General features: G+C 33.9%; 2 protein-coding genes across 4 annotated transcripts; one reads left to right on the forward strand and one right to left on the reverse strand.

Moving 5' to 3' along the window:
- The first annotated feature begins 17,476 nt into the window (after positions 1–17,476).
- On the forward strand, positions 17,477–58,379 carry LOC108908830. 3 transcript variants are annotated; one of them, XM_018712977.2, is made up of 3 exons: positions 17,477–17,652; positions 49,244–49,420; positions 57,189–58,379. In XM_018712977.2, exon 3 carries the CDS (start codon positions 57,895–57,897, stop codon positions 58,192–58,194), a length of 300 nt encoding a protein of 99 aa, XP_018568493.1. In that variant the 5' UTR covers positions 17,477–17,652; positions 49,244–49,420; positions 57,189–57,894; the 3' UTR covers positions 58,195–58,379. The 3 variants fall into 3 exon arrangements, 2 of the variants coding, with proteins under 2 accessions (XP_018568493.1, XP_018568492.1); XM_018712976.2 differs by lacking the exon at positions 57,189–58,379 and adding an exon at positions 49,480–50,252; XR_001964383.2 differs by lacking the exons at positions 49,244–49,420; positions 57,189–58,379 and adding an exon at positions 17,792–17,979.
- LOC108911419 lies at positions 30,727–35,163 on the reverse strand. Its single transcript, XM_023455088.1, has 8 exons — positions 35,083–35,163; positions 34,683–34,907; positions 34,349–34,604; positions 34,018–34,258; positions 33,562–33,842; positions 32,624–32,809; positions 30,901–32,447; positions 30,727–30,793 (listed from the first exon to the last, which is right to left on the reverse strand). The coding sequence occupies exons 2-7, from the start codon at positions 34,874–34,876 to the stop codon at positions 31,317–31,319; spliced, it is 2,289 nt and encodes a 762-aa protein (XP_023310856.1). The 5' UTR covers positions 34,877–34,907; positions 35,083–35,163; the 3' UTR covers positions 30,727–30,793; positions 30,901–31,316.
- Positions 58,380–72,089: the final 13,710 nt, after the last annotated feature.

The following is a 72,089-nucleotide window of genomic DNA, read 5'->3' on the forward strand; positions in this document are numbered from 1 at the left end:
TCCCTTTTTTAACTTTGTTTGAGCTCATCAAATTTTTGGAGTTTATTAAAACTATGATTAAATGCTTGTATTCAATTTTGTTATGTCCTGTATATTTATCCTTTTTCTAAGGTTTAATGCAGTAGTAATGTATTATTTTTAGGTTATAGCTATCAGTTTTATTATAGTGCACTTTATTTTTCAATTTTAGATGTCCTGTATACCATTTATGGGGCCACTGGAAACCTCTCTGGAAACTGTTTTATACTGATTACGGAATTTTTTTTTTCGGTGTCAAATTTTCTTTCTCTGGATTTTGAGAACAAACAAATTTCTACCTTGCTTGTTTAATCTACTTCCTTGACTGTATTTCTTGAACTTATTTAAAATTTATTGGAGTTGCTTCTTTCCATTCTAGTTTTTACAAAACCCAAGCCGTAACTAATCCATAAACTTTTGTTTCTCCTTCTTTCTGGATTTTTTTGGTCTTAATTTTTCTTAAGATCCCTTCACAGAAATTCCAGTCCTTGGATGTTGTTTTTTTAACAACACTTCACTGCACTTTTTATAACTAATACATTTGTTACAAATGTCCTTTTATTTTAACATACAATTCTATTACTAATTATTAAAATATTCCTTATTTTATGTTGTTTTTCTAGGTCATCTCCAGGTACTTGTAAAGCCAACTTTAGTTTTGACATTTGATAAAAATTATAATTTAATTTGACATTTGATAAAAAATTTCATATATGACAAGTTCATCTAATATATCTTCTAGCTAAGCGTTTTTTTCCAAACTTTTCACTTGACGCGTGGCCAGAAGACGCACTTGAACTTCGAACTCGAAAACGAACTTGTCGATAATCTAAGTTGCCGTTTTTCCTTGTTACACCTATCAGCTCTAATTTTTTTGTGCACAGCAGAAGGGGCTTTACGGCAGCTCATTGGGCGGAGTGCAGTTGGGCCGTAGTCCGCTTTTGTTTTTCCTGATGTTGGATATCTCCACTCTTGTTAAATTGGTTTTTCGTTTCGGGAAGAAACGAGAAATATGTAAATGAAAAATGTTAATTAGGGCGCCAACCTACTAAATAAAGTCCTAATTATTTCTCGTTTCCCCTCCAATACCCCAGTAGGTATGGGATGGAAACAATATAAGGGTACGGAAACAAGTTACAAAAAAAAAAATAAAACCAGTACACTACTGTTTCAAATTTATTTATTCAACCCTCACCCGGAGTTCGTGGTGGCTGCGACGATGGTGGAGGTGTCTTACAGTTCTCTCGGGTTATGTAGTCTCATCTCACACTCGACTTGTTGCAATGGTCACTTAAGTTGCGTTCTAGTTGCCTGGGTTATCAAACTGGATATTAGAGGTCCTCAATTTGGCAGTTTGCCTCGGCTTATGGCATTTACTGTGGTTTAATTAGTATTATCTTTAATGAGTACTAGCTGTGACTGTAATAAGTATTAGCTTTGATTATCACTAGCTGGCTGGTTTTTAAAACGCAACGTGGGAGAAAAAGAAAAAACCTAATTAGTTCTAGATAGATATTTGGGGAAACGTGCTTACTTACTACTAAAATATATTTACAAACTATGTACAAATCTATGAACATCTGAATTTATGTACTTAATTATTGGTATAATTACCGTTTCACGGTGTAGGATGATGTGGATTCAACGTGATTTTGCACAAAATGGCAGCTTTAGCTCGAAATCACTAGAAACTGTTAAGACTTTTCACCAGCCACAGTCAGAATGGAAATGGCCAAGCAGGGCCTTGTACCTAGTTTTTAAGAACTGGGGTTCCAAAAAAATTCAATCGTTATGATTGGCTCTCACTCCGTACTAAACTGGTTATAACTTTATACAATTAAAAATCCCTACTTTTGTATAAACATAATTGTTCTTTAATATCCTATCTATTTGTTCAGTGTTCATAGGTTCTATTTCCCAAATATCTTATTTAGACTATGGTTCTATGACTTCTATGAAATTGTATTTCGTGTTTTATGCAACAAGCGGTGTGTGATGTCAAAAACATTTTAAGGTTAATCTTAAAATTAAGTACATTGTTGTTGATGGTTATAATGCTGGAAGTAAATGCTTTTATACCAATATGCCTTAACAAACTACGTATTTACAATATACAAATGGTGCATCTAAACTAAAATATTTACAGAGTATGCATCTCAAGGTTGTTGTTATTTAAACAATATACGTAAGTACGGTGAATTCAGAACTACACATAACATACAAAAGTACGTGTACTAGGTGTTCATATGGCTGCTACATTAAATTACACCTGTGGAAATGTGTGTGGAATATTGTGGCATCGCTGTCAAATAATAGATGTTACATCCTTACACAGTGCGTTTTCATCGAGGGGTCCATAACTCTGAGACACTAGGTAATTAAACAACACTCGGTGTATCCTACTTCTGAGATTTGTTAGAAATATTAAACAAACATTATTCTTAAACCACATGTAATTCAATTTCTCTATATAAAATATTACACAGATTATCGCTCTCGCCTATTCACAAGCGCTTGTCAACTCGACTGTTTATATCTTTTTGTCCACCTAACAGAATCATGTTTTTTGGGAGATACGTGACTTAAATCCAGTTAGTTGAATGGGTAATATAGCCGGCGCGCTAGTGCGCCATTTATAAATTTAACTTATGTATATCGTCAGCAGTACTGTCAACTAAACGAGCTAATTCTAAATATGAAGTTACAATTTTATTTTGCTTAGAACTAAAATAAATTATCACAATTCCGAGATATTTGTGTACTGATATGACAGTAGATTCATCTAAAAATAATCTAAATTTGTTATTGTTTACATCCTCCCTCAAATCTTCTACAAAATGAGAACTGAGAATGTTTTTTATAATGTTAGAACATTTGGTTCTGCTCCCTTTGGCAAGCTGTTAGTTCCTGTACACATCAACTAAATGATCGGATAGGTTAGTAGCTGCACGTCTTCCCTCTGCTTTCTTCGCATTTGTCAAAGCTGCTACGTTTGAAAATGTTAATGTTTGTTGCGGGCGCGGCCACAAAAATATATATTTGCATTTTTCTGATGTCTCTTTAAATTTCCATGATTTTTGAAATCTGCGTACCGGTTTGTCAAATTTACGCCACAGTATTTACTTGTTGTATGTATTGGCGATAGATTGCTACGTCTGGCAACACTACCTTAGATTATGGCTCCAAGCTTAGGACTAGGGACGGATAATACACAGGCACAGCCTACAAATTGTTTGGTAGGCTGTGACACAGGTGTATACAGCATTTGATGTCGGATATTGGCGTCACTGTAGGGATGGGCAAATAGAAGAGAAACATCGATGTTAACATCGAAAGCTAACATCGATGTTGTGGAATACGACACTCCCCCCCCTCCGGCGAGTGGGCTTCGAGATTTTTTAACAGCGATGGGGCTGGCATTTCGGAAGGTGTGGAAATGGCCAGTCGATGTCCGCGCAAAATATTGATAACCTCGTAGGAACTGGGTTGTCCAGTCGAACCCGTGGTTCGTCGAATTCTGAAGAGGATTGGGGCACCCTGCTGCTGTAGAGCAGACTGCTGGTTTGTGGGTACGTCGATGGACGTAGGAATACTTAAATCTAATGGGGCCATGTCGAGATTGGCGATCATGGCCCCATTAGACGCTGTTGAGCTCGTTGGAGCAGTGTCATCGACAGTCGTCGGAATTCATAAACCTAAAGACGCACCATGTCGAGATTGGCGATTATGGGAGCTGTTGAGCTCGTTTGATCTGGGATGTCGTAAGACATTGGATATTTTATTAAAGAAGGGGCGTTATGAAACGCTGATGGGCTAGGTTGAGCAGGAATGTCCTTGAACATGTGACTAGACGTTGAGGGTTTATGGACGTCAACGGACGTCGGAAGGATTGAGGTAGACTTGGGGGTTCGACGATTGGAAGATGGCTGCTTTACGAAAGACGTCGATTGTCGCAGCTCGGGATGGTGATCATCGGCACTTCGATGATCCGACGGTGGACCCCGGGGTCATCACTATCACTGCTAACATCCGAGCTACTGTCATCATCATCAGCTGGAGGCGGGTTGCCTATTGGGGCTGGCCTCAGCTGGTCAACATGATACTGGAATTGGTATCCGTTTTTATCAATTTTGTAAATCAGTGGAGATCTTCTGACGGCTATGGGAAATGGCCCTGCCCAAACCGGAGCAAACGGATCCGCGGAAGCATGCTAGCGCACCATAACTAGGTCAAGGGGTTGAAATTCAACGGCATGACGTTTATCCTGGTCAGGAAAAGTCTCTGCGTTAAAATCCAACTGCCGGACTCTAATTTGGCGTCGTCGCGCGCGAGCATCATCGCGGGGTCGTCGTCGTCGCTTTTGGAATTCGGGGATCTCCCACTCTCCTCGTTTAGCTACCTCGTAGCCCAGGAGGGCATTGGACGCGTTTCTCCCGTAGCACGATTTCGTCTATTACGAATGATGGCTAATGATTGAGGTACAAGTCGGTCCCAGTTCCTGAGGCGTGGTTGCCTGTATCTAAGCGCCTTCAGAACAGTTTTAAAGTCTTGTACCTTGCGTTCCACCGAGTTCTCACGCTGGAAAAATGTGTATAATACTTATACACATAATACAAATAAAATCCTATTTTTGGCTAACTTAATATTAAATTAACTTAAAACGAATGATAATACACTTCTTTTTTATTAAACCAACGATAATTTGACTAGGGCCATATAAAATATACATCAAAACCTAGGATCTAGTTGCAGTTCCCAAAATCTTGTATCTATACAGGGTGGGCCACCAGTAACGCCTCGGTCGCTAGTGACCAAACGGCAAATGTTACAGAAACCTGTTTAGGTGGGTATACGTAGGTTGATTACGGCTACATTATAAAAATATTTTGAGATATACAGGGTGTCCAGGAAAAGCGTACCATATCAAAGTTATGTTTTTTTAAATGGAACACCCTGTATTTTACTGCATTTTTGAAAGCACCGTAAAAAAATAGGTGAACTTTATTAAAGGTTCTGCATACCTAGGACTTACAGTTTGTGAGATATTTCAATTTTAGTGAAAATGCAGGCATAGCGTAGAAATTTAATATTAGCAATAAAAAAATAATTTTAAGGAAGCAGCTTTGGAGGGTCTATTTTAGATCCTTGAAGTTATAAATTGTTATATTTGTCGTCACTTAGTATTATACAGGGTGTTCAAAAAACTGCTGAATACTTCTCTCAACTTTAAACAGCAATAACTTGGTTATTTTAAATGGAACACCCAGTATATTTTTACTTTGAGAGTTAGGAAATTTAAAACTCTTTCAAACTGTATATAGGTTTCCTATACCTATCTCCAACGGTATTGGAGATATTTGTGCCGTTTCGTTTTTTATCGATTTTTTTTGTAAGATGTATCCACGTGTCTCTATCGAGGTCTTTACTGAATTGGTTTGGGTTCTTCTTGATGACGTCTCTGTAAATATAAGGAGAAAAATGTGAATGCAAATACATGGCACACCTGCACATTTTTCATATTCAGTGAGAAATTATATAAATCGATAATTAAGTAATAAATGAGTAGGTAAGAATGGTTCATGTCAGTGGCTACCACAGGTGTCCAAACCTCTCGTAATGGACTTCTTTGTTTCGGGCTGTATAAAAATATATCTTGTACACAGTGTTCCACCTACTACTTGCGATGATATGAAGGAAAGGATTAGATATGCATTTGCCACAATCACCCCAAATATTCTAAGGAATGTGAGAATATCATTTGAAGATAGAATAAGATGCTGTATTCAAGAGAATGGTTATCAATTCGAACATCTATTAAAATTTTTCTTTGTTTCTTCTAAAAGTAAAATTTTCTTTAATAAATATTTTTCATGTTCATAAATAATTCAGTTACTTACTACAAACATATTTATACAAAATTAATAACTTTTTATAATTATTCTGCTTATAAAATAATATTTTTTATTAGAAAACTTTTTTGAATATTTTCATGATAATGATAAAAGGAACTTTTACTTTTAGAAAAAACAAAGAAAAATTTTAATTGATGTTCGAATTGATAACCATTCTCCTGAATACAGCATCTTATTCTATCTTCAAATGATATTCTCACGCAAATGCATCTCTAATCCTTCCCTCCAATATCATCGCAAGTAATAGGTGGAACATTGTATACAAGATTTTTTATATAGCTCGCAACAAAGAAGTCCATTACGGTGAGGTCTGGACACCTACGTGGCCACTGACATGCACCATTCCTACTTATCCATTTATTACTAAATTTTCGATATAAATAATTTCTCACTGAATATGAAAAATTTGCAGGTGCGCCATCTAATTGCATCCTCATTTTTCTCAATATATTTAAAGAGACGTCATCAAGAAGAACCCAAACCAATTCAGTAAAGACCTCGATAAAGACACGTGGATACATCTTACAAAAAAAATCGATAAAAAACGAAACGGCACAAATATCTCCAATACCGTTAGAGATAGGTATAGGGAACCTATACACAGTTTGAAAGAGTTTTAAATTTCCCAACTCCCAAAGTAAAAATATACTGGGTGTTCCATTTAAAATAACCAAGTTATTGCTGTTTAAAGTTGAGAGAAGTATTCAGCAGTTTTTTGAACACCCTGTATAATACTAAGTGACGACAAATATAACAATTTATAACTTCAAGGATCTAAAATAGACCCTCCAAAGCTGCTTCCTTAAAATTATTTTTTTATTGCTAATATTAAATTTCTACGCTATGCCTGCATTTTCACTAAAATTGAAATATCTCACAAACTGTAAGTCCTAGGTATGCAGAACCTTTAATAAAGTTCACCTATTTTTTTACGGTGCTTCCAAAAATGCAGTAAAATACAGGGTGTTCCATTTAAAAAAACATAACTTTGATATGGTACGCTTTTCCTGGACACCCTGTCTATCTCAAAATATTTTTAAACTGTAGCCGTAATCAACCTACACATACCCACCTAAACAGGTTTCTGTAACATTTGCCGTTTGGTCACTAGCGACCGAGGCGTTACTGGTGGCCCACCCTGTAGATTAAAGAAATACATTTTTCGATAATCTTTTGCATTTCAGGCGATTTCTTTGTTGTGTTAATGTCAACCCTGCTTTTGAAAACAAACGCTCTGCGGAAACTGATGTTGCCACAGAGGATAACAATTTCACAGCGATGATGGGGAACATCTGCCTTGCTATTAATCCACGTTTTCAAAGGATGTTTATTCAAGTCCACAATGTGATTTTTTAAAAATAAGGATAATTCACTAATGTTGTACAACATATTTTATTCAACTAATGTCGAATGATGTTTCCACTTTTCATTTATTTCAATTTTGCTATTAAGCAAAAGGTATGTTTGGTGTATTTGTGAAATATTAATATAAAAGTAAAATTGATGCTAATGACTTATTATTTGGGCAGTTTCCAATTGTTCTTGAATAGAGGTGCCATTGCCGTTAAGTGGAATTTCCTGAAGTGCCTGGGACTTGTCCATCAGCGTCTGGGCGATTGTCAAAGTCCTGTAATGAAATTGTCTTTCTTATTCTTTTTGTTTTTCTGATAGGGTATGCAGTGGTTTTGTTATGATTTTCAATTTTGCCGTGAATCTTTTGATTTTGTTGTTCTGTTACTTCATATTGAACGTATTGTTGACCTGTCTTGTCCCGTGAGTTTTTAAAAGATTTTACAAAAACACTTTGACCCGTTAAGTTAGATACTGGTTCGGTTAATTTTTCATTTCTTTTGTTGATGACGTTTTGTCCTTTTTCCATCATTTTATTATAAAGAAGTTCGTAAAATGGTAGTAGTTCGTTTTTCCGTTTTTCGTTATAAATTTCGTAGATAGAGATGTCGAGGTCTAATTCATGTGCATTCAAGTTTTCGTATGGGCCGTATAGTAATGTGAACGGGGTGTAATTGGTAGTAGAATATACAGATTGGTTGTATACAGTTATGGCTGTTGTCATTAAATTAACAATGTCTTCTTTAGGGTCTTGTTTTCTTAAAATTTATCTAAGATAGTTAAGAATGTAACATTTTGAATGGTATAGAGATCTATGTATAGATGTTGCAAAGGTCTTTTTGAAATCAAGGGGCCTTGTAGGGAGGGGTGATTGATAAGGGAGTGAAGGTTGGGAGCGATCACAGTAAACTCACTGATGTACACTAGATCGTTTATTACTTGAATCTGTTTCTTATTTGCAAGAGCTAACAATTTATAGTGATTAATTTACAACGTAAGCTATTTATTTTATCTAGCTAAGCAAGATATCTAATATAGTAATATTGTTATGGAAAAATATAGAATTAGAGATAAAAATATGTACAGGGGTTAACGGGATATTAATATTACTAGGGTGTCTTTCGTATTTAAATTCTAGACATGTTTGACATTCATTAATATATTTGTTTATTAACTTTTTCATATGGGGTGTATAATATATAGTTTTGAAATGTTGATATGTTTCTTGTATTCCGTTGTGATTATTTTTAAGGCATTTTTCTAGATGTTTATTAAACATATAGTTTGTTATTGATAAAGGTTTATTATTAGATTTAATAAATGTAACCGTGTTGTTAAAAAGCTGTATCAATTTAATAAAGGTAGTTTCGATTTCGGTCGATTTAAAATAAACACAATATGTCGTTTTAGGTTGAATATATTCTTTCAGGAATATCATTGGTTGTTCTGATTCGCATTTTTTCTAATATAGACATTGTGGCAAATTTTGTTTGTGAACTCTAAATTTTATTTGTTTGGCACGATATAAATCACCGTATTCTAAAATAATTTGGTTATTGAAAGTTTGCAAAATTTTGTCTGCGATTTGTAATTCACATATAGGGTTTTCGCTAGATGAATCGTTTCGTTTTCGTCAATTTGTCTGTCAGGTGTTAAGTTAGATAAGTCGAGAGGTGGTCCATTTTCTAAAATTTCATCTGCAATTTCAGGTGGTAGTTCTTTTGATGGGTCTACGTTGCCAAATAAAGAAGCGAGGTCGATATCGTCTTCTGTTTCTATTTTCGTTTGTTCGTTGTTTCTACGCGGGATAATGCGTCCGCTACTATGTTTTCTTTTCCTTTTTTATATTTTACGTCATAGTCGAATTCTTCAAATCTCAATCTCCATTTGACTAGTCTGCTGTTTGGTTCCTTAAGAAAGTAGAGCCAAACTAAAGGTTTGTGGTCTGTTTCAATAATTGTAAATTTGTTTCCATAGATGTACGGTCTTCATTGTTCATGGCCAAAAGTTCTCTTTCTACGGTAGAGTAGGTTTTTTCAGCGGTGTTTAACGTCCTACTATAGACTGCAAAGGGTTTTTCATTTTGAGATAAGACTGAACCTATTGCTATATTTCTTGCGTCGGTTGTTATTTTGAAAGGTTTTGTAAAATCTGGGTAGCTTAAAATAGGGGCGTTAGTAATTAGTTCTTTAAATTTGTTAAATGCTTCGTTATATGCGGGGTCTTGGATATTGATTTTTGTTTGTTTTTTGAGACACTTTGCCAGAGTTTGCGCAATTTTTGCGAATTTTTTTATAAATTTGCGGTAATATCCGACCATTCTTAAAAATCCTCTAATTTCTTTGACATTTTTTGGAATCGGGTATTGTTGTACTGCCTTAATTTTATCCGGGTTAGGTTTTATACCTTGCGCCGTAATAACGTGACCAAGAAATGGAACTTCTTAGAAATTCACTTTTGTCTAATTGCACCTTTAAATTATACTTTCTGAATTCGTCAAATATACATTGTGAATGAGTGAGATGTTCTTGGAGTAATTTGGAGGAAATTCCTACATCATCCATATACAGGGTGTTAAAAAAAGAGAGTCAAATATTTCAGGAGGTAATAGTATGAACCAAAATAAGCAGAAAAGTCTTAATAAACGTGGGTCTGCAAAGTAACGGTTGCGGAGATATGGACCACTATTCGTTTTTCAAACATTTTATTTTATTAGGAATAAACCGACAAAGGAAGCTTTTAACAAACAAAAAACAAAGTTACAGAAGATGTTCAAAGTGCCCTCCGTCCATTTCCAAGCAGGCACGACATCTTCGTCTCAACGATATTCGAACTCTTTCGAAAACACCCTCCTTGGTTTGGATTTCTTGACACTTTTGATTAATCCGTAGCTGCAGCTCTTCCAGGCTATTTACAGGAGTACCATACACTAATGTCTTCAAATATCCCCAAACAAAGAAATCTAGAGGGTTCAGATCAGGCGATCTTGGAGGCCATAAAACAGGTCCGGCCCTTCCTACCCATCTATGTGGAAAAGTTTGGTGTAAATGCTCTCTAACGGCCATGGAAAAATGAGCTGGAGCACCATCATGCTGGAACCACATTTGTTGCCTCTGATTCAAAGGAATGTCTTCCAAAAACTCATACAGTGTGTTCTGCAGAAAGTTGAGGTAAGCAGCGCCTGTTAATCGGTTTGGTAAAACAACAGGACCTAGAAACCTGTCACCTACAATACCCATCCAAATGTTTAATGAAAAACGTGCCTGATGTCCAGATTCTATTAGAGCATGAGGATTTTCGTCGGCCCAAATATGCGTATTGTGAAAATTAAACACTCCATTTCTTGTGAACCCGGCCTCATCAGTAAAAAGAATGTTTGCAAGAAAACGAGGGTCTTCAGCATCATGACGTAGAAACCAGCGGCAAAAAACCAAACGTGCTTGATGATCATTTATTGGATTTAAGGCCTGTACTCGTTGCACATGGTATGGATAAAGCAGTTGCTCGTGAAGGATTCTCCAAACAAGAGGACCACTAATTCCTACCTCGGCTGATATTCTCCGCACACTCGTACCTGGATTCTGCTCTACCAGTGCTAGAATTTCTTCTTCTGCTCTAGGAGTGGATACCGACCTTGGTCTTCCGGATAAATGGCACTGTTTGCTCAAGGAACCGGTATCACGCAATCTTTGGTGAATTCTTCCAAACATGCGTTGTGAAGGAATCTGGCGATTTGGATAAGCGTCAACATAAAGACGTCGCGCTTCGGTGGCGTTCCCATTAGCACGACCATACATGAAATGCATGTCTGTTAATTCTGCGTTAGAGTAACCAGCCATAGCGAAAGAAAACTTGTGCACTGAGAACAACTGTCAAATACGTACTGTTTATTTCACTAAACATCAACCAACTATTATAAGAAAATACACAACGTTTTTGCAAAATAAAAAAAGGGGCTAAAAACATAAAACATTCCATATCTCCGCAACCGTTACTTTGCGGACCCATGTTTATTGAGACTTTTCTGCTTATTTTGGTTCATACTATTACCTCCTTAAATATTTTACACTCTTTTTTAACACCCTGTATACAAAACAAATTTTGTGAAGATATTTCATAAGTACGTGGTCCATAATTCTGGAAAGTAGAAGGAGCGTTCTTCAATCCAAAATCCGTTTTCCACTGTAAAGGATGTTTTTTCAATTGACTTCATCCATCTCAATTTGGTGAAAACCTCGGTAAAGGATATTTGTCTTCTATTGTCTTCTTCATTTTTGTAGAAAATGTATTTACGTCTTCCTGATAATATATTATTGAGTTAGGTGTTTCTAGGGTCCTTTTATCAAAACAAACAGTTGCTTTTAGATTGATTAAATATTTGTTACTCATTAGGGCGTCATAGTGTTTGTGCCAGTCAACTATCAAAAATTCGATTTTTAATGGTTCGTTAAAATCTATTACTAAAGGAATAGTCAGGGCTTGAGTACCTCTAGTAAATTAATTGAGTGCAGATATTTCAAAATATTTTTCATAAATGTAGTTAGGGAACAGACTATGAGCTACTTGAGAATTCATTAAGCTTACGGAAGCTCCTGAATCTATTATTTTAGGAAGTTAGTAGCAATTTTATCCTTTTTAGTTGGTACCTACCTAAATAAAGTGAGGTTTCTTAAAACATCTCTTAAAAGTCTCTAAAAAACAGAAAATGCGGCAAAAAAGCAAAAGATTGTGTCAGATATTCTGACTTCATGTTTTAAGGTTTTATCTATTGTGGAGGGTCAGCAAATAAACTAAAATATTATACAAACTGACAAAGCGAATAAATGACACGTATCGAATGCACAGTTGCCAACTTTTTTTGAGGAAAGTAATGCAACTTGTCTTTTAAAAGGGGAAAAATAATAGCATTTGTAAGAAAAAAAGTAATATTTGAATTTAAGTTTTTATTGTCTTAAATACATATTTATTTATGCTTCTAGTACAAGTTGAATATTCTGAGCTTTGGTTGAGACTGAAAGTAAGTCTGAATTCCGGTAGATGTTGTTTCTGTGATTTTATACAACTTGCTGGGGTACTGTCGCCTATAAGTAAATACAGGTATATCTTAATGTCTAAATGACACTAATTAAACATTTCTAATAAATAACTTAATCTAGGGACAAAGGATTTTTATTTTCATAATTATCCCTTAATGAGTTTATTTGAATAGCTTATCTTTAGGTACTTAATAAATACTTATAGATACTGATAATTATAGTTACTTAAACTTCTACAATTTAAATGGGTCTTTGAATGTTATTTAGATAAATTAGTTTAAATCGTACAGATCCAACTGTCCGTAATTGATATTCGTAGTAAAAAATTCAATTTTATTCATGGCATGTAGCAATTATATCTTTTTAGAGTGAGATTTTTTAAAAAATCTCATAACATTACCAACAAAAAAAATGCGGCAAAAAAAACAAAAGGCAGTTTCATATATTCTGTCTTCCAGGTATTAGCTGCCTTCGGCTATCCTGAAAAATTATAATAGTAGAAAAGCTTTTTATCCATTGTGGAGGATTAATAAATAAACCAAAATATTATACAAACTGACAAATCAAATATATGACATGTATATATTGTTAAAAATATTAAATTAAAATCAAGAAATTTTGTTTAATATTCCCTGTGACTAGGAGTAATAGATTTCGAGATAAATTTTTTAAGGAAAGTGGGTGTCCGCAACTTTTTCCAGGAAATAGATATCAAGCTGATTTTTGGTATTCGTAAAGAACTTAGACGACGCTAACTTATGGTATATCTTTTAATTAAAAAATATACCAAGCGTTTCATTTTCGCTGCTACATTTTGTCAAAGTCGAACAGCTATAACTTTCTTAACTTAAATGGAAATTGCCTTGGGCATGTCAAAAATAACAAAAGTAACTTGGATTGTGTCAAATATTGTTATATGTAGTCACTTAACTAAAATGTAAACTCGTTATAAACATCTATTATTCTAATTATGCAACGCGTTTAAATTACTCAAACGATGATTATTTTAAAGTGTTTATTATTTATGGACAATGTAACAAAGTTTTAACAAGAACTTGCAAACATTTGCCGCTCCATATCGACAGAAACGAATACTTTTGTGCATTAAATAGTGTTCCATAAAACAGTTACATTTTTTTTAATATCTCCAAAAAAAATGCAAAAAAATAAAGTAAGGCCGATAATTTGAAAAACTCGAGTATACCAAATTTCACTGAAACAAAAGCCCGATTTAAAAAATAAATAAAAAAAATTGTGGCTATATTCTTTTATGAAGTAAACTTGTTTGACATAACTTGACCCAAATTGGTTGGTGGATTTTGAATCAAGAAAGATACAGTTGAAGTATGACACATGCTCTTTCAGAAACCCTGTTTAAAATAAATACATATACAAATGATTGTAAAATAAGTCATTTTCCCCTCTGTCGAGTTCCCCGGCCATCTTGCCGGTCAATAGCATTCCTTAACCATAATTTTGTTATCGTTTCTACCTGCTGGTGAGTGGTTCCCTCCTAGCCAAGGGATTTTTGCTCACCGCAACGAAATAAGTTTGTCTGTATTAAAGATTAAATACTTTCCACATAGAAACAATCAGATAAAAAATAATATATTCACGTTTTAATTAAAAATAAAAAACTAAAAAGATTTGACACTGAGATTTAATATGCTAAACCTCAAAAAACAAAAAATGACAGATCCACAGTGTTTAGGAAAAAATATTGTTATTTTTTGATGTTCCATCAGCTCTTGAATTCCTTAATAACAAACAGTGTTTTAATTAAAAAAAACTAAAAAGATTTGACACTGAGATTTAATATGCTACATCTCAAAAAACAAAAAATGACAGATCCACAGTGTTTAGGAAAAAATATTGTTATTTTTTGATGTTCTATCAGCTCTTGAATTCCTTAATAACAAACAGAGTGAAAATTTACTGGTTCTGTTAAATTATGAATGAAAATTCGTACGAATTCTATTAAAAAAAAAAACTACTACATACTTTTACTTGAGCTTAAAAATCATGTTCTGACAAAATTTCTAAAGAAATAAAGTATCATTTGAAATTCAATATTATAATCATAAAAAATTCGGTAATTCCACAGCATATACTAATGTTAACATATACCTGGTTGTGGTAAACCTCCATTAGCATAAGTGAAACCTGAAGATCCCGGATTCAGTCCAGGTAGAGAATCTACCTTACTTAGGTGACTTTTTAGCTTCTTGAATTCTTCATTCATCTCCTGTAGTATAAAAAATAAATAAAGTTGACAAATTCGTCAGTTATAAGGATAATAAAAAAAATGATTTATGCTATTTGATGTTTTATATAAATCAACACAGTATAAGATTTTTATTTATCCCAGTAACCGAAGAACTATAAACATCTAAAACAACTAAAAAAATTAATTAGAAGGCTAGAGATAACATACCTCCATAATATTCTGCAACTCATACATTGACGACTTAAATTCCTCATTTATTTTTTGATCATCCTTAAATTTCTCTATTTTCGTATCGTTTAAGCTATGAAATTCATGCAAAAGGTTTCGAAAGGAGTCCACCGTGGTTAATGCTGGTGCTATCTCTAGTCATGTGCTTAAAATATGAAAAACAGTAAACTTGGAACCGCAATCATCACAACTGTTTACCTCTAGGTGGTTGGAGATTTTTTTGGACTTGTTATTCACTCCATCAATAATTTCTTGTATTATACTATTATTTAGCAGCTGATTACCCTCTTATTTAACATACTGTTACTGAAACTATTTAAATATAACGTAACGTCCAAAATTTAGATTTTCTGTGAATTTAATGAACACCCTGTATAAATTAAGGGGATGCCCACCTTTTTCTCTAAAATATCAGGCAAATTTTGTTATCCTAAATGATTTTCCGTGATTAATGAAAGCAGTCTTTGCTCTAGTTCAGTTAAATATTTGACTTATTTTGACCCTCCACCTGTTGTGACTGTGTTGGGATTATAGCTAGAATAAAACATTTCAATGATAAAAAATATTGTTTATTCAGATTTTCAGATTTCACTTCTACTCTGTGCCAAACCTAATTTAAAACTAAATTACAATCTTGAAACTTAGTGTACGAAGGTTTGTATTTACTGTCAAACTGTTATCAAATAATTAGTGTATCCCAGTAATCGGTAGGTTCTCCTACCTATAAATGTGTCGAATAATTTTCATAAATCTCTATGGCATTCTTTATTAATTGCGGGAAACTCGAATAATGTTTTTACATAATTGTATACAGGGTGTTTTCACTTTAAATTTGGAAAATGCAGGAATGTATTCCCTATCCAAAATTAAGTGTAGTTTACTCTATAAAAATTTTTTATGAAAGCCTTTGTTTTGGAGATACAGGGCGTTGAAGTTAAAAAAAAATAAATACTTTTTGACATATCTAGGCTATCCACGTGTAGATTTGATTTAAACTTGGTGCACATTATGCGTATTGGGGGTTCTCATAATTGGCAGAATATTTGTCTTATCCCATTAGCCAGTGGCGTGCAAAGGGGGATGCGTGGCCCCTTTTTTTTAAAAAAAAGTACGCCATTGAGTTTTTCGAAGAATGTAAAGTAAATTTAAATACTACCATACAAAAGCAATCTAAAAGGTCTCTTGGTATTTTTCGATAATACGCAGCGTTCATGAGATTCTTGGACTATCAAGATTCCAATGCATGATAACATGGCACGGTAGTGCTGAATGAGAAAAAGAGATATTTTTCTTTGAATTCAAATGCTGCATTAAAATTTATAGCAACTTTTTTGTTTCGCAGCAAGTCAAGAACCTGTAAATATTTTCATTACTTTCCTCTACTCAATGTCGTAATTATTTTTTTTTCATGCATTGAAATCTTAATAGTCCGAGAGTCTCATGAACGCTGCGTATTATCGAAAAATACCAAGAGGCCTTTTAGATTGCTTTTGTATGGTAGTATTTAAATTTACTTTACATTCTTCGAAAAACTCAATGGCGTACTTTTTTTTAAAAAAAAGGGGCCACGCATCCCCCTTTGCACGCCACTGGCTAATGGGATAAGACAAATATTCTGCCAATTATGAGAACCCCCAATACGCATAATGTGCACCAAGTTTAAATCAAATCTACACGTGGATAGCCGAGATATGTCAAAAAGTATTTATTTTCTTTTTAACTTCAACGCCCTGTATCTCCAAAACAAAGGCTTTCATAAAAAAAAATTATAGAGCAAACTACACTTAATTTTTGATAGGGAATATATTCCTGCGTTTTCCAAATTTAAAGTGAAAACACCCTGTATATATATTTCATTGAAAATTGTCCAGGTAACTGAGTAGTTATCTGCCGATCTCCGTCTAGAAGGCTTTTAAGATAATAGCATTTATTTTTTCTTCACTGTGTATAAGTACATAAAATGAATCTCTAAATGGCAACCATTATAGTATGAGCCACTAAATGTAGGAATTTTTACCTCCGGTTATTTAAATTGTGAATGCAACATAGCAACCTCCTGTAGAACAATTTTCATCTATGCAATTTTTTTATTTGACTAACTTCCGCATAACATGTTCAATTTTAACAGTAGTGATAACATATCGTCTGTTTTGTGGATACATCTTATAAGTTATACTAATTTACGTTTGTTATTTCTAACAACGTTTTAACATTATATTGATAAATCGGATACAAACTCGGCCCCAATGTCTTTCCCGAATCCATTGCCTGACATACCCTACATTTTATAAAATGTAGGGTATGTCAGAAAACGTAGTTTTTTTTAGTATGGATTCTGTAATTTCAAATAAATAAATTTAATTTGAATAAAACCCCTTAAAAATTTAATATCTGATAAATTCTAATTTATTTATTTTATTGGGCAAATTATTAGAAATGGTATAAAAATAATTTAATATTTTAATAATTATTTATTAGTTAAATCGTATTTCAATAGCAATAGTCATTTTCTTTAACAACAATATGACTGATTAAGTTAAAATTAAATAACAAATTCCATATTTTCCATTTCCGAATCACCCCTTAAAGTTGCACGCCCTTGGTCTGCGGCTCCAAGCTTAGGAGTGGGGATGTAATACACAGCTGTACACAACACAGCATTTGTTTGATGTTGGCGTTGGCAACAGTCTTAGTTCTGGCATCTAGGGGTAACCGACGTGATCTAGCATCTAGCAAGCCGACTGTGTCTACACATAGGGCAAACAAAATGTTTCATCGTTGATTTGTTAGATATTTTGTGTCGTCAGTTTTTAATTTGTTTTTAAATCGGATCGTGATATGCAACGAAAAGTGATCTGCAAGTATTTGTTCGAAATATTTGGTGAGTAAAATAATTTGTTTTAACAATTTTAATGCCTGACGGCGTTTTCGCACAATTTTTAATTTGTAAGTAATGATTTTGGCTGCAATGCTTATATCTGCTTATTTATTTCAATTAAAATTATGATTTACACTTTTAGTATACCGAGCGACGGGAGTGAATGGGCCATGGTTCAGCTTTTCAGAACAAAATTACATTTTTTTTTAAACATAAATGAAATTTGGCAAGAAATGTTTTTAGGTCAGCTTATTTATTTCCTAAAACATTAATATCACCAAAAATACCTGAAACGGTTTTTTTTTAACTTATGATTTAGGTTATAGAAAATTTAATATAGATACAAATTTAGCAAAAAGATCAAGTTTAAACAAATCAGAATTCCGCCAAGAACTCAGCTGTCCGTAGTCGATATCGGTAATACAAAATTAAAGCACATTTTCCACTTTAGTGGCAATTATAGTCATTTTAAGTCCCTAAATAAAGTGAGGTTTTGTAATGGGACGTTGGTGGCGTAATCAAGAAATGCGTTTCTTCTATTAACTATTTATTTCACATTAGGTTATACAGTAACAATTAATTTTGTTTTTAATACTTCGAAAGCTAACTGCTGTTGACTAGTCCAATTGAATACGGTGTCTTTTCTTAATAATTTTGTCAAAGGTAACGTAATTTTGCTGAAATCCGAAATGAAACGGCGATAGTAACCACCTAAGCCTAAAAATGATTTGATGTCTTTAGGATTCCTTGGAATGGGGAAGTCGCGAACATAATTTATTTTATTAGGGTCAGGTTTCACTCCCTGATCGGTAATCAAGTGTCCTAGATACATGACTTCACGTCGTAAGAATTCGCATTTTTCTGGTTGAATTTTAAGATTGTACTGAGAATCTATCAAAAACTTCGATTAGACGTTTATTATGATTTTCTAAGTTATCTGCGTGAATTACAATGTCATCTAAATATACAAAACAACGATAATTTTGAATTCCGGCTAAAACATTATTCATTAGTCTCTGGAATGTTGCTAGCGCATTTTTTAATCCAAACGGCATGCGATTAAATTGTAATGTCCTGAAGGGGTTGAAAAAGCTGTTTTTTCGGAATCTTTGGGAGACATTTTGATTTGGTGGAAGCCTGATGTCAAATCAATAGTAGAAACATATTTAGAATGTCCTAATGGATCGAGAATATATGTGATATTCGGAAGTGGAAAAGAATCGCCTATAGTAATTTCGTTAAGCTTCCTATAGTCTATTACAATTCTCCATTAGTAATACGTGTGGAAAAGTTACGAGGAAAACACTCACAAGTTAGTAGACAAACGTTTATTTCGGAAATGCAGAACCTAATGTTACAATGGCTAATGATTCGGAGGGTTTTATATTATCCGTTATCAGGGTTGATTTTGTTATTGTACATCGCTGAGTAAGGGTAAATATGATAAGTAATGTTTGTTCCTTTTGATGATTAATAAATGGGTGGTCATTGCGGCTTAGTAATGACAAACAATATTGTTATTGGAAAAATAAAAATATGATGCGTCATAGGTATACTATACTACACATCTAAATCTCCGAATAGTGTATCCAATTTGACCTTCGCATGGGAATCCGTTACATTCAATAATTTTGTTTCTCTTTAAAACGTGTATCTTTTGCCAAGTGTCCATATTGCTGTATGAGTACTTTACCTGTACTACTGTGGGATTTTCTTTACCAATACAAATCATGACCGTGTTTTGTGAGGTTTGAGTCAATTTTGAGAATTTCACGTTGTTGGTTTTAATAATTCCTTAATTGAAACACATACAAATTATTACCTTAGTTAATTTTGGTACAAAACGTATTATACTAATGGCGTGTGTGTCGCCCTTGTGTTCTCATCGCGCTGCGCCTGGCCGCCCCTGCCCCGCTACATCTCATCCATGCCTCTAGGAAGGGGAACCTAGACAGGGCCGTATTTGTGTATTTGCCGCAACAGACCGCCTTACTTATACAGGGTGATCGAGAATGATTGACCGTGCCGCCTCATACTGATTTTTGATGTGCGGCAAACCAGTTTTTGATACCAATACTAGAATCATGAGCGCAGGTTGAGGGATTTTAATGGTAAACAAATAATTACGTTCAAACGTCAAATAAATTAGGTTACTGTCAAAATGGAAATTCATAATAAAAATATCAATTATTTAACAAAAATCAAAGTTATTTCACAAATTAAGCAATACTGATGGACCAATAAATGTTATTATTGTTATTATTATTAAAGAGGATGACAGAATCAAATGTAGGTTTAGCCTAACTTTTCCAAAATTCTTATTTCATTTACAATTAGAAAAACTTTTAAATCAAAGTTTGATGTAGCTAATTTTGAATAACGACTGTAAGTGCTTCAGCGATTTTATTTTTAAAACGTTATGAGTTAATTTTAAAACAGAAGCACTATTGTGGCTACATTCTTGGCATCTAAGACGATTCAGCTATACAGCGATACGCTGCAAGCTGCTGTTTTTCATCAAAGCAAACTGCTGTATGCTTATAAGACGACTATTTTGCAGCTACTGCTTTCACACTTCTGAATATCCAGCGCAAGCGATCCAGCCCAAAAATTTATGCTGAACATTTTAGTTAGCTGTCGAAATTCAGGAAAAGTGTCTTAAAAAAATTTGCTTCAAGCAAATGCAAGCAGTTGGAAGTGCTTGATTATGTTAGATGGTAGGATTGTCTGTATGACCGAGAGCAATAAACAACAGTTACATGCAATATATAATAACAGAGTAATTGGAATTTTTTCACATTTTATTGAATATTTTACCTTAAAATTACATAAAATCCATAAAAATATCTATATTTTTACAATAAATGTTCAATATGATGTCCATTGTTGTTCAAGCAGGTATTAATTCTTCTTTTCATATTATTAAATACATTCTGTAAAACATTTTGTGTAATACTCCTAATTTCGTTTGTAATTGCCTCTTGAAGTTCTTCAATCGTGTGTAACCGTTGAGCAAATACTGAATTTTTTAAAAAACCAAATAAATAATAGTCTAGGGGTGTAAGGTCAGGAGAACGTGGTGGCCATCTATCTCGACTAATTATTCGATCATCATAATACTCTCTAATCAACTCTAAAGTTTCGTTAGAGGTGTGAGCTGTTGCGCCATCTTGCTGAAAGTATCCATGATGGATTTCATCGTCGTGAAGTTCCTCAAAAAATGGTAACAATATTTGCTGCCGATATACCTGCCCAGTTACATTTTCACGGAAAAAATATGGTCCGATTATTCTTCTACGTGACATAGCTACCCAAACACCAAGTTTAATAGGGTGCAGAGTTGTTTCACGCAAAATATTAGGGTTTTCTGTGTTCCAAGAGCGATAATTTTGGGAGTTTACGTACCCACTTAAATGAAACCACGCTTCATCAGAAAAAAATGTTAGATCTAGAATATCGTCGTCATTCAGATTTTCGTTAAACCAATTACAGTATTGCACACGTTTTCCAAAATCTAACGGAAGTAGTTCCTGCACAACACTAACTTTATAAGGATGAAAATGCAACTTCTTTACTGCTTTATGGCATGATCCATATGATATTCCTATAAACAATTTAGGAATAATGATACAAATTTTAGAATAAATATTTGTTATTAAGTACCTGTTTGAGCAGATAACCGACGTAGTGATTTGGTTGGACTAGCTCGTAAGCGGTTTTCAACATCTTCCAAGACTTCCTCTGTAAGAATAGACTTTCTGCCTGGAGATTTTCCTCTACAAACACTTCCAGTGTTATGGAAGCGTTCCACTAATCTCTTCACGTGTCTCGAAAAAATTTCATAATCAATTTCATCATTTGGAAATTGTTCTTGAAATTGTAAATGACACGAATTCATCGAATATTTCCAACCATTACCATTGTTTTGTCCACTACGAAAATAGGCCTCCAGAAGAAATTTATCATGTTCTAATGAAAATGCCATGTTAACCTAAATTAAAAAACCGATTAGGTTAGAGAACAACATACGCAATAAATTAATTACTCACGTATAATATCCACCTACTCTAACTGTAGTATTGAAAAATACTGTTTTATAATGTCGCAAAATATATCAGGTAACAACAAAATCTACAAAATAATATTCAAGCCAAAAAATCCGTGCGCCAATGAACAGAACGTCAAATTGTGAAATCGCCACAGAACACCATGAAATTGCACGGAAAAAAAAGTAATTTTAGCAAACGGAAATCAGTTTTGATAGCAATTGAGACAGGGTACGTTCAGAATCCGGTCAATCATTCTCGATCTCTCTGTATAAAACTTTTAGTATCTTTAAGGTTTTCTGCGGCCTCCTTAAGATTCCAGAATCCAAAAGATTCCATATTTATGATTTCAAAAGGCGGGTTATATTTTGCAGATCTAATAACATCATGCAAATCACGAGGAACTATAGCTTTCATTACTCATTTGCGCTTCTCAATAAGCGAAAATTCACGGTCACACGACATGAGCGAGTGTCCACTAACCAAAAATTTGTGTTGAATATTTTCAAATATTCCATGAGCTACCAAAAAAAAATAAACATGAAAATCATAACTTTATTTTTATTTCGGCCTGCGCAGTTGTCAGTCCATAGAACAAGCCGTTTTTGTTCAACTACTGAACTATTTAAAAATCTAAGTATACAGGAAGAAATCTCATTGCTTCCTCTGCCAGCCGTTCCCACGTTCCAGTTGCACATATATGCAGTATTTGAGTTGCTGTAATAGATGCCCAAGTTGTAACAGCTAAGTTGACTTAAATAAAACATATCGTTGTGTGTTCAGGTGGGTACAAAAAGAACCTGTTGAAATTCAACCGATAAACAACATGTCTGAGCTCCAGGCAACTGTGAAGCAGCCACACCCTGCTTCATTAGGTTTATGGCTTGTCGCGATTTTCGGTGATGAAGATCCAGTTTTTGACGTGCTCCTGGGCTTGTGCATAGCTCCCCTTTTATTTCACGTGTGATTTTGTCGCAAACTCGGCATGTGTCACTCCTTGGTGGGCGAAATTTTAAATTAGGAAATTCTTTTGGGAATATCTTGCGGTAGAAACGAACAGTTTAAATCCGGATATTGTTCCTTATATAATCGGTGTGTATTGTAATGGGTTTCCTTTTTAAAATAAATGCACTGTATCTTTATACACTTTTGTTTATTACTAAGGTTACACTTAATACAACTTAATACTAGAGATCGTTGAAAATGTATTTAGTTCGAAGAATATTTTAATAATTGAATGAAGGAATTAATAATAATGATTGATTGTCTAGTCTTACTGCTCTGAGTTTATATAGAACTTGAAAGAACTTGAAAGCAACCATAGTCGTACAAATGGATCTTAGACAAATGAAAATATAAATGTAATTAACGTTCGGACAATTAGTCTCCAAGATGCAAGCATCAATAGTAGATAACTAGTTGAATAAATAGTTTATCGATTCTTAATGGCAATAGACAATGAGAATCAGTAATAATTGTTATTGTTGCTTACTTCCGGAGCATCCCTTGTTTACTTATTTTAGTACACATACTTAACTTAAATCAATATCTAATTACTAAGGAATACATCTTATTTTAATATTAACGATATAATACATAGGCGTAACATGGAAGGTAGGGTTGGTACATTACACCTCCCTTCTTAAAGGAAAAAATTAAAAGAATAGATTACAAATCTTCTTTTAATTTTGCTATGCGTTCGCTTCTTCGAATGGAGATTGGTCTATCTGAGTCTACATCTGACATTTCTAAATCTGCGCCTTTAATTGGGCAATATATTTTTAACTTAGTGGTCTCCTTACGATCGGATTGACAGATATTTAAAGTGAGACAATTCGTAATTTTTCTACAGTTACTAGAGTGAGTATTATTCTTACAACATCTTTGTTTCAAATACTTTGCAATTCGATAAAATAGGTATGTAATTAAAATTTTTATTAAGGTACAAAATATATAAAGCATTCACGAAATAAGCATTCTTATGAATATTTGGAAATTGTGAAAGATTAAGATTCTCTGCGTTTTTTTCAATATCATCTAGTTTATGGCTAGCTAGTTTTAAGGCTTCTCTATTTAGGTTATTTAATTGAAGTGGTATTAGATGTAGTTTGGTAAGGTTAATCTTTGATTTGGAATCGTCGTAATTCTTCAGGAAGTTGAAACTCAGGAATAATCGATTGGAATGAGCTTTCTTTTGAATTTGTGTCGGAGGTTAAAATGGTTAATCCTGTGTAAACTTTGCAATTATCGTTCGTTGTTAAAATTCCGGTATTGTTTAATACAATAGTTACTGGCGTTCCAGGGGTACAACTAATTGTTATGTCGGTAGGATTCGGTAAAACATATATCAAGCTATTTGGTTTAGATAACTATAGTACGTATTATCCTAACATCACAATCTAAAGGTAAATGAAGGATAGAGTTTAGTAGTTCGGTATCACAAATTGGTCTGACGTGAGTGAAATATAGTGGTGACGGACTTTCGCACATTAAGGTTTCTACGTTATAGAATGACAAAATTCTAATTTATCAAATGTGGTATAAACATTTCGATTTTCTGAAAGCGCTAAGTAATTCATGGAGGGTAATATAGGTGTTAATTGATTTAATCTTGGGTGGTAAACAGGCAATGATATTAGTTTATATAAAGTATACTGAACTGTATTCACTAAGGGAATACTGATGACAAAGATAATTTTGTTATCTACGAATTTATATTTTATAGATAGAATTTCGAGGTATTTGTGTGCATTTGCTAAAGTTAGTGATGAAGGATAGTTTGCGGAATTTGGTAAATGAGTAAGGGTCATAAACAATTGTATTAATTGTTCTGGTGTAATTATTAAAGGATGAAGATTATTTGATTTCGCAAATAGAATGGAGTTTACTAGGTTTGAATATTCATTTTGTAATTCAGCGATGAATAATGTTAATAAAGAGAAATGTTCTTCAATTCTTTGCTTGAATTCTAAATTAAAATATTGTTTTTGCGTTTTGGATGTATAGTTCGTAATTAATTCGAAATTTTCATCAAATATATTTTTGTTATAATCGAGATTCGTTATTGTATTGTTAAAATTTGAAATAGTTGTTTTTACAACTTGGATTTGTTATTTCAATAATTGAAGTAGTTCTTTCTCGTTGCCTTCAGCTTTGTTTATGGCTTCATTATATCTTTCGGCATCGTCAGAATCTAAAGTTCCAAAAAGAGTTTTAAAGACTGAACCTATGGCATTAAAAAGTGCCCTCTTTTGTTTGTGAGTTTGATAACCAATAATGTCTTTTAACGTCTGATCACTTTTGAGTAGAGAAGGTAAGGTTTGTTGCAATAATTTCAGGGGTGTGTCGCATAATTTTAAATTTCCAATTAGGGTTTGATCTTTACAGAGTTCGATGATTTTTCGAAAGGTTGATTCCACAAAATTCAGTTTATCTGAAAAAGGTTTTAAATAGATATATGATATTAAGTTCCAGTGACCTTCGAAGAATTTCACTATTATTGTTATTATTATTAAAAAAACATATTGACCTTCTGAGAAATTCACATCTCTTACGTATTTATCATAATAACCTTTGTTTGTTTGTTTAGATTGTAATAGATTGTTCCTAGCTATTTCTCGTGATTTTTGTAATTTTTAGGTGAGGTTATCCAGATAGTTATCATAGGTATATTTAAATTCGGGTGGTTTTAAGATACTACTGGGGCGGTTTGGTTTTATTCCAAACATTAACTCACATGGAGTGAAATTCGTGGATGTGTGCGTTGTTGTGTTATATGATTACATGGCGAAATCGATCCAATTATCCCAGTCAGTTTGATCATCCTGTATATAATGTTTAAGATAATCAGCTACTTAACTTAAAATCAATAACTAATTACTAAGGAATACATCTTATTTTAATATTAACGATATAATACATAGGCGTAACATGGAAGGTAGAGTTGGTACATTACATTAGTCTAACGTGTACAACTAAACTTATTAGAATGAATATTGATTCATCATTGGCAAGAGATTTTATATGAAATCTCTTTGTCTGTGATTAATGAACTTTAAACAATAAACATGTAAATCTAATAATGAGTAACAGTTTGCAGACAAATTAGAGAAAGCAAAACAATGGGTAAACAATGGGCAGATAGCCACATCCTGATGCCTTGTTGACATATTGCTGCTTCCTGTCTTTGTTAATTATCGTCATCGATATACACATATGACTGCGGAATGTTCGTAGACCAGTTATCAAAAAAAAGTTTGAAATTTTGATTTCTGGGAATTGTTTCTGAAAATTTTACTACGACATTGCTACTTGGTCTGGCTGATCGTCTTTGAGAGTAGTAGCTCCAGAGTAAAATTCAAAATCATAAGAAAATCCGGGCAGTCCACTTAGAATAAATACTTTATATCCCCATTTATGTGGTTTCTTGGGATTATACTGTTTTAGAGAGGATCGAGCTTTTATTGGAACTATTTGTTCGTCTACGGCCATGTGTTCTTCCTTTGTAATTTTGTCTAGCAATGAACGGATCTTGAAAAGTTTATCATGGTCTGGTTGTCCCTGTGGAATTTGCAGTGTATTATCTTTGAAGTGAAGAAACCGTTTAATTTCTTCAAATCTATTTCATTGTAATGCCGATGAGGTCGATTGAGACTGGTTGTTTTTTTTTATACTTTTATTTCGACTGGTACACTAAATGTTATAACGTTTATCTTCTGTGGTATTTATCGTAATGGTAGTGATGATTTGAATATTGATGAATTAGTTGACTTACAATGAATAATGTAATAAATACATGAATGAATCGACTTTTACTGACTGACGTTGGTTGGTATTCTTTTTGATGCTCACAGTGTATGATTATTTATACATAACTATTGGGAAAACAATCATAGCCGTAACAAAAGGGATACTGTACAATGTAAATATATGTGTAATTAAGACTCCGACGTCCAGGTCCCGCGGAGTAAACAATAGTATGGATATCTTATTTGGGTAATTATATCTTAATGATTTCAACAATAGAGAACAAAGAGTGGTACGTTGCTTTCATCTTCGCTTTCAGTTTCATCAACAATGACTTCCTCAGTTGCTGAAACGTTGCTTTCGTTGTCGGATGATTCATACATAGTAAACTGTTCAGAAAACCGCTCATTTTTTTGGTGGTCATCATCAGACGATAAATTCTCATCCTCACTTTTATCAGTCTTTGAAATTAAATTCTTCCTATAACAATGTGCCCACATTTCCATTCTGTTTTGTTAGAAATAATTCCTACGAATAACAGATATTAACAAACGTCACATTACGAGTATATTACATAATATTCATAATTACTCTTTAAAATATTTTGAGAAATCTGTTTCATTTGCAATCTCCAATTTGTTACAGTATGTGTCCACCAAAGATAAAAATGTCTTCTCATCAGTCTTGTTTAAAATTCTTTTCGTTTCAACTGTTCATTTTTTACCTGGCCTGGAGGCAGCGGTAAAACTACCAGATAAACTATACAAAAGTCGTCTCGGCAGATACATCCTAAAAGGGGCTGTAGCGAAATTTGTGCTGCGGTTTTTCTGCCGAGCGGGGTATGTTCACCGGGCGATTTTGTAGGTAGCTCGGCCAACTGTAAGAGGTAGAAGTGTACGAGATTTACCCACCAAGCTCGGGGTAACAGACACACCCAAAGCAATTTAGAAGATCTCATCGTCAAAATTCTAAAAATTCCGACTTTTAGCTCTCGGTAAATTTGTTTTCATGAATCTTTCACAAAGAAGGAAGTGGTCGTGACCAATATTTTCAAAAAAATTAATTCTATCTACTTGATCTGTGTTGACAGGTAGATGATATATGCATTGACTGAACACATCCCCTCAATTCTGTAAGAACAGGCCAGACAGCGATGCGTTCTTCTGTTTCAGCAATATCTAGTGGTTTTTTCGTCTACAGAATAAATTCCTAAAATGTCCTAAAAATACTAAATGCATTAATTTCAGCCAAACTGTTATCATCCTGTATGGATTGATTGGTTAATCGAAGAAATAGGAATAACAACTTTGATTTTGACAAGGTAGTCCGTTTTTTTCATCTACCAGATGTGTCGTTGCCAAAAATAAATATATGGAATATATCGGGGATGGCGAACCTTTATTGATCTACGTGAGTTTTTTTCTAAAGAAATATTTTAAAAGAAATGTGATTAATGAGAAAAAGTAAAACAATACTATCAACTCTTATTTAAAACCTATTATTTGCAACCAGAAATGTACATTTTTGTACAGCAATAGTAACATTAACAGTTTATGTTTATGTAAATGAAAGAAAAAGTTAGCGCGACTTCTGCTGTTGCAAATTAGATGCCAACTAACTTATGTTAGGTTGTTATATTAGTTTGTTACTTTTAGCAGAATGCAGGCTGGACTGGAGTCATCCGACAAACAGTTCTTGATACAGTTAATGTATCTGGAATTGAATTCCAAGTTTCCATAAATTTGATATTGGCATTTTTACTCATTGCCTGATAGTGTTTCTATTTCATTTAATTCCAACTCTTCTTTCGATAAATTTTTGATCCCATATTGAACTAGATTGGAAATCAGTCAGCTGCATTTCAATGTCTTCAATTTCCAACCAATCAAATTTGGACGTTTAATTTATCAAGCGACGCTACATCAGGATACATAACAAACTTGAGCGTTAACGATAATTCTCTGAACTGCGAAAATCTCGATAAAAATTCTTCCATTTGAAGAATCAGTTGTCAAATTAAACTCTTCAGTGACTTTTGCTTAGTCTGGTTCTTCCTGTAAACCCAATTCTCTGGTAATTTTTTTTAGGTTTGGAAAATACTTGATATTAGAAAAAAAAATAGGCGTACGCGTCGGTAGAGTCTATAAAACATTATTCAATGGATAAACACGTAATAACTATTGCAAATGCTATTATAGTAAGTTGATTTACTGAAAAAAAAAGCTTATTGAATTCCACACTGGGCAACCAGCAACCAACATGCAGGTACCCTGCTTCAACAGTATGTGTGGTAGGAGGTAGGAGGTCTTGGCAAATCGGGTACACCAGGTAGGCGGAATCGAATACTCCAGTGTCTACTGAAGACAATGTTTGCTCCAGTATGACCGTTGGAAGACCGGAGACACCAGATATGGTAGTCGGGTATCCAAGTTGAGATTCGGGTAAAAGGCCTAGTGTTGCTTCTGTTTCAAAAATAATACGAGCTGCATCAAAATGGGGAGATGATGAATATCCAATTCTTTTCATAGTTGCAACAATAGTCACATCTCTGTAGTGCTAAACAGCAGTAAAATGCTTATTAAATATGAAACATTCTACAATATTTGCAAAATAATATAATATCTATAATAATGTCCTTGTTTGACCCGTATGTTTATTTTTAATTTGATCAGATTTTGAGTCCAAAATCTCATATTCATATTGCGTTTCCTCAAACTCCTTTCGAATGCCATCAAGAATTTGTTGGCGTGCTTTTAATCTACTAATACTTGTTTTAGCTGCATCAAATTTTTTTACGAATTCTTCTATTCCTGATAATTTTTCATCAATAGTGTTTAGTGTAATTTTTACTTCATCAATTCGTGGCATGATGATGTGAGTAGCCTGATGCTTTGATTTAATACAATTGAAAAGGACCTAATAAATGTTGTAACTAATTCTTTACTATTTGGTTATTAACTTAAAGGAATTATTACGTCTCCTTCGACCAATGTTTGACCCGTAGGTCGAATGTTCAAATGGTTTAAATAAAGAACAAACTGTACTGATTACTAGTTAACAATTTATTCTTCTATCTTCTATCTTGCAAGTTGATGGTTTAAAGATTCGTTACAGACTGACTGTCGATAGTGTACATTTCTTTTACCTAAACTACGGACCTAAAACTACCGTGACGGGAGGCATATTTTGAAACACAGGACGCTAGAAGCATTAGACTAAATAGTGAGCCGTCATTGGTTGTTTCGGAATTCGGATTAGTGGCGGGAGTTTTAAATGCATTAATGAGTAATTCACACGTATTGCGTAACTGTCCATAGGAGTTGTATGTAATTAGAATGTAAAGTACTCTAGCCAGAATTAAAAAACCACTAATATGTAAATAAATGACTATATATTGTCAAAAATACTTTAATGATTTAACTTCAAGAGTATAAATTATTCAATCGACATTTGAGACAGTGGCAATAACTGAAATGTTTTTTATTGTCCTATTTAAATTTGTACCTATTTATTTTTTTTTATAAATAATTTTAAAAATGTACCTACTTACCTATGATTACGATAACTAATTGTCAGTATTTTATTAAATTAGATAGATTAGGATTAGGAATAAGGAAACATTGCTTATAAATATTGTATAAATTAAAATAGTGAATTTTTGTGTAACATTTTATTTTTTAATCGCCACGTTTAATTACTACTTATAAGAGCAACCTGGAAGAAACTTACGAGATAATTATTTAGATATACACAAATTTATATGAAATAAAAAGCAATTAGATAAATAATTAATCTAATAATTGTAATATATAATAATTAGATAAATATAATATAGAATAATAGATAAACTCCATTTCACGATAGAAAATTTATTTTGACAAACAATTTTATTTTTATATAAATTCATTTTATGCTGGCACATCCGCCATAAAAATATCTACCTACAAAATAAAAGAATGAAACTTTTAAAATGTCCAAAAAAGTAATGCAAACTCAAAATACCTCTATTCTTCTCAAAAATAAATTCACAATGATAAATAATGTGACATTATGACATAAATAACAAATTTCAAATTTAATATTTCGTGATAAAAGTTTTTTAAGTAATCAACCCCGTTCTTGCTGTCGAATATCAAAATAAATTTTCTATCGTGACACAGACTGTATACAGTAACAAATACATATACTAAATATAGGTACAATAATAATTCTATTCCCATTCTATATTGCACTCTAGGTATATTCATACATATCTTCAAAATTTTTTTCGCTTATTTATCTTATGGAAATGGGCCTGAACTCGCTGACGTTTCGGTAGTCCCTCTGCTACTGTCTTCTGGAGTGCTAAAAAGCTAAATGAAAAGATGTTACTAGATTATGTACAATATTCTCATTTTTTTTTAATTTCATTTGACATTTATTTGCCTAATAATGTAGAAATAATACATAATATATATACATAGTACTTTTTTCCAAATGTTCTGCCTCATAGTTTCTTCTTTATTCAAATTAAAATTAGGTTTTACCATGCTTGGACAAAATATTATGTGCCATTGTCAAGACTATTTATTTTTGATGTCTTTTCTGTGTTCTACATTTTTTCGATATGAAAAAGGTTTGTATCTTGGGGTAGTAGTCTGAATTCTTTGCAACCACCGTGCATTTAATAGAACAGGATTGGAGTTTTAAGTTTGGCCATCGATGGTGTAATACATATAAAAAAAAAAATTAGTAACATCTAAGTAGTAATGTCCATTTGCCACTTACTTTTTATGAACTTCTTTGATATATCCATTTATTTTTTACTAATCACGTGCTCCATGAACTGTTTCCATATTTATTTAGAACTTGTTTAGGTCAAAGTTTTTATTTATACTAATGAGCACGACCATGAAGTACAGCATTCGATTGATTTGCCAAGATATTCAATTTTATATTATGCTTCCTTTTTACTTTATTCTTCACGCCACTGAATGGTCTTCCTGATGGTATCCTAGTACTACCACGAGTTACTCCTGGCCTTCTTCTGGATATAGCTGTAGGCTGAACTTTAATTTTTGACTGTTTCCTAATCGAAGTTTTGGTTGGAACGTTAAGTGCTGAGTATAACTGTTGGAAATTTTTCATTTTCTGTAGTTTCTTGGTAAACTTCTGTATCAAAGTACTAGGTACTTCACTGGCAAGTGCTTTAACTCTATCTAATTCCAATGACAGCTGTAAAATGGCATCATCCTTGTTTCGCTTTTCTTCATCAGGCGAGTTGCTAAGAATTACTTCCGTATATGCTGCTTGCGGATTAACATGATCCGATTCTAACGTTTGGCTACTTGAAACTGAATTACAGGAATGAGTCGTATGAGTTAAATCCATAAACCAATCATCGCTAGGACATTCGAGACCTAATGCTAATTTTCCCAAAGATTTACGTTCCTCACAAGTAACTGCAGGAGCATTTACAAAAGGTATATTCAACTGCTTATGTAGATAAGCCTGATGCTTGCAAAAAGCTCCATTTATGCCAGAAGGGCAACTACATAGTCCTACTTCTACATCAATAGTATAGTGCACCGAGGAGTCTTTGGTGCTACTTATTTTATACAAATTATTTCCCAAATCACACAAATCGCTTGGATTTACAGATACCATTCTTGAACATAATTTTAAATAGTTATTTCGAATACTATTCCTCCTGTCATGTGCATAATCCAACAATTTAATTTTGAAATATTCTTCCCAGACAAAACAAATAAAATCTACTAAAGCCACACAATTGTATCCTTTTGTTCGGTGGAGAATTATATCCTTTAATATTCTTATAGATGCTTCGGCATAATTGTTGGTGTTATTACCCCTAATGATAATGTTTTTACGGTGAACGTATAACCATTCGTGTGATCTCAAATAAAATTTTTCAAAACGATTAATAAAATTAGGGAAATCTTGAGATGACTGTTTGAAGTTCAGTATCATCATATTCAATTCATCTTCTGTTTCGCTATACATAACCTATAAATGAAAGAAAAATACATATATCATCTAATGTATGTAAAATTGTATGTTCATTAAAGTACTCATATACATCTGCTGTAAATTGTTTTATAAATGTAATTCTACTGTAAACTTAAACATATACCTCTTGTAGATTTACACTACCCCCAAATTAACTACAGAACTAATCTCACCTTACGAAACAAGTTCATCAAAAACTGTCGCCTCTCTAATGGAATTCCATTTTTCTTTTCACATAACCACCTCCATTCCTTTTGCAAAACATGGAAAAAACAGAGAAGTTGTCTTGATTGTGGATAAGCATTTGCCAATGCAGCTTTTTCAGCTTTAGAGTCATCTGTCATAAAACATGATGGTTCCTACAATTTAATTTCCATTACCTAACATACTAAATATGAATATTTCTATTAACCACAACCAGACAAAATGATACCTGTACAATGTTACTTTATTGCAGAAATAGCCCAAACCTAATATAAGAATATATGTCCATGTAGTCATTCTATCATTATGATTTTTTAAGCAATTGCTCAAATTATGGTATCAAATTATTACAATTTTTATAGAATATTCACCGAAAATTTAACTATTAACTCTTTTGATACACAAGGCATGTGTAACAAAATTGTTTTATATGTACTAATATTAAACAAAGCCAATCATACACTTTATAAAGTAGGTACCTGATAAAAAAACACAATTTTTTGTTACAGTAATACCACACCCTACAAAGCCAACCACCTGTTCTGCATGCTATGCCTATATAATGAATAACACCAGTTTTGGACACACATACTGGATACTTACAAATTTCTAATATTTTCTCCTTATTTTTGTATGTTGTGTAGTTTGATTTTGAGTGGTTGCTAGAAAATGTCAAAAATTAAAAATTATATATTATTTCCACAACATGAGTAATTTTTCTGTAATTCATCTAAACACCATTGCATTCTTATCTAATCATTTCCAGATAACACAAACATATTTTTAATTATATATTTGCATTGTGGTTTTATGCAATTTTTTTCATTCATAAATGTTACTCATTTTTTAGTTATTCAGTTTCAGAGTACCTATATACTTGGATTGTTAAAAAAATATATTTGCTTACCGTATTCCCCCCAAAACAATAGGGAAATGCTTTCTTTAACAAACCATAGGCCTGCTCATAACTAGCTATAGACTGTCCATCATGTAAAAGAACAGCTATTGGAATAGCACCTGCTTTGGTAACCGTTAGCAAAATAGTAACAGTAGTTTCAGTACTGTCGCAACTGGAAGTACTATCACAAAATATAATCTCTTTAGAAGAATTCAACTGCTGCGCTCTTTGCATTATTGGAGTAACTACTGCTACTGCCCAAGGATTTGTTGCCAATACCACTTTCATTCCTGTTAAAAAATAATATTTATTACTTGATATTGTTTTACTAATAATTGAATTAAAAAAATATAAAACTTGACTTCTCAATGGGGAGAAGCTCAAAGAAATGAACAATTTCATACTATTTTCTAAATAATCAATATAACAGTATTAAAAACCACTACAGTATGCATATAAACTCACCTCTCGTTTCATAAAACGTAAGTTTCTCTTGCAATTTTGGGATAGGTTCAAAAACTGCTCCATAATTTTTCAATGTCCATTGCCTGTGTAGATAATATACAACATTTTTCGTGGGATTAATTGAAGCATTTGCTAACTTCTCCCATGGCTTCTCATTAAACATTAACATGCTTTCGTGATAGCGAAAAGCCTCAGAAGCACTCATTCCATTGTCAAAATACTGTTCAAATATTTGCTTCGTCTACAATATCAAAAAATAAATTCAATTATAAATAAAATTCATACAATACCTATATTTATCATAAACAAAGTGACAGAAATCACACCTTACCTCATTAGACATTTTCAAATATTTTAGAGAACCACTTGTTCCTATAGTATGGTTATGTATTATATCTATCTTAATTTTTCCACAGAGTGCTGGTTTCAGTTTCAAATATTTGTCATTTCTTTTCGTAGCCGGAGTACATTTTTTTATGACTATATCTAGTTTTGCAGTACAGCCTGTGTTAAATTCGGTTTTATGAGCACTACACTTCTTATTTACAGCACTATGTTGGCACATATAGTATTTATGATAAACGACCCTGTAATACGAAAGAAATATTTAGAATATTAGTAGTCGGGATACTGTTTCGAGTACCTAAATACTTATGTTTACATACCTTTCTGGATTTGCCAACTCCCCATTTCTTATCCACTTCGTTAATGTATGTGCTTCAAACAAGTTTAAATAACTATCAGCTTCGTTCCTATCATTAATATTTATACGCAAAATAAAATATTTTTCGTTGGTTTCTTCTAATTCACACTGATAACCACTTATTCGTGTAAAACTTAAAATATCCTCGTAGTTCATAATTATTGAATAATCACAACTTAATAAATATCTAGAATAAAATAGAGCCTCACAGCGTATTTTATGTAATAAAATGGTTTTTATCAGAACGTGAATAGGAATAATATTCACTTGTAAAAACACTGAACACACATAAAACGCGCCAAATCGGCTTAAGATTTGCAAATTGTTAAGAAGTTTGGTTAAGTGTTTTGGTCTAAACAAACCTTACTCGTGCGGCGCCGGCGTAGAACCAACACTGTACGATTACGAATTGACCAATGAGGCATCGTTTTATAAAGCTATGCTTCTAGCGTAATGTGTTTCAAAATATGCTGACGGGAGGGGTGCTAGGTAATTCCAGCTTTAATACCCTTAATTTAGTACGTCAGAACCGTACAATCCTCGTCTGCCTTATGTTTTTCTAAATATGCTAGATGCCACAGCTAGCTGTTTTTTCTCGATTTTCATTTTTATTTCATGTAATTCTGCCTGTTGTGCAATGACTCCTCTCATGTTTCTCAAACGGAGATTACGTTCTGTGTCCAAAAGTCCACTCTTTGTTTTGCCTGTCGAGAAGTAACATCTGTACCATACATTTCAAGAACAATTTATATCCTAATACACTTAGTCTATAGTAACCGTAAATTTAAAACTATTCAAATACACTTTGTACATATAACAATACCTACTAGCAGCAGCTCGGGAAAAACTAGTCGCACTCGAAGTACGAGCTCTGGGGGAAAATGTATCCATTAACGATTCTGTGATTGTATCCGCAGTAGTTCCTGACTGTATCGCAATATCAGAATCCTGAGTAATATAAGTATTTTTCTTACACAATGGAAGTTGGTTATCTTCAAACTGGGATGTACTGTCCCATGGACGTTCTAAAGTCACATTCATATGAGGGGCCGATACAGCTACAGCTTCCATAACCGAGTCTTCCTTTTTTTTACTGGAAGACCTTCTCCAGTTTCCAACATATTATATTTCCTTGGTGCGTGTCTCCTTACTTTTCCAAAAAAAAAAAATACAATTTATAAATAGATAAATTATCTCTTAAATAACTAGTTTCTTCTTCCTTTAGCTTGAGATGTAAATAAATATGGCAAATTATACATTTTTTACTAGTAACTTACCTTTGTTTCAAATTATTCCATAGTTTTCTCAATTGTTCGGCTTTCCTCTTATTAGTAATAATATGGGCCTGAGAGTTATATTCGTATGTTCTTTGTCCCATTTTTTTTTAATTGTGGCAGCACCAGTTCTTTTACTTTCAGCTATATTATACTTATCGACTAATGGAGTTAAAAATAGTTTTTCGCGAGTTGTGTATGCCAATAGTTTGTTATCCATTCTATAAGTAGTAAGTAAAAAAAGATATCCAATTAAGCTCTAGATCTACGTTATCATTATCTTAAGTCTGGCATATTGGAACTTAAAGTAGCTTCATGATCAGTAGTAGAGTTTAAGAGTCGATTTGTTATTTTGATCCTTCATTTTCTTCCAAAAATGAAATAATCCCTATTTTCTAATCGACCATTCCAATTAATTCCACTGGTTTCAAATTCTGTTAGTGTCTTTATATTCAAATACTTTTCAATCTCAAATAAAAGATTTGGTTTTTCTTTAGCCGTTTCAGCTGTTTATACTTTTGGTACATTTATAGTTTCTAGAGAATCGTTTGTCGTTTGTACTTGCAATTTTGAGTAATCTATATTGTTTTTATTTGTAAGCTTTGATATTTTTCGCAAGGGGATATAAAGGGTTGAAAATGGTAAGACGGGTTGAAATCAGTTGTCGTTGAAAATATGTGAACATTTGTTACCTATCTTGCGGGCGTAAATATATGTGTAAGTAAAGAAAAACGTAAATACCTCTGTCAGATATAGCCTCTTGACGTGGCAGGTCAGGCCTTGGCTATTGTGATGGTGAGATGAGGTGATCCTTTCTTAGTGTACTAAATATGTAAATGATTTGAAAGCATACCTGAGCACCCTATTATCTAGTTAACAAATGAATCGATAAACTACTGAGTATATCAGTGTACTTCGCCTCTGTTTGTAATTATGACTGTGTCCATTTAACATTAAACCTATACAGGCTGTGATATATCTACTGCACAATCAATAAGCAACTGTGATATTAAGTATCACTAAACTATTATGTATATTAAACATCTAAACAGATCTAAGCATTTTCATATTGTTCTAAACGCCGCTCCAGGTATCAACTCCAGGTGTGCAATGGATGTTAGGGACAAACTCTCAAAACACCACCCAGAGTGTCTCCGTCTTGTGGCACTGATTAGCCTGAGGACACTCTTCCGACCCACCAGCACCAGGTGTTAACGATGCAAAAGGCAAACTCGCGATGCACCCCACCTGAGTACCGTGACAAAAACATCACAAGACTCATTCAAAAATATTATCCTTGGATCTGTACACTGTCAGTACTGACGAGTAAAACAGTAAAATGCTTCAAATGCATAGAAAACTTATTCACATCAAATGTCATTGAACTTACTAGTAACTGACCAATCAATTGTGCAGATTTAGCACCCCAGTTTATAATAGCAATTCATCAACAGTTACTAACACAAAATAATCCTTCCTATAACAACCCTCAAATGACATTTTACTATTACTGAGTATATCCCGAAATATGACTTTACTAATATATGCAGAGGACACTTAATTATATCTTCAAAAGAATATGCAATCTAATTAATGATATATAATGGAATCTTTTGTTGTTGGTTTGATACGGAATTGCCGGACCTCATCTGGCTGGTGCGATTCCTGCGGCAGTCTTGTTCCTGAAAACGAGGGTTGCCGGTAGATTTCCTGCGATGACTGGGTTCAATTCTGAACAATGTTCACTTGAAGTTCTCTGCAGTTGAGTTTTTTCTTCCAAAATTCGAAGGATTTTCCGCTTGTTGGATCCCACTTCTGACACCAATTTTTTTGTAATGGAACCTCTCCTTGTCATGGGGATTGAGACACTGACACCTTTTCTTCTTTAATATTTTATTAATAACTTGAATAACACTTTACTATTACTATGAGAGGTAGTTGTTGAATATAATAAATTTTGATATCAGCGATGTTATATCTTGGTTTTGTTGATTGATTATAAATGAATGTTTTGGCAGAGAGGTTTTAATTGTATACAATTCAACAGGAAAAAACATCACTGGCGTACAACCAGATTTTAATGTACAGTATTTACAATTATTTAGACTGCTGTCGCTGAAAGGTAAACAAATAATTGGTTTGATATATCTACAACATTAACTTACGATTAAGCACAAAGGATTCATATATAGATAATTACTTCCTTACTAATAGTGCACAAAATATTCTTATCTTAACCTACACAATAACAGGAAATATCAAATGAATAAGTAAACATTAATATACAAATTTTCCTTAAACTTTAGAGAGAATGATAATTATACATAGGCGTAACGTAAATAATTTTAAGAGGTACATTACAGATACTCGTCGAATCAAATATCTAACTTCTCAATAAAATTGACAACGTAAAATAGAATAATAACTAACAATTACTTTCCAAATGAATAAGCTAACTAAACAGGTATACTCAGCGAGAGAACTCACCTAATATCCAATATTCAATTGTGGCACAGTCGCAACGTTTTCACAGCACAGTCATACGTAAAAGTGATCTCTTTTCAAAGTTTAGATAAAAGAGTCTGTCTGAAACTTATAATCTAAATTCTAAACAAAGACATTGGGCGTTAACTAGCCACTCGAGCTTTTTACAAATACCAATTGCTATGCCGAGCGAATATGTGCCTTATTTCTAACTTAAAACTCGTAATATTTAAAATAGGGTCGTAATACAGAGTGTAAAAAAATACTATCTTACATATTTTTATTACAATTTTTTTAAAGGCGATGCTTATTGATCATATAAAAAATTGAAAAAATTCAGACGATTTTATTAATGTCACCCTAAAGATTTATACTGAACCTAGAAGGGGAAAACTTTCGTCATAAATGAAGATGTTATTACCTCAGTAGCACAAGATATGGGTAAGATATTGAATCTTGGCCCAATATTTGGAAGATTTAGCCGATGTTGGTAAAAGACAGGCGTTCAATATATTGTTTGTAATTATTTTTTTTATGTGTACGTATATGATGTGGTATTATTTGTATGTAGTCCTCAGATAGCTCAGAATAAAAACAGCAACAATCACTTACTATCATTGTTGTTTCAAGTGAGCGCCAGCCAGTCTCAGAAAAAGTTTCGAGATTTCGTTCTTCTCTCAGCTAAGACAACTGAGTCCTCTAGTATCAAAACCCCTTAAATCCGTTTTTGATGAAAAATGAGATATAGGCTTCAAAATATTCCTACTAAAATTAGGAATATTGTGATGCATATATCTCATTCTTCATCAAAAACGGATTTAAGGGGTTTTGATACTAGAGGACTCAACTATTCTCAGACGAAACTAACTCTAGGGAGTTATAAAAAATAACTAATTTATGAGAATAAAAAAAATTCTCAGCAGTTAAAAAACGGTGAACAAAGAAGCACGACCATGTAGACATTATATCGAATGTCACCTCATCTATAACAGTCACATAATTTTTCGGTATTTTACCTCTCGGAAAACAAAAATTGATACAGGAGCATACACTTCTGGCGGGTGAAAACTAAGCTAGGTGCGCAAATTAGGAAGCGAGAAAGTATTCGGGTGACAGAGAAAGGTAGATAACGTAGAACTAAAGTACAATCTGAGGCACAAATATTCTAACTTAACCATTTTAGTGTAAGAGCAGGTAAAGAAATATGGGTTCTTAACACCCGTTAACTTTAGCATAGCGTCCCATGCTAAACCAGGTGTAGTAAAGTACTGAGCTGGATCTAATTTATATTTTTCTGAAAAAATTTTTCGGAAATTCTGAAATCCATTATAGTAAATCATCAGATTTCAAGTAAAGGTCTGAATATTCTCCTAAAGTACAACAGCCGAATAACTTCCACACTTCCTGAGTTCTATTACAAACCGCATCAGTTATGTGTTCTTCGTTTAACTCATTATAAAATTCATCTTTGCTGAGCAATGAAGTCTAACTAGAGAATCTACAAAATGATACGGAAATATACCCTTTTGATACATTAACTTATATTTTGATTCATCAGGAAAAAAAATATTTGGTAAAATAAGTCTGATATCAAATTTTCACCTAAATTATGTGGTGAATAAGCCATAAATTTGAAACTATATAAAACGTAACCTTAAAAATGTTTTCTTTAAAACATCTTATAGTCCAACATGTATATGTTTTGAGAAAGAAATATACTTTTCTTTGTTTTGCCCTATAACATCTACCCTGCCACTGTCAGAAAATAGCTGTTTCACAAACATGTGGCTTAGTTTTATTTCTCCCTATCGGAACGGTTTCTCATATATACCACAAACGGCGGCATGCATATTCATGAATCTCTTCTTCTGAGAGGCGCTTTATAGAAACTATCTTGAATTATGTCGTCAAATGAACATTTTATTATGTACTCAAATGAATCGGCCTCATGTTTGTGAGTTTTAATATTATAAAAGTTTGCAGGATCAGGTAGACAGGTGTCTATGGTTTTAAAACCGACCCAAAGTCTGCATAAACTAGGAAAGGCACTCATTTATTCATGGTTTTCAAATTTTAATATATTTTCTGGTACAAATACTGCGCATTTATCTTTACGTAGCTCTCTCGAAGGTCTTACTATCTGGAGATGATTGCACTGATCGTCTTGATATAGTAATAATCTTTCATCACAAAAGTATTTTTTGTGTCAATGTTTAGAAATCTGACTTGAAACTAATCTTAATAATTTTTTTATACAATTCGCACTTGTCTGGTACAAATAATAAATTTACATGGGCACCAAATTTTTTTGAGAATAATGCAAAGGTCCCATTATAGTATAAGTCGTCTTATTATTTTTACTTTCTAAGCCATAGACATCTATAAAAAATATTGTTTTTTAATTCAAACTTTGAAATATCTCGTAATTAACCGGAAAATTAATACCTTCAATATTAAAATTGTTGGAATAATAGGGGTACGATGAAGTGTTCATTGTTCTTTCTCTTGCAGGAAACAATGCTGACACTAGAGCCCATAGAAAACAACACTGATCCTGGTTATAAACGTTGATGACAACTTTTTTTTTCAACGTATTTGGGCAATCTGATGTGAGAGGGGCCTCCGCAAACAATAAATTTATTTATATTCACTCCTACATGCAAAATGAATTCAAGTAACCAACCTAAAAACCTTAAATTATTGATTAAACTGTAAAAAAAATATTTTCTACAATAAACACATCTGAGCGACGCTCCTGAAATTCAGTTGTTTGGTTAATCATTTGATCTATAAGCGCATCAAGGATGTAGCTCAAAGTGGAATCGCTAATAACGTGATTGGATGTATTAAAGGACTTAATATCGGCGATTTGTTGACTTTCTTGATCTTCTCCTCTTTCCTCTCTATAGATGACCGAATCATTTTCGAAAGAAACCGCAAGTCTAAATTTTCGTAAAGCTTGAGTGGTTTAATAATCATTTTTGTGTTGACAGTAACCTATGGGTCTTTATTTTTTTGTAATTTTGATATTTTAATAGAAGCTGCACATCAAAAAGTGAAATGGGGGTAGTTATTTATTGTCAATGTCGTATTCTCTAACAATGTTAAACCATGTAAAATATATAAAATCACTAAAACTATCCTTTTTTTTTCAAGTAGCTTCACTCTAAAAAAACAAATTCTCAAAGAAAATTGGTTGAAGGAAAAACATCCCGAAATGGTCCAGCCGTTTACAGACATTCAGCCAGAACCAGAAGGCGACGAATTCAAATCAAAAAGAAAGTTCAATCCTGACAGGACTATGAATTCTGTCAAATGCTGCTACTCAGCGAAACACAAATCCGCCTTAGCCACATGATGAGCCATCATGCCAACTCAGAAACGACAATGTATAAGTTTAACAGCACGAAACCAAAAGAAAAACGATCCCCAGACCCATATGATAGTCCACATGGACCTAGCCGATCCGCAGCCGATGCTATTGGACGACACAAAATTAGGTCTTGACTCCATAGAACGTAAACTGGTTCCTTGTTGCTATGAATAGCTCCAAAAATTAAAAGAAGACCAATAAAAGCCTCTATTTCATTTGTACAGGAATAAAGTTTTACCCTTTTTTTTTTGAGTAAACAAATTCATCTTTTCTATTCGTTTCTGTGAGGATTATATGCTGACTAGCTACTCTTCGAATATTCGAGTTCGAGTAATTTGTGGTTGCGTTGTTACCGCAAACACCTGATACTCGTCTAATACAAAAGCGTACTTCACGGGGTGTTATAACATTTTGCCTTTTTTGTATTTTACCTCGTAATTGTATTCTTCTTAATCTTAATCTTCACTTTGTTAACCTACTGTTAGGGTCCTTCAGAGAAAATAGCCTAACTAGTGGTTTATGCCGTTTCGATTATAAATTTTTGACTGAAGATATAGGGACAAAATTACTTGCATGATTCACCAATGGATAATAGTTCTTTCTCTATTGTAGAGTAACTTCTTTCAGCTGAATTTAATGTACGACTGTAAAAGGAAATAGGTTTTCCGTGGGAAATAAAAAAATCAGTTATCTTAAATTGTTCTGAAAAATCTGGGTAAGCTAATATTGGAGCGTTGGTTATTAGCGATTTTAATTTTTGAAAAGCGTTTTATTCTTGATTTTGGATATCTAATTTCATGTTTTTCTTTAGAAATTTAGTAATGAGTGCGGCTACTTTAGCAAAATTTGTACTTCCGGAATATCCTACGAAGCCTAAGAAATTTTTAATTTCTTTTATTGATTTAGGTAACGGATAATGTTGTATGGCTTTAATCTTATCTAGTTTAGGCTTAATTCCTTGCGAAATTATAACGTTTTTTTCGTAAAAACTCCATTTTGTAGATACTTCATAAGGACATGATCAGCTCTTTGGAATGTGGAAGGAGTATTTTTTAAGCGGAACGGCATGCGCAAATATTCATAATGTCCGTTTTCGACTGTGAATGCCGTTTTTTCAATAGATTTAGGATTCATTTCAATTTAATAAAAGCCGTGGGCAAGGTCAAGAATTTTCTTTTTCCTCCAGCGTGAACTGTATGGGCCAATGGAAGATTGTATAATTTTGTTGTCGAGTAACTTGCGTACTTGGTTCTGAATTTCAGCTTTTAATTTATATGCGTACCAATTTTTTTTGTTTTTTTTCAATATATCGGTTCTTCATCCGTAGTGCAAATGATGTGTTTGATAGCGCTAAGAAAGGTTTCTATGGTGAAAACGTGAAAACGTCATAGAAAATGTCACTAAACTCGCCACAAATTTTTAGAATTTTTTTTTTCTTTTCGTCGTTAAGATGGTTTACTTGAAATAGGTTTTTAATATTGAAATAATTTTCAATCATTAAATTTCCATTGAAGACTGTCTCGAGTCTTACAGTGAAAAGTTCATTCCCTTGTGAACAGACACACCCCCATAAAATCTCGTTTCGTGGAAACGAGATACGAATCTCGAACGGTCGTATATCAACCAGGGTGTAACCCTATGGAGTTGCATTTTCGATTGTTCTTCTAGCAATTTGCATATCAGCTGCAGTTCAAGTATCTCTACGGAGTAATAGATCTATCCTTTTAGCAGTACCCAGGAAGAAGACAAATAATATAATTTTGTATTTTTGCTAAAGTTTTGGTTTTGACGTTACCTTCTTTTAAGATAGTGAATGGTTTTAAATGGACCAGAGACAATTCATGAACTGAGTTAAAGAGTCAGCAGCAGATTTTTTGTTTTGAAAACTATTACTCGAAATATTAACAAATACTTATTTGTTGAATAAGAGTATTACACTGAGGATGGTTTGAGTAACTAAATGATGTCTGACTGTATAAGTTAAGTGTAAAGGCGATGTCCTCTGTTCCAATAATTTTTAGTAAGAGTACCAACAATATCGCCCGATTTACCCAATTTCACGTAGATCTCCTTTATTTCCTTTGTAGATCCCGTGTATATAAATCTACTATGTGTCCAGATTCACAGTCTACTAGGAGGAAAAATTTGATTCCGAACCTGTGTCGCTTCGAGGGAATGTACTGTCGAAAAGAGATTCGACTCGCATCAATGACAAGGTTTTGATACGGGTAAAACGAGTTCTTGAAAGGATTTTTGTAATGGTCGACTTTACAGATCACCTTTTGTTCATTATCATGTGTTGAAAACACTATGCATAATTTTTAGGTCCACCAGATAGATGCAAACTCTATAATGTAACTTTCGGAATGATTCTAATTCGTCAGTCATATTCCCAACGAATTCTCCTGTGAACACACCAGGCTTAGACACGTATGTAACACTGCCTGTGTCGTAGTCCAGAACTGGGTTACCCAATTAATTGAGGTAAACATGATTTTAACCTGGCCTGTGCAGTTACATATGCGGCTATCACTACCTTTACTGTTGATAGGGGCTAGTCCCTATGTTCATAATTTTCAAATGCCTCTTCATTTATGGGGAGCGGTGTATTGACATAATTTCAGGTTTTTGCAAACCTGTCAGACAGTTCGCTTGGGTCTCAGAAAATCCTAGTCTTGGCCAGTTTTCTCTTTGGCCAAATTTCCCCCAGAAGCTATTAAGCAAATCCAGGTTATCCAGGATTTCAGCGAATTCAAAAAGTCCAACATGGTCTTTATGTTCTTGAGTAAGGCCAGAAATATTTGCAGTTTTGTCATATTAATGAATATCAAACTTCCATATATCATATATTTAACGTTTTCGTAAACTTTTTCTGTAGCTTTCAACATCTTGTCAATAGTCCACGTACCCGTTAAGGATCTTTTTTTCAACATTATGTGTACATTCTTCCTGATTCATTTCTTCACCACATGTACGACAAAGAACAGACATTAATTTACTCTTCATTTTTGTTGGAAGTGCGGAGTGATACAGATCTCTCGCTGGTAATATTTTACATTTGATTCCTTCAACAGTTCTTTTTAAACTTAATTGATCAGTTATGACCAATGTAGACTTCAGGGTGGCCCATGGGAAATTTACCATATTTGCAGACAGGGATAAAGAGAGCACACATACTTAATTTTTTCACATTGTTGACATTTGTAGTACGTGCTAGCGTTACCCGTTCTTTCACCATAAAAAGCATCGCGAGGATTGAGAGGGGCAAGTGTAATTAACGGGTGTTTTTTGGAATACGTTCGCAATTCATCATTTATATTTTAATATATTTCTAAATTGATATTTTCAATCTGTCTTAGCTACTGTGGACTCACTCCTCAAAGCCATCGTTTCTGATTATCTTGTAATTATTGACCTCTGTTATATCAGAAACAGCTAGGGCATCCATGGTAATAACAGCCGTAGAATTCAAATACTTGTTTTGTTTCATAACAGAAACCATCCACTTTAATACCACGTATAGTGGCTTCTTGTTGTTTAGCAGTATGTTGAATGTTTACGTTTCTCTACTTTTCTTTGCATACAAGCCACTGAATGGCGATTATATTTTGGGTATCTCTCCAACGGTATCCACTCTTTCGAATAACCTCTATTGCAGCCTTTCCAAACCGCTTTCAATAATCATACTTTTATTTGCAATACTCTTAAGTGTCTATTTTACTCTCATAATTGTATTTATGTTTAATTTAATGTTTACGTAATGTTTGTTTGGGTTGATGTTGCTCAGTTGGATCCTTAAATCTGCCTCTACTTGTAGCCTATTTCTGTATTTATTTTTTATATATACAAGAGTGGAAAAACCCTTTTCGCATAAATAAGTTATGGTGAAAGGTAACAACTGCTTTAGCGCCAATTCCGATAACTCCTTATAATCAGATTTTAAATTTAACCAAAAGTTTGTTGAAGTACATTATTTGAATGTTCTTTTTAAAGTTGAATCACAACTTATTTCAATTAATTGGTTTTCCTGGGTAAACAGGCCTGTGACGTCTGTAACGTTTACATGAAATGGGCCTATATTCCAATTTTCACTGTGGTCTGGGTTTGGAAAATAATCCCGAAATAAGGACTTCAAAGCTCGAAAGTGCTGAATGATTACTTCTTGAGTATCCTTTTGCAACATAGTCCTGCCAGTTGATATTCTGTTTTCATTGATTTGTTTCTCTATTGAAATAGTGTGGAAAGTAGCCTTTTCTAAGTTCAAGGCCCGAATGACAGTTAAAGAAGTTATCACGTAGTAGTGACATCGTGATGGAGCAAATAAAGTGCCCCTCCCTTGTAACCTCTACCGTAAAAATCACTTCTTGGCCTTTACTTCTGTAACTGTATATCTTTGAACTACTTGTAATTCCGGTACACAATCCATTCTTCAGGAATCGACATACCCGCGTTTCGAAAAAGCGACAAAGCCCTTTTTTTCTGGATGTTTCCAATATTTCGACGCATTTTTACGTATTCACTGTTCTTGTCAACATGAGCTTTTGCGACTACTCGTAGCATCCTGGGATGTAACAGCGCGTTGCGCCACCACCTTCCGTGCGTGTTTTTGCAGTATCTGAGGCAACGCGGAGGATTGATAATCCACCTTCTGCGATTTTTCCATTCGACCACGACTTGGATGGCTTCGATGGCTTGGAAGGCTTCAATGGCTTCGATGACGTCAACGTTCAACATTATGTGTACATTCTCCCTGATTCATTTCTTCACCACATGTAGGTACTACAAATAACAGACAATAATTTACTCTTCAATTTTTTTGGAAGTACGGAATAAAGCAGATCTTTCGCTGGTTAATATTTTACATTTGATTCCTCTAACAGTTCTTTTTAAACTTAATTGATCAAAGTTATCACCAATGTAGACTTCAAGGTGGCCCACGGGAAATTTACCATATTTGCAGACATAGGGATAAAGAGAGCACACGTTGACATGCTTAATTTTTTCACATTGTTGATATTTGTAATACGTGCTGGTGTTACCCGTTCTGATTGACCTCTGTTATATCAGAAACAGCTAGGGCATCCATGGTAATAACAGCCGTGGAATTAAAATACTTGTTTTGTTTTAGAAAATAAACCATCCACTTTAACACCATATATAGTGGCTTCTTGTTGTTTAGCAGCATGCTGAATGTTTACGTTTCTCTGCTTTTCTTCCGATACAAACCACTGAATGGCGATTTTACTCTGGGTATCTCTAACTGTATCCGCTCTTTCGAATAACCTCTGTTGTATTAGGTTTGAGAAAATTTCTCCTAAACACCTTGTTACATGCGGAGGCAATGGTACAGGCTTCGGTAAAAAGACAAGTATATGTAGTTTCAATCAACTGTTGAAGGAATTTAAGACAAGCCTATGTCAATATCTCTACATCAGATACACAGTATTCTACAATGTCTTTCTGCATATTAAACTTATAGTTTTTATATTCTTTGTACTATTGTAGAAATTTTTCACGATCTTCTGTTTTCATTGATTTGCTTCTCTATTGAAAGAGTGTGGAAAGTAGCATTTTCCAAGTTCAGGGCTCGAGTGGCAGTTAAAGAAGTTATCACGTAGTAGTCACAACACAAATTGTCTTTATGTATTCTACAGGTTCCTTTTTGTCGGCTAAGGGTTTAATTTTAAATTCAAGAGTACTCCCCGTCAAATTGAAAAGTGGCACCTTCTTGAGTACATCTTTAACGATAATAAATTTTTCCATAATTCTCAAATGATTGAATAAAGGGTCACTCAAAAAGCGTATTCACAGATCAAAACCGATTAGGCATTTATTATACAGTGCCTTATTTTGTGACCCCTCCCCTGGATATATGGTATCGGTGAAACATGAAAACAAAGAGATGGATTAATAACGTGAATTTAAACACTTTTTTTTGTCTTGTCCATATGAAATAAACGATTTAATTAACATTCTTTTGTTTTATTTATATAAAATCATACCAAAAAATAAATGAAATATACTTGTACACTTTTTTTATTATTGAAATATTTATTTACATTTTCAACATGATACAAACGAACACAATTAAATTGAAGAATATGGTTGGGTTGAATCATCACATTTATTTTCATTCGTGATAGTTGATATTTTTCGATAATCATAGAAGGCAAATACTTCTCGCTCTTCGCAGTTCCCGAGAAATGGACTACAGTTTCGGACAGAAATAACAAGACAAAGGAGCAAGATCTACAAAAAAGAACCGTCGCTTCATCGATAAAGAGGGGCCCTCCAAAAAAACAAAAGGTAAAAGAGGGCGAGAAACCGGCCGCAGAATTAAGCGAACTAAAAAACTTGCTAGAAGAGACGTCCACCAGGTCGAATAAAAAGGAACAAGCGGATAGTAATAATTCGGGCGCGACGGCAAATATCAACAACCTCATTATCATAGCCGACGACACCGAGGAGAATACCCATCTCGAAACGGAGATAGGTATGTTTTCCCAAGAAACCGAGATGGCAATATTCAGGCAGGCCATAACAATAAAAAAGAATTTGGTAAAGGAGAGAAACTTGACGGACGGCGAGTTCACAAGGACTCAACAGGAAGCGGACAGAATACAGGAGGAAATCTCTCGCTTGAACAAGCAATTGAGAGTGGCGAATAACCGACTTAACGAACTAGGCCACCGTCGCGACAGACTAACATCGAAAGTGAACTGAATAACGGAATCGCTAAGTTAAGATTAGTATTAAATAAAATGATTACCGAAATATGTAGACGTAATTGAGGTTAAGTCGATATAATAAGTATAGTAATTGTAGTAAATTGTAATGAGAAAAATAAAGGAAACGAAAATGCAGAAGTTGATTTTAATACGTGTAACAGCGATATGAATGAATAAAAAAATAAATTGAAACGCAATAGCGACAGTGTAGTTCTTTAACCTCGTTACATAATCCAAAAGTACACACATTAATTGATAAGTGTGGTACAAGAAAAAACAAATATAGCCGGACATCCTTAGTCGAAACGAAGTATACATACATTCCTTATTAGGTTCATTAGTGCGACGTCATCACCGCCATCTTGTTGTTGTAGGTCATAGGACGGGATCCAAACAAAGTCTATTTGTTGTGAGTTTCTTATGGGTGTTGGTTGATTCTTGTGATTTATAAACAATTTAGTTATAATTTCAGTAATTTTTATTGAAAGTCGAGTGTTAAGCTATATATTACAAACACTACTACAGTTTGAATGAATGAAAACAGTAAAACAGTCTTATTTATAGCATAATAAACATTTGACAGTAGAGTGTTTATCAGTTTAAAGTAATGAATACTGTTTTTAATATATGTAATATCAAAGAATTTACTATTCTTGTCTTTTAGATGATGGCAAGCAAACATGTAATTCAGTTTTATGCATTAAACCAACTGAAACGAGGAGAAATAGCGTACAATGATGGCCACGTTCTGCAAATGGATTTTGATTCAAGTGTGAAACCATTGTTGTTAAAAGGTGTCGTACAAGCTAGCCAGAGAAAAGATGTGAAGTATAAAGTGGAGGTATGTATCAAATAATTTTTATAAATGTGATCGTCGCTTTTCAATAAATATATTTTTAGATTCATTATGATGAGCAAAGTGGCTTAAACAAAGAGAACTGTAAATGTACTTGTGCCGTGGGTCAAGACATATGCCATCACATGGCAGCATTACTATTTTTTGCCCATTATAACATCAGTTCAACTGATGTAGAGTGTCGTTGGAGAGCTCCAAAAGCCAAAAGCACAGAAGCTTGCCAGTCTCTTGAGCAGATCGAGCTATCAGTGGAGAACTTACCGCTGAACAAATCAATGATTTTCGTGGTAAACTAGACGCCACCGATATTGTTGGCTTTTCTTGGTTATTAAAACCAGAGGTATGTGAAGAGGCATCATCTATTATACCTTCCATAGAAGATATTTTATATTCTGAGGAATATATAAAATCAAATAACAAACTCCACCATTTTCAAGAACTATGTGCAATTTCGGAAAAACAGATCGAGGAAATTCAAATCATTACTATTGGACAACATATCAATGAAAATTGGTTGATTTCTCGAAAATTACGTTTAACATCAAGCAAATTTGGCAATGTATTAAGTGCTTGCAGAAAAAACAGTTATCCTGCATCATTATATAAAAATTTATTGGAAGGGTATGATCTGCACAAAGTTAAAGCAGTACAATGGGGCAAGGAAAATGAAAAATCTGTTTACATCCATTAGTGGATTAAATGTCACAGAAACAGGTATATGGTTACATAAATGTGGATATTTGGCAGCAAGTCCAGATGGATTAATAGAGAGACGGTATTTTAAAACAAAAAATAAATGAGACCAAGGATTATTTCTACTATTATAATGAAAATGGCGAAATTGTTATTAAATCATATTTATTTTCACCAAATACAGGGGCAGTTATATTTGTCGGGACGAGAATAATGCTATTTTTTTGTATGGACACCTATAGAATATGAAATAATTTTAATTGAAAAAGATCCTCAATGGGAAAGTAATATTGAAGTGTTAAAAGATTTTTATTTAAATAAATTTTTACCGTTTGTTACTAATAAATAAATATTGTATGTGAAATATTTTGTTTTATTTATACCCCACAGAACATTTGTTTACATAATGTAAATATTGTTTTCTACAAAAAAAAAGCAAGAAGCATGTCATGAATATACTTTTTATTTTATATTGTAAAAATTTATTACTCAAAATATGACATTGCCATTTACCTATCCCTTCTTGTATAAAAACATTTACTTGTTAGAACAAAGGCAATAGATTTAAGGAAATTGTGATTTTTATGAAAAAACAAAATTATTAACGAACAAAAGAAAGAGTAGTGTTTTAAGAGAAAAAACACTAACGAATCATACTCGAATGTCCACCAACTTCTTGTTGGTGCACGTTTGCCTCGACAAGAGCCAGTTTTTTCAAAATAAAACATTTTAATAACAGAAAAATAATTGAACAAAGAAAACTGTAAAAGTAAAACCTTTATTATTAAAAGGCAAATTAAGTGTTTGATTATAAAAAATTATACAATTTAAATATCTAAGTGTACATCATCACCATAAAGCTGTTCCACTTCTTTAATTAGTGGATACTGTAAATTTGTCAGTGCAGTCACTGCTTTAAAATTTACACTACCATAAGGAAATAATGATTGTGGCACATAATCCAATATTTTATATATTTTCATTCTTCCAATCGCTCTTTCTACATGTACTCGTGCCTTGGCTATTATTTGTGTTCGTCGAATTTGTTCAGTAGTAAATTGGGGAGTACTTAGAAAAGGCGGTATATTTAAGCTGACTCCAGGTGGAAGCAGATCTTGTATTAAAAACCCTTTGTCTGCAAGGATAAGATCACCTGCCTCAAACTGGGTCAAAATTCCACACGCTTCTACAACTCTTTTATCCGATGTGGCACCTGGATATAAACTGCTAACAAACGTAATTACTCCATTTGGAGCAACAGCAACCAGTCCTTTCCAGGTGTTTTTGTGTTTATACGTGCTATATGTTGCTCGTTGCGTCTCCAAGGACTTCCTTGGAACTGCACATGTTATTTCTGTGCAATCAATTATAGCCCTGCAATTCGTAAATGTTGAGAAACAAGAAGGAAGACAGGACTTGTTTTTTTGCCTACTTGGTATTTTCTTCATCAAGGAATTGTACAGAACTTCATAAATTACATGGATAAATGTCAAAATTATGTTGATAACAGTAGCCTGGGACACGCCAAATCGAATGGCTAAATCGTCGTGCGGAAAATTTTGCCTTAATTTCATAAGTGTCATTAATAATAATTGATCATCAGTACTTAATGATACCACATTCCACTTTAAATAATAGGTGATATTTACAGACATTATCAAGTCACACAACGACTCAAATATTTTAGTCGTTGGCAGTCCTGTATATAAAAGAACAAGTTTATCATTTGATTTAATATCATTAAATGAAAACTTTGTTTTTATCGTTTGTAACAAGATTTCTTGCTCCTCTAATATTTTTCGAAGAAAATAATTTTCTGCCTCCAATGCTGTTGGAGAGAGCAATGGTTGATAACTCTCTTCCTTTTTTTCAGTTTCGGGCACTGAAACTGTAAGTTCTTCAGATGGGTCTAGTTGTGAAAGGCCTGAAGGTCCCGCAATGCAAGTTACAATATCTGCATCAGCGGTTGTTTGTAAACTTGCCTTTTCAGTAGCACCTGATGTACTTGGTTCGCTAAAAATATTTGAATATGTATTTATTTAAATTCGGAAAATTTAATTTAAAAAATAGTTTATGTAAACCAAGTGCCTATTCTATACAAGTACCAACCTTAATAATTCATGTATGGTGTGTTTCTGTTGTTTCTTTTCAGGACTTAGATGATGAGGTTGAAACAGTTTTTCCAAATTATGTTCATAAATCTCTGGGCCATTTTCTTTGAGACCGTCTCGGAAATGGCAACTACAAACACGAGCTCCAGGTCCTGGTGTATTGTCTCGCCTGAAATACATAAATTTATTCGGTAATTGATACAATATAACTTAATTTGATAATTGGATTAAATTGCTAAAATTACTTTATAATCATAATTATATCATGCCAAAATTACCTTAAAAGTTTTATCCATTTTTTATATATTTTGGGATCCTTAGGAAACTTAAAGAATTTACAGGTCTCCCTAGAACTGTAATGTTTACAGCCAGGTGCCCAACACATTCCCATCTTGACAAAATATATACATTGTTACACAGTTAATGTAACATTTTGATCAGGTACATTTTTAATTGTATACAAGACAATGACTACAACATTGTCAACAAATAATGGTGAGAGTTAAAATTAGTGGTTTTAACAAAAGTACTTTTTTGGCTGCTACAGCAGATTACTTGATAAAATGAATGCTTTTAATTGATAAGAATTTGGAATGTCTAAACTAACCTCAAAACTTCGTTTGCGTGTTTAATCCATATTAATGCATAATTAATTACCAATATTGTACTTATATAATATAATAATGCCAAATGTATATGATACGTACCTTTTATCACCACAATTTATCGAATAAGAAGAATTATACACTTAATCACATACGACACTATACATCCACAATGACAACAAATATTTGATTGGATCCCGTCCTATGACCCGCCTTAACAAAGATGGCGCTGTGACGTCATCACTAATGAACCTAATTCCAAACGAAGTATAGTTGTAAAGAGAAGGATGGGAACACCGGCAAAGTCAGACGCGGGACCTGAAAGGCACAGGTAGAAGGATCCGTACCCAAGCTGCGCAGAACCACCGCGCATGTTAAGAGGGACAGAGGGTAGCGACGAGCTGTGCTAGAGACGTCATCGAAATTCTTTCCTCTCAACCTCCGCCGGGTGCAGACGTGTGTCTCTGTTCTGAGTCTGAAGTGGCAAAATGTTTTGCAAATTAAAGAAAAATCGTTTTTTCGTTTTCGTTTCGTGGTCGATTGTGTTGTTAATTCTCGAGCATCACGATGATGGGATTGAAGTGTGGTAGAAAACAACGTGGCGGCAAGAGGCCCGTAGTACGCGAACCCCAGCCGTTGCCGGTAATGACGTCCGCCCAGCGGATATTGCAGCGTCAGTGGTTGCAACCGGCGGTTTTATAGGTACCACCGACCGTGCGTCTCCCCCAGGGTACAGAAATCGCCCTGGTGCCGGTGGCCAAAAGGCTGAAAACTACAACGAACTCCGGGACTCGGAGGGAAGCGGCGGTGGCGGCCGACGGAAACGGCGGTGGCAGTCGCGAACGAGCAATTAGCTACCGCGTATATACGTGGTTTCGCCGTTGCTGTCTCCCGTGAGCAGCAATCATGACGAGGACGAGGCGGACCATTGTAGCCAAGTCGAAGTGATGGAAAAATGTCAAGAGAAGGCACGCTCCAAGATGGCGGTTCCCACGGCGACGATGGAAGGCGAGCAAGTCAATATGGTGGCGCCTCCATCGTCGACGAGAGAGGCGCCATCTGAAGCGGAAGATCCTTTACCCTCCATAACGCTGATTACCACCACAGCGCAAGTTCACGTTCGGGCCGAGCCTAACGCGAACGAGCAGAGCCGAGGCGGGAACGAGCGGGTGATAATCAGCCGCAGAGAGAAGACGCCATCACGATAGACGCTATCACGGCGGACAGTAACGAGGTCGAGGCGCAAGTCTTCTCGCAGGAGCCCCAACGCCAGATGTTGGAAATGTTGAAAGAGTGGAAGAGGGGCAATAGCGAGAGACAGACAGCAGCGCATCGCAAACTCGCTATGATCGACCACGAGATGAAGACAATTCGCGAGAGAATGCGCGAATTGACAGCGGAACGTGTGGAGGTGCCGCGAGAGTGCGATCGAATGTCGGCGCAGCACGCTTCAATAAACATCATCGTTAACGATTAATAAATCGGTCGCGAAAAACAGAGACACCGGAGATGTTTTACACCTATTTTAATCATTTCTTCACAAAACCCTTGTAAATTGATATCGCCACATCGATATCGATACATACTTAACATTGAACCATTGCTGTACACTTCATACTCCTGTTGAAGGTACATTATTCCATCTTCGAAGAAACAGTAGGCCAAATCGTAATTAGCAGCGTGAAGACGATCAAATCCAATGGAATATAATTCACTTCTTAATTTATCAATCGCTGTATCGAGATACGTAGTTTCCCTTCATAGTGCACCAACGTATTACACCCACATTCTAATATTTTTCTGTGAACAAAACAGTAAAAAAATGTCTACTACTTTGAAGTTATTACGTTAATAATTACTAATGTGATGAAGATCAAATATAACTTTTTTCATCTTAGACAGTAAGTGATAAAATAGTGTGTGAGAATTAATCTTTGCACAATTATTATTTAAAAAAATATCCTAAATATAATTACTGCCACTGTATATTTTTAAAATATAAATTAAAATTGTTATGCAAATCCAAATTTTATTAGCACCTTACATGTAACATATTTAAAAATAGTTAAATGTTAATCGGTATCCTCATTTTATACTTATTTTTAATAAACATACACTACTTTTTAAACTGTTTTATTCTCATAAACGCATACAAACGTACTTTCGTGACTAACGCAATACATTATACTACTCCATACTACTCCTACTGACATGTGATACCAACCTATCTCTATCATTAGAGGGCTGTTACCAACCGTACCTATAGAACATTAAAATAAATTTACAATTCTAACATGTTTCTAACAATTCTGACTCAAATAAGTTCAAGTAAATTCAGATACAGAAGAATTCATTTTATTTGAATGGTTTCAGGTAAATGTTCCGTGGCACTCTTTGGTATGCGTTTGAACATTTGAATTTACGATTATACTTTTCATTAAACAGTTTGGTCAAAATGGATGCTCCAAATATCATATTCACACTCGATATTTTGATCATTAAATATGAACGAAGTCTAACGAAGTAATTGATTTACTTATTAAAATAATTTCAGATTCAATGTTAATGCTACTATCAATTTTATTTTAATATTAGCTTGACACGGCCGTTTTTAAATAGTAAATAGCAAAATAGATATAATTATGCTCACTTGATTACAACACACAAATACACTGCTCACTAAGTGCTGGCCTGTGTCGGCCTTTATCTCGAGCAGGTAAAATATTTCACCGAAACTCGAAGCCCCTCGCGGCCCTTCATTAACATTCACCCTCAGTTGTTGCATCCTTATTTTTAAAACGTTATAACAATCAGTTCTATATCTACAGTTATAAATGTAATAAATATTAAGTCACATATGTTCTTGCAAAAGTAATAAATATCTTTCAGAGATAAAATTTCTGTTTATAACATAGGGTCCTATGACGTGTCTACCAATAATGCCACTCCAAACATTTCTTTTTGTGGTGGTTGGGTGTGAACTTCCTCCATCCAATGTGAATTTTGTTCTGACCAATACCTACAGTTGTGGCTATTTTATCTGTCCATTTAAGCAAAATGTAGATTCGTCAGAAAACATGTGGATGACAAAGTTGATATTTTCATTTAATTTATCCATAATAACTTCGCAGAACTCGATTCTACGATCTTAATCGTCTGCACTCAATTCTTGTAAAAAATAAATTTTATATGGACGTAAATTTTTTGAATGGAATATCGACTCATGTTATGATTTAAAGCCCTTTGTTGTGTCGAATTTATTGGATTTTCCACATCTAACGTAACATTCAAATAATTTTCTTAATTTGTAAAGCTTACTGGTCTTCCACTTTTTCGTCGTTCTGTAACATCTTTAGTTTAATAAAAACGGAATGTTTTTGAAACGGTTGATTTAGAAATAGGTACATTCCCGATCGGGATGAAATTCATGAAAAATATTCACTATTCTGCCACGAGATCTTTTGATCTGATTTCTCAGCTTCTTCATATGGCTCGGGAACAACCACATTTGAAAAATAAGCATCAATAATGTAATTATTGTGCCAAGCTGGCTTTTTTATTTTCTCTCTTTCCTACATCACTAGCATCTGTTTAAGGTAATTTGGGGATTATTTTCTGTTCAATCGAGTAGCGAAACCATTTTTGTTGCTTTGGTAACATGGCCCATTTTTACTTCAAACAGTAGGTCATTGATGAGCTTTTCCGTGCATAACCTAGTTTCTCTTGGAAGTGTTCTCATGTTAGCTGCAACATTATTTCCGAAAATGGTGAATAGGTCCTCATTATTATGACGTAGTCCTTCTGTAACAAGAGTAAGAACTTCATATGTCTTGTCAATTATTTTAGCTCTGCGTTTCTTTGTTTCACCATTGTGTGTGCTGTTAACGACTTGATTCCATGGGTTCCATATCTACTACTTGGTCGAGAACCCAATGGGCTCTGTACTGAACTACTAAGTCTTCAGTGTCGGATTCTGGTTCATTTCCAATTCCCTAAAATAAAAATGTAATGTAATAAATTATGTTTGAGAGTTTTTATTTTTGGAGATTTTGAGGATCAGATTTTTTAAATAAAACCCAGATTTCAATGCATCAACCTTTCGGAAATACATTTTCCTCTTCAGGGATCTGTTATAAAGTGATATTTTGTTTTATTATTTAGTTCTGTCTGTCATATATTTCTTACATAATATTTAATAGAGAAAGCGAGAAAAAAATAATAAATCAAAATGTCTTTATAACAGAACCCTGAAAAAGGAAATAAATTTTCCTAAGTGTGCATAAAAATCTGGGTTTTATTAAAAAGACTAAGATAATTTTTTAATTTAAGAATGTTTTTTTTCAGTTTCCTACAACAGAGAATGTATGGAAAATAATTGCAGATGATTTTGAAACGAAATGTGACTTCCCGAACTTTTAGGGAGCAGTTGACGGCAAACATGTTTATATCCTCCTGCTGGAAGTGGTTCATACTTCTATAACTACAAAAGAGCACACCGTTTGGTACTCATGGCTATAGTCAAGGCAAATTATGAGTTCATCATGGTTGATTTTCGGGTAAATGGGCGAATATCTGACGGAAGATTGACCACACTATTCTTTCTAAAATTCGACTACAACTGAAAGTAAGTGACGTGAAGATTTTAGTTATGGATAGAACAAGCACGGTACCAAGAAAAATGTAATCCTCAAGGAGCTTCTGCAGAAACGGGGATGGAGGGAAGTCGGCGTCATCCAACAGCGGCAGATTGGATGGCAGTCAGGCTACCACGCTACGGGGTCTATGGGTTGGTACACCACGGCAGACAAACCCACCGATAATAAGCAAAAACAACGCAATCCAGGACATCACCTTCCCCGATGATGACATTCTAGCTCAAGCTCTAGCGGATATCTGGGGTGTTCCGACCATGACACTGTCGCCGATAAGCGATACGGAGGACGACGTATTCCAGCCGAAGCCACCATCGGTTAAGGTAGTGAAACGTGAGAGTCGTCCTCGTGCACCACCAAAGCCAAAGTCGAAGGAGAAGACGCCGCAGTTATAGCAGATGCTGCAAAACTCCACGGCGACAGTTCGGCCGCAACCGCCAAAGAGCACCGATACCCCAACAAGAGGTACCCTACATACCCCCATGCCGGACGAAGTCCTCCAAGCAGCACCCGAGGAAATCCACCAAGCTTCAGAGGAAGTGTCTGAAGATGAGATGAAGATTCCCTGTTCTCAAGCCGGTGAGGCTGCCTTCCTTCAATACCGGGAGAAGCTGAGTCGGAGGGAGAAAGAAACGGACAGGGAAGTTCGTCAGATGAAAAACGAACTCGCTGCAAAAGAGAGCAGTTGCGAGTGTTAGAGGAGGACATTAGAAAATTAGAAATAGATATAGAAAATAAAGTGCGAAAGAAAAGTGAAAGTCAAAAGACATTAAAACGGTTGACTGGGCGCATGAAAGTAAAACGGTTAAATGAGTAATAGATTTAAGATAAGTGTTGTAAATAGGTAAGTTAAAATATGTACATAAATAGCTGTAAGATATAAATAGGCATTGCATATGGAAATATTAAGATAAATAAGTATATATAAATCGAAAAAAAAAATACAATTTTTTATAATTATATTTTAAAAATAAATTTAAATTTCTTAGTTCATACTTGTTTAATTTTATACAAAAACAACTATACCTTTAAACCCTAAATTTTATAATTCGTGCAAATATAAGGTTTATTTATGGATTCTTCATCAGAGTTTCAGCTGTTGCTATTATTAGACGGTTCATAAGGTTTGTCTGACCCTTTACTTTCATTTGAGTGTGAAGAATTTCTATCAGTATCCTGATTAGGTACAAAATTAGGTAAAGCTTACACATACCTGCTTGAAGGTTAGATTCTCTGAATGGATACTCTTAAGGTAATATTTTAGAATCTACTAGAAAAGTTCTATTCTGTGGTTTATTTCGAATCATTTCTACCAATCTTAGGCCTCTGCCCGCCATTGTAGCACAATTTATTACAAAAAATTAGCACAAAAACAGAGCAACACGCTACTTAAGGACAGATAAAATGTAAACAAACAGACATACGAGGTTTAATAATACCGTTCTAATGCACGCCAAACCGCGCATGTCACAAAATGCATCCATACGAGGTTTAGATTTCTGTAGATTTACGACGTTTGAGAATATTGTCGACGATATACTTTTATTATCTCAAGAAACAGTTACTATCGATCAGAATACCAGGCAGTGTGCGGCATCTTGGATAATACTCGGAGATTTCGCGAACGTTTTCCTTATCATTGGGGACTGTGGAGGTTGTCCCCAGTAATAACAAAGTTTTAAAATTGGACAGTGAGAGGAGGGGAAGGGGAGGAAAAAAGGGAGGGGAAAAGGTAGAGGACGAAAAGAGGGGAAAGGGGTGGCAATTGACAATGTTCTGGTAACTGAAAATTATTACGTGCCAGATTATCAATCGTGGGATTTAGTAATCTCTGAACCATATAGAATATCTAATATTTTTTTGTGAAATGAATATATTGATCTGATTGAGGATTCTTCATTTAATTTGTCGTTGATTTTTGTTATAGCTCCAAGGGATGCGTTAATATTTTGCTTTATAATATTTAAGTCACATTTTCACGATATTATGTTATGAATATGTATATGTAGATTACACACTTTATTTGGTGGGCATAGTTAACATTTGGTGAGACCAAAATTTAAAAGAAAATGTTATTTAGAAAAGTACTTTTGATTAAACAAAACAATAACACTGTAAATGCATATGCAACTTTATTCAAAGTATCAACTGGTGGATTAACAAAATACAAGAAGAATATATATTTACATGTCATCATAATCTGAATATAGTTCATCGTCTTCTTCATCTGCATCTGCCCTAGAAGACTCTTTTCTCTTTTTATTTCCTTCATGAAGCAAATATTTATAAAACTGATGATGAATTGGTGGTACGTAGTTTAATAATTCCATAAGATTTTGTATTTATTCTAATTTACCTATGTTCAAAGGAGATGGGTTTAAAAGTTTTTTCAATTTATCTTATGAGAAATTGGGTCTACCTGCGAGTAAAGATAAACAGTTTTTACTTTTATTTTTGGAAACTTCTTGTCAATCGGAATGAAAAAGATAAAAACTCTTCTTGTATGTATGTACTAACAATGTAAATCAAGCTATCTCACGCCATTTTAGCACCTTGTTATCAATATCTTTTTTTTTTTGTTGAAAGAAACATGCTAGGAGACGCGGCATAATATCTATGTCGACGTTGAGATTGCGCTAAAGTTGGCAAATGAAAGAGTTTGGGAATACATCATTAACGCTGCATTTGAAGTCGGAGTTGCAGCTTGTTCAATTCTTTCCTTTGGATATAGTGTGATAGGTTAATTTATTTTAACTGGATATCTATTTAGGTTACCTAGTTCTGCATCAAAAAGCATATTCTACATACAGTTTCTGCAAAGGTTGTAGTGTTTTTTAATTCGTTTTCCCAAGCCTCTAGCCAGTTGATCTTCGTCTTCGTTAGCATGTGATGGTTAAGTTATCACACCGTTGAAGATATGAACACTAGGTCTTTTTTTCGTTTATTTGATTCTGGTAAAGATGGCGGTGGATCCATGGATGAAGCTGAATAATCACTATCATTAGACGGACTGGTATCTTCTACTTCTGCCCATGTATTCTCATCAACTTCTTCCGGTCATACATATAGGTATATGATGTTTGTTGTTACAGATACCATCAACACCTGAAGAATGGAAAGAAATTGCGGCTGAATTCGGAAATAAATATCAATTCTGGAACATATTGCAATAAAACAACCGTGACATTCAAGTCCCAGATATTTCAATTATATACGATTTTACAGCATTATTTTATTGACTCTGGCTAATGCAAAGAGAGAGTTTTTGATGGTAGATGTCGGAATGAACGGTCGCATATCTGATGGAGGTGTTCTATTTCATTCCAAATTGTAGACAAGATAAGAACAAGGTGATCTGCAATTGCCTAACCCCACTGCATTGTCAAACACAACACAAATGTTTCCATTTGTGTTTGTTGCAGATGAAGCATTCGTTCATGGCCCAAACTTAATGAAATCATTTGGCCCAAAAAAATGTAGTTATGATGAACAAACACTTAACTATCGGTTATCAAAAGCTTGTTCAACAATTGAATTATTCTTCGGGATATTAGCAAACCGTTTTGAAGTCTTCCAAAAACGCATGAACCTCGATAATTTTTTAATCAAGGAATCTGAGTTTACTTATCTACAACGGAATGAGGACTTAACGAACGATTTTTGCAAAAAGACTAGACATACTGCAATACTACCTATGCTTTTTGCAAAAATCGGGGTTATTTCAATGCACCTACGATATACCATATGTAAGAGTTTGCTGGATTTTTGTTTGATTGTTCGAAGGATCTTTTGGTTTCTTTTTCCTACATTTTGCGAGGTAGTGACAATAAGCATAGGTGAAGTTCGGTCCACAACTAATTTATTGTTTGTGCTAACAATGAAATAAATATTTAATATTTTTGGGAATAACTGCAAGGCTGCCTCTGCTAATGTCTGGACCCAGGGGGGACAGCTGTTCACCAGGATAAAATATCGATTTAAATTTTTCTAGCAATATATCCCATCCGTATCGTAAAACCAAAAAACTTTTCATTTCTTCTGAATTTGTTGGAGCCTACTTTCGTAATCTAGCGAATTGTTGTAGTCTAACTGCCAAACACTCTTCGGCGGATCTATTTGTTTTCTTTATAATAAGATCTAAAACTTCAGTCTCCATGAACATAAAGAAAATTTCTAGAGGAAAAGATTCAGGGGAAATATTTTTTTTTACACCGCGTAGACCATTGAATGGAAAGTTCTTGTGCGTTCCCAAATATTCATACCAGTTAGAAATCTCCATTACCGTACCGTCTTGTTCATTCATCTCATTTTCTTCTGCCTCCAGTTCTTGTAGCGCTTCTTCTATGGTTTCAAGTCTTCTCATGAATCATTTTCCTCTCAACTCATCCGGTGGGTCAGTTTCATGGCAAAATAATTATCTTCAGTAATAACGCTAATAAGAGGGGTGTCAACTTCAAAATCAAATCAAAATAAAAAAATCCTAAGAAAGTTTTAGTTGCCCCAAAGTCAGTATAATTGACAATATAATATAATTGGTACAGTTACATTTGTTAATTTTTGAAATGCAACATTATAATTACTCTTCTAGAATTAAGTTAAATTGTACTGGTCAAAAAATTAAAATAAATAAATACCTTTCTAGAAAATCGAAAAGCACATCTGACTACACTACTACTACACAACAGATTACTTGACAGTTTGCATGACAAGTCTGGTTTGAACAAGTTAGTTGAAGACGTTCGTGCTAAAGCCTGTCTAGTATACATATCCTCTTTGACTATTCTTCTCTGTCAAGTGCTCTAAAATAATTTGCAGTTTATATGCATGCCATTCATTTCATACCGTTTCATAACCTTGAGTGCTCCTATTGGCGAATCAAAACAATACTGAGTATCATCCATGACAACGTAATAAGCTTCTAATTTATTTAATGGACCTAGAGCCACCATGTAAGGCTGCATAGGAAGACGGTATTCTTTTATTATTTTTTCTTCTCTCTACAATATCTTGGACTTCATAGTAGTTCTAGAAAGATAATTTAATGCAAGTGAGCAGCAAGTAATTATAGTACCTGTTATGAATGCATAAGAAAAAATACCACAATTTTGAAATATTTTAGGTAATGGGAAATTAATTCTTTATATTTAATTTTTAAGTTACACTAACAAGCAAGTAGCAGCATTTAAAGTTTCAGTACGTTTAGAAAAGATTAAATAACCAATTTCTTAAATGTGCTTACCATTACACGAACTATACGTTCTTGTACTTTGGATCTTGATGGTCTTTAATTACTACTTTATTTTTCTAGGGGTAACAGGAGTGAATACATATAGAAGGGTTAATAATGCTAAAATGCATTGATGAACATCGTGACAGTTCTCCGTGATACATATTTTCCTTTTCTTACATTATTTTAATATAACTTGAGCTACTTTTGGGAAATTTAGATATGTAATGACACTTTTTTCTGGGTACTTTTCATTAAAATCACATGTAATCTGTAAACAAAATGTATAATTATATCTAGGTACCAGATAGTCTGTCAGTGTCTTAAGGACCTTGAGTACCTAGAGGAATTATATTCAGGTAAATTTCGAAATTTGTTTTTACCCATTTTTTTAATCAAAATAATTTTTGTAACTAATAATAATAATATCTCTACTCCTCATTCTAACTACGAGAGTTAGTCCAGAAGTCGGAGACTTGTGCGGGAGAGGAGGCGGCATATTATTATTACGCAGGCCGCATTTGCGCCCAGGAACGACTTATGTTGGTAGGCCCTAACCACCATTCAGTGCAGGAATGAGGGAAACGTGGAAAACCTCATTAATTAGGGGGGGTGGTCAAATGCCAACCGGTGTCAATCTCTCACATTGACCCAAGCCGACATTCTTCCACTCTACCATACCTGCACAGAGGGTGCCAATCCTCCATATAAGCACAGCTAATCTACGGTTTCGATTTTTTAACGTTACACATTTGACAAGTGAAGATTTGAATCACGTCGAAAAGCTCTTGTAACGTATCCTCCGTTAAATTAACTTTACCAAGGGCTGCAAAAAGAGAGCAGAGTTACTAGTTGTCGTCTGTGCCTGGGCCGAACCACTGCCGGAGCTTGAAACGGCTGGACATTTTTGGGTTACTCGTGATGTATAATCATAGCTGCGTACGCCATTAGTAAGGTACAAAAATCCTTGTAACTACATTTTTTACCTAAAAAAGGTAGGTGTACTTTTTCAAGGTTGTAATTATAAACATTTTCCAAAAACTGAAAAGTTTTTAAAAGTAAGTAAACAATGAATAGGGAATGATAGTACTCATGAAAATAAGGGAAAAAAATCAATGAATATGTGTCGTAAATGCTTCGATTCTGAGATACACTGTTGAACTCTAAAGAAGTACTCTGTACTCCGACTAAGTACATTCGTTAATTGGCTGAATGCCGAGGCCATTTGCTGTTCAGCTTCATCTGAATTTCTTTATAGATAGTAAAGATACCGCAGAAGTTGAGCAACCCGCCAAACAGTTCTCATTTTCTGTCTACTCCGTTTCTTCGACAGCTGTTTTTGATCTCGATTTCTGCAAGAATTTGATTTGATTATATTATAACCTAACCTTTTTTGACAAGGACCATTTTTTTGTTGTTGGCAGGGTCCACTATGTACAAGAAAAATAAAGTGAACCAATCCGAAAATAAACTTTAATCAAAAACTCAATGTAACTTCCATTAACAATATTATTCTAATAGAAAACATAAAAAACATAAACCACATAGGAACAGAATCTATTCTTGATAACGACATTATCCATAATAAATCCTTATCTGTTGCTATTTCTGTAGCACCTTTGCATAAGTCCATTGTGTTGGTAAACGAATCTACAGTAATCAGCTGCATACTCGTCTTTGGTTTAGAATAATATGGTCGAATTTCTCGTGATATTTCATTGAAACGCCTTCTCTTACGGGTAGGTCCTTCTCCATTTTCGTTGTCATTTACTTGAGGCACTGATGAAGTTGTAGCTTCACCATCATCAAAATTATCAGCTTCATCACTAGGGAATTGATAAATAATTCCAACTGTGTCATGCATTGTGTCCTTTCCAGAAGTTGTGTCAACGAAGCGGTCGAAATTGTCGAACGCTACGTGCGTGCTGTGTCCATTTGCTGCAGTGTTGCCTTTTGGTATAACTTTGTTATCTTGGATCGACGTATAAGTCATTTCGGTTTCCTGTTATTGAGTATCGTGATTACTCGCCGAGAGATGGTTAAAGACTTTACTACTTTTTGCTGGCTTACATGTACCCCTAGTGACAGCATAAATAATAATAATCGTATCACTACATATTGACGTTATTTTAACTTTCAGTTTGTCCGAATTGTCATCAGAAACATTAGGTCCTTGGATAAGATTTCGCATAAAATCAATTAATTGGTCAGGAATGGCGCATTCTCCTCGAATGATGTCATCAGCAGTTACGTTGCGAGGAATCGGATGAGCATCTATATTTTTAATGCAGCTTCTCAAATAATATGCAACACCTTCAAACTTATAATCATTTTTTGCCTCCAAAAATTTTAAATTGTTTGCCATTACAGAAATTTCGATGTCTGTTTTGTAAACAATTTTTTTGTTACGTATTCCAGTTGACGCTTCAATCGTAATACGATCACCAAATTTGTTTAATATTTTTTTTGCAGGTTTCAGTTCGGTAATCTTGTATGTCATCGAAATCAATTTAATGATTTCCGAACTCTAACAATAAAGCTTGGTATCTTAAAAATAATTGAGCCAAGTACATAACCTTGTTGTTTTCTATTATTTCTGTTTCAATGAAATTCGATATTGATTCAAAGGCCAACTGATGTAACTGTCTGTATTTACTATAGCTGGAATCGGTAGATTCTTCGGTGGACCGCTTCTCTTTTAATTGATACGCTGCGTAACAAGGCTGATGGTACGCAGCAGTTTGATGTTGACGTTTGGAGAGAATCACCGAATCACCAAAATTTTTGGCTATATTTTTAACTGCAGTGGTACTTTGTCACTTTGAGGGAGAATAAGATTAACCAGCTTCTTCCCACATCTTTTTTGGCTATGTTCACAAAAGAGACAAATGATTTTGCTTGATGTCGATGCTGTTGATGTTGACTGCTCCTAAAAGAATTAAAATCATTTTTTAAGTAAAAATTAACGAAAACAAATATAATAGAGAATAAAAACTCAGTTAATAGAGAATTTAGTTTAATAAAATAAATAAATTTTTTAAATTATGAAAAAAATAAAAAAATAAATAAAATAAAAATTAAAAAAAACACTGAAATATTTTATTACCTTGTCAAAATCCTCAGAAGTTTGAGACATGTCATCAACATTACTCTTTTCATCCTCAGTAATTGTAGTACAAGAATCGACAGTAGGACTCAACCGTTTTCAGTCTTCATCAGTAGAAGATGCAATGGTATGCTTCTAAAAAAGCCAATATTTGCGATTAAATAAAAATGTTTGATATATAAATTTTTTAAACTTTTTGATTTGAATAGTTGAATGAAAATATCCTTATTTAATTATGTTACAAAAAAAAAAACAGAAATCAGATCATTTTCTTGTTTATTTTATAAACAATTTTTTAAGTTAATTGAAAAAAGTTTGTGTGTCGAAAATTAACAAAATCATAGGTGAATTTTACTAACAATAATTATTTCATCATGAAAAAATATAGAAGATGTATTAGCTAAGATAATTTTGAAGATTCAATTATGTACTTACTGTATTCTCAGCACAAAACTTATTAAATTCTTCATTATATTTTTTATTCAAAGCGGTCACTTTTTTATAATACGTGGTATGATAACCTACAAATTCGAGTGACGCACTGGTTAGCTCAACAACATTGTATTTATAGTTTTTTATTTTACGAAAAACTAACTTTAATGAAGTTTTTAAAAGCTTCATCATTAAAATCAATTACACCACCATCCGAATTACACAAAAAACACTTTGGCCATTTTTTACAACAATAAATAGTAGCACGTTCTAACTATAGTGACAATCTACTCCAAAATGATGCACCGCACAGCATTTACGAGTCTATAGCTATCCTTTTCATTTTCACGGACAAATAGCATGCGCACTCTCTTTCAATGGATGAACACACAGCTGCAATGCTGTATCATCTCTGTCGCACATATTCACTCGCAGCAATATTTTCACTTTTTAAAACTCGACAATCGGAATTCAGGACTGATTTTTCGCAGACAATCCTATACCACCGTGTTCATAATGAAATAATCTTTATTTTAATTTAACTTTAATTCATTAACCAGACCGGTGCAAGTTACTAGTATCGATTTACCTGTTTATACCTGCCTACCCAAGAGTTGTGACGGGAAAAAAATAGTCAACCTAACGTTTGCATATTCTATGCGCTTTATACTTTCGATTGGTATGGAATTTGTCTATTAACCAAANGAAACAAAAAGCTCACCAAAATCTGGCCGACAGGGTCGTGAAGATTTTGAAAATCGCTAAATAATGTAATCGTCGCAATGTAGCTAAATCAAATGAAATATTTATAATTTATAAAAGTAATAATAACAAAGACAGTTTTAAAATAGGTATTTATCTAATAAAAGAACGTAAAATTACACATCAGCAAGGATATTTTCTTTTTAGGGTCTCTTTTTTACAATCTGGATACAGATTTCTATGCTCTTGCACAGAGCGTAGCAAAAATTGTTTTTGTTCTTCCTTTGCAGTGATCAAACAATGAAAATCTTGCATAAGTTTTACAGCTCTTTCAGCTGTATCATTCACTGCCCTTAAAGAGAGAACCTTTCGTTTTGCCTGTAAATAGGCAACATCTTCTTCCCACGTAGATACAGGTTTTTTCAAGAAATTTTCATCAATTGTTAAACGAGAAAATAAATGTATGCTCTTGACAGACACAAAATCACTTAATTATTTTCCTGTAACAATAGACAAGACAATATTATTATAAGTTTATTAAAAACGGTGTATGGTATAAAACTATATATTCCCACTTACCATACAAATAATCAGACATATCTTCCTTCGTCGGAATGTATCTCTTCCCAGAATCATACAAACTCTCTCTTTGTAAGTTCACTACAATATTTCCCTTGGTTTGTTCATCAACTTCTTCATCAAAGAGTGATAAAACAGTAATTTCTTCTGACAAGTACCAAAGATGTTGACTAAACTTGCTCAGGGCTGCTTTGGAGATCTCTTTGTTAACAGTTTCATATTCCTTAAGCCTCTTTAAAAAGCGCAAATCTTAATTTGGTGCCTTCGCCGCCAGACTACATCCAAGCCATGGTTTCACATATATAACCGCAATGAATAAACAAACGTCTTGAAGTGCTCGTTTATCCTTAGCGTTAATTTTAAACTGAGATTGCAACAAACATATTTTCAAAGAGTAAATAGCTCTATCAGTCCACCTTGCTTGATGCATTGCTCCAGGAGGTCTTATTTTAATTTTTTTCTCAGTATCTCCTCCTAAGAAAATAATAGATAGTTCAATTAGTACCCGATAATCGTCGCGGGCAATGGATTTTTGCAGTTCTTGATTATAAAATGTCAACAATTCTTCTATTATTGTATTACAAAAATGCTGCGAGACGATGTCGGTGTATGTTTCAATAGCAGCAGGATTAATAGTTTTCCAGTTGTCTCTAAACTTTTTAAATATCGGGATATCAGGGCTACTTGTGATTTGGTGGATTTTTGTTTCAAATACACATTTTAAAATCAGTTCATAAACGTGATGGCGGCAAGCAAAGAGTAATAATTCCCTGTCTAGCTTTTGTTCCAAAAGTACACAAGCCCCTTTCAATCGCCCTGTATTAGATGCAGTTGTGTCACAGCACATTATTTGTACTTTGTCCTCGAGGTTCCAGTCATAAAGTGCGTTTAACACAGCTTTTGCTTGTTCTTGACCGGAAGAGCTCTCCAGTTTGGGTACAGCCAAAAGTTGTTCCTTTTCTCCAAAATAAATAATAATTGGCAGGCGTTCTTCTTTAGAACTTCTTACGTCCAGTCCAGGTAATAATTTCCCGTCCCAGTCACCGTTTCAGGCAAATTATTCTGAAAATCTGATTTTATAGATTTCGCTTTCTACTCTGTGTGCGACTGCGCTGAATAGACGATTTGTTTATCGGAAAATCATCATAGCTTAGGTCTAGTGCTTCTACTACAGCCTGAAGTATATAGACAGAATCCCTTATACTTAATTGACATCTATCTAAAGCTGCAACTAACTTAGGAGTGATGAAGTCTTTCCTTCCTCTTTTTGTAGTAGTTCCAGAACTTACCGTTTGAGATGTCGATAGCAAGGGTTCCTCAAGGCTTTCATCAGAGGTGGTAGGTTGATAGGGATGTCCTTGCATTTCAATAAAATCTTGTGTAGTTTTAGATGACGATAAACTCTCGAAATACATTTGCTCATGTCTTTTTTCCTCTTCTTTTAATTTTTTCTGTCTTGCTCTTTCTTCTTTCTCGGCTAACTTTTTATCTACACCCACTAAACATCCTGGACGTCCTGGTTCTCTTTGTTTTTGTAAAAAGATTTTATTTCATACTGTCCGGTATATTGCTATTTCCCGGATTCATTTGCGGTAAGTGAGCTATTACAGTATCAGAGCCGGTAAATGTTGCCTAGCAACGTGATATTAGACATGTCACAAATAATATTATAAAATGACAGATCAAGAGATGTCAAACAAAAATTTGATAATATAAAATGACAGATCAAGCGATGTCAAACAAAAATTTGATAATTTTAAGGAAAATATAGACATTTCTGCTCGTTAAAAATAGAAAGACAGTATGAAATAAAATATCATACGATACACGGCCGTTAGGTGTTATTACAGTACTCGTTTTTATTCCGGTAAAACAACCCGTAATGTAATAAGTCACCTACCGGACTTGTAACGTAAAATACTATTTTCTACACCCGTATTATAACAATGCACTTATATGCCCATAATCCGTTTCATAATGATACCCATTACGATACAGATTTTTCATTACGATACAGATTTTTAATCAATAGAAACCCATAATTTTTCAATCAAGCATGCTGTGCATTTGACGTTTATCCTAGGTTCCTATGTAATTATTTTAGATGTCAAAATCAGTACGTATTAAATTTTCGTAGATACCTAGCTAAACTTCGATAATTTATCAAAATGTCTGATATCAGCGATATAGAAGAGTTTGTTACACTTAAAATTGGAAAATAAGAAAAGAGTAAATTAAATAGATAATTTCGACAATTTCTGATTTTTATTATCTTTAGTGATAACTAGTGTTAAATTATGAAAACATGCATTAGTTACCAAATTACCGACTATTACCAAAATTGATCAATATTATTTAGGTACTTACTGCATGGCCGTCCAGTTTTATAACTATCCGTGGTTTTAATATATTTCCTTACATGGTATCGTAGGTTTGTTTACATTATTTTCTTGGGTTAGATTGCTGTCAGGAATTAGCCGGGCGGGGCTATCATAGGAACGGCAAAGCCTCGGCAGCGCGCGTCTTCGCTGCTGTGTGGTGAACAGGAGCGTATTGTGCTTTTCAATAACCACGAAATTCTATAATAGTTGTATTTTAATTTTTACAGTAGTTTCCTAAAGGATCGATATATAGCACTGATATTTTTCAAAGATAAATCACAGGGCTAGTGTTATTCGGGCGAATATATGTATACCTTCTTCGTAAATGAATAGTTGGCAGCGTACAAATGGCTAGTGCTGTCCTGCTTGGACCTCTGATGGTCGTTGAGTGAAATTAGGCTAAGACGACGTAGATCGCAAGGTGGGGACAATACGGAATTATTAATTAAATTAATAAATGCTCTTTTGACGATCTTATAATTCGATATGAGGAAAAAAAAAACTATACAAATTTATATTAGACTTACTGAAATCATTCTGAGTATAACCGTCTATTTTCAATTATGATTTCCTATTTTAAGTATGAACTGACTTCAGCAATTTACGTCATTTCCGTATATTAGTAGGGCTGGACTAAAATTTCGTTTCTTGTGTTTTTCCTGGTTTCCATATTTTTCCACGCCAAGACGAGAAAACGTTGTGAGCACGTGTGTTAAGTTCGGATTGAAAAATTTTCCTAGAATTGGGATTTGGTGCATCACGACTTTGTTTCGTAATCTAACAGTTCGTTGAGTGATTTACGATCGACAATTCTGGATATATGTGTTGTCTGTAACCAGAAGGAACATCCTCAGACGGAGATATTAGTCCCGGTTCCTCGAGGATATTACTTATAAGCCGTCCAACAACCAAGTAAGTTTTCGTTTCGATTATGTTTTTTTCGTGAGTCTTTCAATTTGTAACTCTTTACAGGGCTTTTATTTTTCCCTTCTACTTTTTGTTTTTGGGGGGGGTTTGTCCTCCCAGTACTAGAAGTCCCTTATTTTGGTTCTTCACACCCCGGCACTGCAGATACAGGGTGTCCACTCAGATTTCTCCGGAAGACGTTCCCACCAGGCTCCTAGCTCGGTTTTTTTTTTTTAATTTAAAACCAATTGACGCAGCCTCTGTCCCACCCGCTGGATGTCTAGGGGTGCTTTTAATGTGCTACCGCCACTCTCAAGTACAGATAAGTGCTAGTGATTAATTACCTACTGTATTATTAGTATTATTATTTTTTTTTACTCGAGTAATGAGTAGTTCTTTGTGTCTTATTGCCTACTTTATTACCTCACCCACTTCTAATTTAGAAAGAGAACGTGACACGTACATTCCTCCAGTTACATCAGCTACCTGCTATTAACGCCATAGGTGGCTAAACCCTTGTATTTAGAGATAAACTGGTATATGTATTTGTTATTTTTTTTTGTGAAAACTGACTCAATTGCCCTCATGTTCATATGTTCATTTTAAATAGTAATTATAGTACATATTTTTTTATTTATTTATTTGTTTTTTTTTTCCTCTAAGTGTGTACCAACCTGCTGTCTCACCCGCTCCCCCCCACTGAGCTAGCAAGTGTGTGGTCTCTGCTCCTTAGACCATTCACTATAAACAAAACATTTGCTACTTTTTTTTTTTAGAGGTACCCATCAATGAGCCTCTAATTCTAAGTTTATTTTTATATGTGTTTAAGTACGACCGTAGCAAATTGGCGCCCAACGTTTTTAGCTTACAGTAGGGGGATACTTTATTTTTTTTAACTCTCGGTAATAAGGTGAACACTTAGAGGAAAATATATCCTTATTTTTTTGTGCGCATATAAGCTGACAGTACGTAAGGAGGAATAATGAGTTAGTGGCTCTGTTGAAGCCTAAAACTGTGCTTTAAAATTATTAGTTAATAGGATTAATTTATGTCTTTAGAGTACTTTAGTAAATAGTGGGTGTTTAATAAGGTATTATCATTATATTTTGAGATAACATATAAATTATTATATATTTATGTATGTTGGTATGTAAAAAAAAAAAAAAAGAATTAGGTTTTTTTTCCGACATTCGTATACATAAAGCAATTAGTAAACTTATATATATATATTTTCTATATATATATATGTATTTAATTTTA

This window comes from Anoplophora glabripennis, unplaced genomic scaffold (genome assembly GCF_000390285.2).
Source record: "Anoplophora glabripennis isolate ALB-LARVAE unplaced genomic scaffold, Agla_2.0 scaffold421, whole genome shotgun sequence".
NCBI classification, from domain to species: Eukaryota; Metazoa; Arthropoda; class Insecta; order Coleoptera; family Cerambycidae; genus Anoplophora; species Anoplophora glabripennis.

Bases quoted from the DNA above. Each gene is read 5' to 3' on its own strand.
- LOC108911419 (XM_023455088.1), bottom strand. From the start codon at position 34,876: ATGAACTACGAGGATATTTTAAGTTTTACACGAATAAGTGGTTATCAG. The intron at 33,843-34,017 runs GTGAGTTTATAT...ATTTTTTAACAG, and splicing joins TACGTTTTATGAAACGAGAG to GAATGAAAGTGGTATTGGCA. The intron at 32,810-33,561 runs GTAAGCAAATAT...ATTAAATTGTAG, and splicing joins ATTGTTTTGGGGGGAATACG to GAACCATCATGTTTTATGAC.
- LOC108908830 (XM_018712976.2), top strand. From the start codon at position 49,244: ATGATGGCAAGCAAACATGTAATTCAGTTTTATGCATTAAACCAACTG. The intron at 49,421-49,479 runs GTATGTATCAAA...ATATATTTTTAG, and splicing joins ATGTGAAGTATAAAGTGGAG to ATTCATTATGATGAGCAAAG.